The sequence below is a fragment of the Euphorbia lathyris genome, chromosome 1 (assembly GCF_963576675.1).
Source record: "Euphorbia lathyris chromosome 1, ddEupLath1.1, whole genome shotgun sequence".
Lineage (NCBI taxonomy): Eukaryota > Viridiplantae > Streptophyta > Magnoliopsida > Malpighiales > Euphorbiaceae > Euphorbia > Euphorbia lathyris.
The window spans coordinates 111,377,087-111,449,175 of NC_088910.1; the positions used below are offsets into that span (position 1 = coordinate 111,377,087).

Consider the following 72,089-nt stretch of genomic DNA (forward strand, 5'->3'; position numbering starts at 1 on the left):
TAAGATAAAAATTCCAACACATTAAATTTAAATGCTTTGATTTATTTGTTACTAATGTGTTTGTTGAGTGTTTATTGGTGTATTTAATTTTCAAGTGTAAAAGACATTAAGATAAAGCCCAAAGCCCATTAAGCAAGGTCAAGGCCCAAGCAAAGTCAAAACGGATCAAGGCTTGTGAATCAACTCAGCCTAGCAAGAAGAAGGATCCAAAAGACTAGCTATCTCCTTCACAACGAAGCTGTTGAGTTCAACAGACAAAGCAAGAGTTGACTCAATAAACTTGGAGACAAAGCTAATCCAAATGAGGAAAGGATCAGACGCAACAGGGAAGTTGTCGGGGAATCTTTGCCTAAAATGGAGAGACAACCTGACGCTTACTGACCAAAAGCAATTTGATCACACAGAAAAGACTATGCTCTCACTGGTCGCGACACTGAGCATTGAGGAACGAAAGGGACAGTAGAGCCGTTTCCCTCCAACGGTTATTTCGAAACTTGAAATGACCAATGGCTCAAGTGTCACTATAAATAGGACTCTCATTTGCTTCAATCAATGCAGTTCTTCAACAAGTCAAAACGCTGACCAAATTCTTCCTTGAAGTTCTATGCAAAAGCAAAGCAAAGAAACCTTACACCAATTCTTATTCTTGTGTAAAAGATTAGTTTTGAGATCATTCAAAGTGTTCTTTGTATTATAACAAAAACCTTATCAATTCTAAAATTGTTAAGAGACTCTGAGTTGCTCGATATTTAGCACTCAGAGGTAATTGAGTATAGGGTATAAAGGAAGGTACTCTGTATACTCGCTGACTATTGTAAGGGGTTTGTGCTCTACCCAAAAGAGCTCAGTAGTGGATTAAAGCTCGGAAGGATTCCGGGGACTGGATGTAGGCAGGAGGCCGAACCAGTATAAAACTGTTGAGTAACCTTTTCTAACCCTTAACTCCTTTATCTGCTTGCTTTTTATCTTGTCTAGTAAAATGCTTAACTGAATGAATACTGAGTTGTGTGAATTGGTACTGAGCTCAGGAATAGACTCCCAAGTGCTATTTCCTGACTCAACGTTAGAAGCAGCCTTAGTCATTGATTAACTAAAGCTGCCTCTGACCTCACTCAATATCATTGTGCTAAGAATTAAGTGAAAAATCTTAAGTTATAACTTAAGAAGTCAGCCTTAAAAAGAAAAATTTTAAATAGTTCTTTAACCCCCCTTTGGAACTAATTCTTGTAACACAAGGGACCAACAACTTGTTCGTTGCTTATCAAGCAGCTACAGGAAATAAAGATATGTGGTTAATAGCTAGTGGATACACTAACCATATGTCTAAAGATCCTCTCATCTTCACCAAACTGGATGAATCCATTCAAGTTCCTTTTACAATGGGAAATGGAGCTATCGTAAAATCAGAAGGCAAATGAACGATCACCATCAACATGAAGAAAGGAACAAAGCTAATAAATGATGTCTTGTATGTTCCTAGGTTGAGACAAAATTTGTTGAGTGTGCCACAGATGATGCTTAATGGTTATTCTTTGCACTTTGAAGGTAACACTTATGCAATTTATGATTCTCAACAAAGAGAGGTTGTATGTGTGAAGATGGAGAATAAAGCATTTCCTATTAAATGGGAAAGTATATCTATGGCAGCAATGAAAGCTTAGACTGATGGTGATAGTTGGCTTTGGAAGAAGAGGTTCGGACACAACGATTTTCAAAGTTTGAAGTCACGCTCTCAACAGAACATGGTGAAAAATCTACCCACAATCTCTGACTGCACTAGAGTTTGTCATGGTTGTCAATTAGGAAAAATGAGTCGTCATTCATTTCCTACATCCGAGGCTTGGAGAGCAAAGGAGAAGCATTAATTGGTATACACAGACATGTGCGGGCCAATGAGGACTCTCTCACTTGACAACGGTAAATATTTCATTTTATTCATAGATGATTGTTCAATAATGACTTAGGCTTATTTCATGAAAGACAAATCTGAGGTTCTGAAGATCTTCTAAAAATTCAAAAATATGGCAGAAAATCAAAGTGGTTGTAAACTAGAGACAATCAGAAGTGATTGTGGCATAGAGTACACATCCACACAGTTCAACAAGTTTTGTGACGAAGAAGGTGTTCATCATCAACTCACCACACGATATATACTCCTCAACAAAATGGCATTTCAGAACGAAATAATAGAACAGTGATGGAGATGGTCAGATCAATATTGAAAGATAAAAATATGGCTAACAAGTTTTGGGCAGAAGCAGTCTATCCAACAGTTTATCTTTAGAATCGCAACACCACAAAAGCGGTTCAAAACATGACTCCACTTGAAGCATGGACTGGGCATAAACCTTTTGTCGAACATTTGAAGGTGTTTGGTTGTATTTGCTACATGCACGTTCCAGCTGAGAAAAGACACAAGCTAGAAGCAAAAGTTGAAAAAGGAATCTTTGTTGGTTACAGTTCTCAATCCAAAGGCTACAGAATATACAACTTGGAGACATAAAAAATTGTCATTAATAGAGATGCCAATTTTGATGAAGAAGCTTTTTGGAATTGGGAGCAGAACAAAGAAGAAACGAGACTATTGGACATTCCATCATTTCAGCAAATTACTCAGCCAGAACAGGGCCAACCGTAGGAGCAACACCAACATGACGCAAGTTCAGACTCAAGTGATAATGATGATTATCCAAATAATTCGGAATCTCCACCAAGAAGGACAAGACTCTTAACTGATCTATACGACAACACCGAGGTTGTAGAATCTTATAATTATGTTTCACTTGAACCAAAATGTTTTGAAGAAGCAGCTCAACATGATGAATGGAGGCTTGCAATGAAGGAGGAGATGCAAATGATCGAGAAGAATCAAACATGGGAGCTAGTTGAAAAACCACCGCACAAAGATGTTATTAGCGTTAAGTGGATTTTCAAAACCAAATTCAACCCCGATGGCTCAATCCAAAAGCACAAGGCGAGATTGGTTGCAAAAGAATACTCGCAACAATTTAGAGTCGACTATAATGAAACATTTGCTCATGTCTCAAAGCAAGATACAGTTCGTACAATTCTTGCACTAGCAGCACAAAAAATGTGGAATGTTTATCAGGTGAAGTCAGCCTTTCTGAATAGGTTTCTCACAGAAAAAATCTACGTCGAGCAACTATCGGGTTTTATTATTGAGAAAGAAGAAAACAAGGTACTAAGGCTAAAAAAGTCCTTGTACGGTCTCATACAAGCACCGAGAGCATGGTACAACAGAATCGACACCTACTTCAGTGAACAAGGCTCTAAGAAAAGTCCAAGTAAGTATACTCTTTACATAAAAGCTGATAAAAATTCAAATATCACCATTGTTTCACTTTATGTCGATGATTTGATTGTGATAGGAAACAATCCATCCTTAATCTCCAAATTCAAAGATGAGATGAAGAAAAATTTCGAGATGACGGATTTGGGCTTAATGAATTATTTCCTTGGCATGGAAATTATTCAAAGAATTGAAGGAATTTTTCTGTCAGAAGAAGTATGCAAGCAATCTTCTCAAAAAATTCAAGATGGAGAATTCCAAGGCAGTAACTACGTCTCTAGTTAATATTGAAAAATTGGTTAAGGAAGATGCTTCACCTCTAGTAGATCAAAGGCAATACAGAAGTTTGATTGGTAGCTTGTTGTATCTTGCATCTACCAGACCAGATATCATGTTCGCTACAAGCCTATTATCACGTTTTATGTAGAGTCCAAGTCAAATTCATTTGATAGCAGCAAAACGAGTGCTAAGATACATCAAAGGCACTGTTGATTTTGGGATCTGGTACAAAACAATGAAATTTTATTAATTAATTGGTTTTTCAGACAGTGATTGGGCAGGTTCAGAAGGTGACATGAAAAGTACATTCGCTTACAATTTCAGTCTCAGTAACAGAGTATTTTCATGGATCTCACAAAAGCAAGAAACAGTCGCGTAGTCAACTGTGGAAGCTGAATATATTGCAGCATGTTCAGCGGTCAATCAAGCGATATGGCTAAAAAGAATTTTAGCAGCTATGGCCGAAATACAGCACCAACCGACTAAGATTTTTTGTGGTAGCAAGTCTGCAATTGGCATTGGTAAAAATCCAGTTCAGTATCGAAAAACAAAACATATCAAAATCAAGTTCCATTTTGTCCGGGAAGCTGAAAATGAAGGCAAAATTAATTTGATTCACTGCAGTAGTGAAAATCAGATTGAGGATATTTTTATAAAAGCACTCACGAAAAATAAGTTTGTGCTTCTACAAGCTAAACTTGGTATTTATGGACAATACATCAAGGAGCAGTGATGAAATTGATTATCGTCCACCGCCTAAGCCGGATTATGCAATAGTCCGATGGGTTCCGCCGTCGATTAACTGGCTTAAGGTAAACACTGACGGGGCTTCGAGTCCTAACGAAAGCACCGGAGCGGGAGGGATTTTCCGGAATCATAGAGGCTTTGTGTTGGGATGCTTTGCGTTTCCTATTTAAGACTCGCCTGCGCACATAGCTGAGCTGAAAGCAATTATCTATGCAGTTAACGCTGTCTGGGAGAGAAACTAGAGGAGCCTGTGGATTGAATCAGACTCATCCTATGCCGTGCATCTCCTTAATAATAATTCAAGTGTTGTTCCTTGGAAAATCAAGAAAGATTGGCATTCCTACTTAGCAAGACTTTTTGACATGAATTGGAGAGCCACACACATTTTTAGAGAAGGTAACCAGGCAGCTGATAGGCTTGCTAAATTCGGGCAATCGACTGACTCTTCTCTTTGGTGGCACTATGCGCCTCATTTTTGTCAGTTTTTTTTGTTTTTGATGATTTGTGTAATGTAGCTCACATTAGGTTTCTGTAACTTTTTCTTTCTTTCTCCTTCTTCTGTACTATTTTTCCTTTATTAATAATATTCGGGTTGTTGGCTGTGCTGGAGGTGCCAACCTAGTTGGGATGTCCGGCCTGCCTTCGCGTCCCAACCTTCATTCAAAAAAAATATTAATAAAAAATTTAGATAAAATAATAAAAAAAGGGGAAAAAAATCCAACACATTCAAATGTGTCAGATATATATTTAATTGATATTAAAAAATTGAATTTTAACAAAAAAAGAAAAGAAAATGAACAAGTCAAAAGCATTAAATAGGTAGTTGATATAATGTATGACATTGTCAGAATTTGTTGCTCAATTATTTTGAGCTATACACTTCACATTTGTTAAGGAAAATCTCGCAGCGGAACGAAATATTTAATTTGGGTAAATAAATTGACAACAAAATAAAAGAAGAACAATAAAGTAAATGACACAAGGATTTACGTAGTTCGGCAGTGTGCCTACTCCACGGACGAAGGAGACCGAAAATTATTCCACTAGAGAGATAAAAAGTGGTATAAAAGAATGGAGAAAATAATACTCAAAACCCTTAACCTCAATACACCCAAAACTTCACAATTCTCTCTTGGAGAATATCACTCAAACTAGCAATCTAACATCAATTGCTTGGATGCACAAATCTATGCCAATGCATGGTATTTATAGGAAAAATGTGAGGTGTGAATGAAAGACAAAAATCTTGTGTGAACAAAGAGAAAATAGAAAATAGAAGAATGGGCTTGAATGGACATTTTCATATTTTCACACTATTTTTGGTCTTTGGCCGGTGACTTTGAAATTGAAGAATCATGTTTATAACATGTATAAAGTCAATTGGCCAAAATTACAATAGTGGTTTGAAAGATATATTCATTCACATTAGAGAGTGTGTTTACACAACTTTTAGGACTATAAATATATTTTTGTTTCATTTTGTAATCTAATTTTATATTATGGAATTCAATTAAGTTGATTTCAATTTTTTTTGAGTTAAGTACTATATTTACATTTCTTCCCAATCTCTTTAGCAATATTATTTATGCTCTGCATTTTTAGTTAGTTGCTTCCGTTAAATTTTCGTAATACCTCTAACAACATATGTCGATTTTTTTCCTAAAGAAGATCAATCTAACGGGTAAATTACACACGTGGTGTACAACCTTTACCCCAAATCACACTTTGGTGTACAACCAAAATTTTGTCACACTAAACCGTACGAGTTTCAGGCGACCTCCCACTAAAGTGTACGACCGGTTTTTATGACCGGTCAACGCTGGTCAATTATGCCACGTCAGCATTTTTAATTATAGAATTAAAAAAGTGGAACCATTCTTTATGAAATGACTAAAATACCCTCATCTTCTTCCTTCAACCCATCTCTCCCATTTCTCTCTCTAAGTCTTCTCTCTCTTCTACTGGTTCGTTTTACATATCTGAAAACAACAACAATTAATTTAATTTCACTCTAATTAAAGAATAATTAAGCCTAATTTGGTTAGTAATTATACCTTTGGATGAAGGGCTCTGCAGCCTCCACAGGTAGGGGAGTAAAAATCAACGATGACCAATTGATCTCCAGCATTACGCAATGAATCAACGAGTTGTTGAGCTGAGTGGATCTCTATCATGTTTGGTTTCAGTGTCTTCTCCCACCATCTCATACTTCTGCTCACACAGATCGATGCTTGTGCCTGTAAATAACACAAAGATCTCAGCTTTTTTTATCCAAATAAAATAATTGGTATTTTAGCAGAGAAATACAGAGTTATTGTGCATACACGAACAAAGAATTTGCTTGGGGATTTGATTCTCCTTCTCCAATCATTGAAATCATCCTGATTTGAGGCGATTTGAACCTGACCACCGCCTTCTCAGGCTTGGTTCCACCGTTGAAAGAGAGATAGGGGAGAGAATTTAGGAGAGAGAAAGTATGAAATTAATATAAAAGAAAATATAATTAAGGGTAAATTAGTCATTTAGTATTAGATGAGATCCACTTTTATTTATTAGGAGGTTAAAAGTGATGAGGTGGCACGTTGACCATGCGTTGACCGGTCAAAATTACCGGCTGTACACTTTAGTGGGAGGCCACTACAAGGTTGTACAGTTTAGTGTGACAACATTTTGGTTGTACACCAAAGTCTAATTATGGGTAAAGGTTGTACACCACGTATGTAATTTACCCTCAATCTAACCTATGTGCTCCTTTTTTTTATCATGTAAAATAAATGTTTTTCATCTGCATAATGACATGATAGTGATTTTGGATGCCTTAAATATTATTGGCTGCCTTTGTTTACCATAATTTGTGCCTTGTGTTTGTTTTCTGTGTTTTGCTAATTAACTATTGATAATTTTGGATAAAGGAAACACATGTTGCTGAAGTTTGTGAAGTTTTTAAGGTAGCCAGAGGCATGGTTCAAGCCTTACAAGAAAATTGAGGAAGGTTTACATCTATGGTTTCGCTATTTCATGAAAGATTGGGATGACATGATTTGGAAGGGTTAATTGCCAAGTTCCAGAATTGTGTACCATTTGGAGTCACATTAGAGATTGTGGAGCTTACCACCACTCCATAGGGTAAGGTATCCTTTTCCTGTATAATGATCCTAAACTTTACCAGCCTTCTTATTTTTTTTGTTGGTATAAATTAAATGTATCCATTAATTTTATTGCTTTATTTGTGTAAATGTAGTCATATTATCCTATTTTTAACATATTAGTTTCGGAAATTTATTGGGCTAGAGAATGTAGTCTAATTTAATGATATATTTCAGGATGATTCTTATACATGTATATTGTTAATTTTCGCAATTATAATTTTATTATTTTTCTAACCATATGATGATTGATTGTTTAGTGTTGTAATTGCATCTTCTCTTGATTTTTATCTTGTTACGAAATTGTTATTTTTTATGTTTTTAGTTATATATATATATATATATATATATATATATATATATATATATATATATATATATATATATATATATGGGATGATTTCTCAATGGGTATTACCCATCCATTGGTATTCTTGATAAATGTGTTAATTTATTAAGTTAACCTGGAACAACAAGTTAACAACCAGTTAAACAAGTTAAAGTTTTTATTTATTTATTTCATTATATTTTTTTTTGTGATTCCCAATCGTTTTCTCTTTCTCTTAAAGTTCCGGTTAATTGGTTTCTCTCTCTTTTAGAGTTCATCTTTTTCTTTGTTTCTCTCACTAGTCTTTCCAGATTGTTGGTTTTCTTCTTGAATTCTCTTCTTCGATGGGTTTTCTTCGTCTGACTCCTTCAATTTACGTTTTCTTCATTTGGCCTCTATTCTTCATCTGTTCGGCTCGATTCTCTGCTTCGTCTGCATATATATATATATATATATATATATATATGATATATATGAGTAATTTTACTATACTATACCACATCAGATTCTGATATGGTATGCCATGACCAATAAATTAAAGACATATCTAATTTGTTTTGAAAGTTTATAAATTGAGGGAATAAAGGTTTGCAATCTTCAATTGGGAAAGAAATTGTATTCTCTGATCAACCATAAAAAAAACACCAAATCAACATTTTCACACAAATTAAAACATACCCATCAATTTTTTATTTTTTTTTGTCACAAAAACCATAAATATCATCAAAGATGCCTTCTTTACGGATTAATAAGCGATAATGAAGTGTTAATCAAAGCAATACACAAAAGCCTATCAATCTATGCTCATTTATGAGACTTCCAAAGCAAAAAAAAAATGATTGATAAATTCTCCCAGAGCCAAAAGCCTATCAATCTATGCTCATTTACGAGACTTCCAAAGCCAAAAAAAGGATTGATAAATTCTCCTAAAGCCAAAAGCCTATCAATCTATGCTCATTTATTAGACTCCTAACCAGTGGTAAAACGAGCACAAACGGAAACAATTGAGTTAACATAGGTTCTTTCACTGAATGGATTTGGTTTATCTTTCATATGATAAATGTTCATAAATCCATAATTTATTTTAAAATGCAGTGGTGTCGGGAGGAGAAGTCGTGGTTCACGAGGAGATCGTAAGATCTGGGTACTTCACACAAAAGGTAGCAATAAGTTTGAGGCGGTGGACGACGTGAAGGGGAAGTAGAAAGAGAACGTTTTTCTGCAGAAAACAAATTATTAGAGAAATTTAACTTATTTCTATGTGTCTTTCATTTATTGGTCATGGCATACTATATCAGAATCTGATGTGGCATGCTTGGCGTATAGTAAAATTTCTCTCTATATATATATAGAGAGAGAGAGATGGAAAATCATAATTTTAACGTATAACTGATCTAAGAGTAATTAGATAAAGAATTCAGATGATTTGTAATTGTCCCTGTAATTTTGTATTTTCAACCTGCCATATTTTACGATGAGCCCACCTTAAAAAAAATAAAAAAAAATAAAAAATCAAAACCGGTTTGAAAGAGGAAAAAAAAGTAAAAGAGTGGAAAATAAAATAGCAAAAACTATTTAGAAAGATTTTAGAAGATATTTAAAAGATTATTAAAAGAAAAAGATATGATATTTGATTTAAAAAATAGACACTATCTTGATTATTTAGTTTTATATAAATTAATAAAATTTATTTTTGAAAATAATTAATAAAATTATTTTTTAGATCTTTCTCTCTCTTTTAGATCTATCTTCTCTTTTTCAGATCTGTCTTCTCTCTCTCAGATCTGTTGTCATGGTGAAGAATTTTTATGAAGATGGATAATTTTGAGATCTATCTTCTCTCTCTCAGATCTATTTCTCTCTTTTAGATCTTTTTTCTCTCTTTTAGATCTATCCTCTCTCTCTCAGATCTATTTCTCTCTTTTATATCTTTTTCTCTCTTTTAGATCTTTTCTCTCTGTTAGATCTATCTCCTCTCTCTCTCTCTCTCGGCTAGGGTTCATGGTAAAGCGTGTTAGGGATAGATCTAGGGAGAGGGGGGCTGTGGCCGGTGAGGGGGGGTCGGATCTGGAGGGGATTTGCGGCAAGGAAAGGGGCGGTGGCCTGGTGGTTTGGGGCGAGAAGGGTGAGGCAAGTTTTGTTGGCGGCGAGCGTGCACCTGGTGTAGATCGGGGCGGGGCGCTTGGCGGGGTGGAGGCAGGGGAATCCAGGGGCATCGGTAGGGATCTCGTGGGCATGGATGGTGCGTCGGCAGGGTTTCGCGGGCGCCGCCCGTGCGGCTGGGGACGGATCTTTGCGATCCACAGGCGGCAGATTCGACAAGGTTGTCGCGGCTGGGTGCGGATCAATGGGAGTTACGGGCGGCTGGGTTTTCTGATGCCGGGGGTAAGGCTCCCCCAATCTCGAGGGGAGAAGTGGGGCGGGGGGTGCCTGGCGCAGGGCTATGCGCCGATAGTGCCGGGCACTGCCCAGGCGCTGCCGGCTCCTCGGTCGGGCAGTGGGCTGGGGCTGTCGGCGCAGTGCCTTGCGTGGGATCCTGTCCTCCGGGCTGTGAGGGGCAGGCAGGGGCTACGACGGGGAGGCAGGCTGCCTCGGGTCTGGATGTTTCTAATAATTCGGGAAGGGTGGGTGTTGTAGGAGTAGCTCATGGGAAGACGGTCTCCCCCAGACCTAGGGTTCAGATGAGCGAGATTGGTAAAAACTCTTGGAAGGACACGGTCATGGGGGTGGCTGAGGAAGAGCCGGTTTTAGAGGAAGTTTTAATGGTGGGAGATTCTGATGATATGTTCTCGGATTCTGATGAGGAAGATAATGGCCAGGAGGATCCTCTCTGTCCGGTCATTAGACTTTCCGCTGCAGAGAAGCGTGAGCTTAGAGAGAAGTGGAAGGTGTCTTTGATTGTTACTGTCCTGGGTAAGCGAATTAGTTTTAACTATTTTGCCCAAAGAATACAAGCGCAGTGGGCAAGGAAAGGTAAAGTCAGTATTACTGACCTGGAAAATGACTACTATGTCATTAAATTTACTAGGGTTGAGGATTATAATTCGGTTATCAAGGGAGGCCCATATATCATTTCCAATTATGTTTTGGCCTTAAGGCCTTGGGTTCCTAATTTTTATCCTCACGACTGTTCGGTTAACAGGATCTTGACTTGGGTAAGATTCCCGGGCCTTCCCATTGAGTACTACAGTGAAAACTTTCTGAGTAAAATAGGAGGTTTGGTTGGTAAGGTCCACCATGTGGACAAGACTACAATTGGGGCCATTAGGGGTAAGTTTGCTAGGGTATGTATAGATGTTGATCTGGCTAAACCTTTACTTTCTAAGTTCTGTGTTCAGGATAAAGTGTTCTTTATTGAGTATGAAGGTTTACATAACATCTGTTATGATTGTGGCATGTATGGTCATTCTCAAGAGGGTTGCCCTAAAAGGGAGAGGGTTGTTATAGAGAGGGTTGAGAGTAGTGTGCGGATTACTGGAAGAAACCAGGGGTATGAAGGGAACTTTGGTCCCTGGATGGTGGCAAAGAGGCCCGTTAGACGTAGGAATCAACCTGCAGTGGTTCACAATCATCCTCCTGATATCAACACAAATTCTAAGTCCCTTTCTCCTAAAGCTACTGTTATTCCAAATGTCAAGGAGAAGCCTGTCCTCAAAGCTAGAAAGGAGGCTGGGGTTTCTTCAGTAGCCTTGCCTGGGTCCAGATTTGGGGCCCTGATGATTGAGGAAGTTCAAGAGTCAGACCAAGATGAGAATCATATGGATGAGAGTATTCCAGGATTAGAGTCTGTAGATCCAGTCGAGAAGGTGGTTGAATCTGTGAACCCGCTTTTTGTCTCTAAGGATGAAGCCCAGGGGGGGACCCTGACCCTTGCAGCTAGAAGGATGAAGAATTCAAATGAGGTTAGTATTCCTGTTCCTAGTATTGATCCTGGGATTGGGAAATCTATGGGAGTTAACAAAACTAATATGAAAAAGCTTAAAGGAAAACAAAAAAGTGGCCTTAACACTTTGGCATTTCCAGATAAGAGGGGGCCCGGGGGTACCTCGGTAAGGCTCTCAGGAGCCCCTAGTAAATACCTAGCTTAGGGTAGGGGTGTGGTCAGTTGTCCTCCTTTCTATGGATTTGTTATTTTGGAATGTTAGGGGTGCGGCTAGCAAGGCTACCCGTATCCATATTAATGATCTTATTAAGCAGTTTAATCCATCTTGTTTTGCTCTTTTGGAAACTAAGATTAGTGGTGAGAAAGCAGATGAGGTGGTTAAGAAGTTTAAGAACTGGCACTGTGTTAGATCGGAGGCAACTGGCCGGGCTGGGGGGATTTGGCTTTTTTGGAGGCCAGATCGGATTCATTTTGATATTCTTAGCATGGATAAGCAGTTCATTCATTGTAAAGTGAGTATTTCCGGCAATACTCCCTTTTTTATTACCCTTGTGTATGCTGACCCTATCTTGTCTAATCGAAAACGGCTCTGGGAGGTTCTCTATTCTATGAGTGTCAGCATTTCGGAGCCCTGGTTTGTGGCGGGTGACTTCAATGATATCGCCTTTATGAGTGATCAGAGAGGGGGATCCAATCATTATGTTAATCGCTGTCTGCATCACAAGAATAGTATGGATTTATGTGGGCTTTCCGATCTGGGGGCTTCTGGTCATAAATTCACTTGGAAGCGTAATAATACTTTTGTTCGATTGGACAAAGTCTACGCTAATGTTTTAGCTCTAACTTCTTTCCCCGAGTGCTCTGTGTTGAACCTCCCGTTCCGTCATTCGGATCATTGTCCTATTTTGTTTAGACTTTTGAGAGGTAAGCATCCTAGGGGTAAGAGACCGTTCCGGTATCAGTTGGCTTGGGAGTCCCATCCTAAGTTTAAAGAGTTCATTCATGAGAGTTGGAGACCTCATTCGTATGTACTGCAAGCTGCTGAAGGGTTCAGGAATAAGGTGCAGGGGTGGAATAGGAATGTGTTTGGGCATATTATCAGAAGGAAGAACAAGTTATTAAAGAGGATGGAGGGCATTCAACGCAGGTTGGAGGGGAGGTTTGATCATAGCCTTGAGGGCCTCCTCAGAACCCTTCAGAAGGAGCTGGAGGCTGTGCTTAGGCAGGAGGAGTTCCTTTGGTTCCAGAAGTCTCGGAAGTCCTGGATTAGAGATGGGGATCGTAATACCAAATACTTCCATCTCTCTACCCTGATCAGAAGGCAGAGAAATAGAATTGAGGCCATTAAGGATTCTAATGGTGATTGGGTTTATGAAGATAAGGTTATTCGGAACTTAGCCCTGGATTTCTACAGAGAGCTGTTCAAAGAGGAACCTGTTCTTTTGGAGAAGGCTCACTCTATTGCTACATTTCCTTTAATCAGTGAGGATTGTAGTCAAGAGGCCTTTCAACCTATTTCCCGAAAAGAGATTGACCAAGCTATCTTCAGCATTGGGGCTTCTAAAGCTCCTGGGATTGATGGTCTTCCGGCGGGCTTTTACCATAAGCATTGGGATGTAGTGAAGGAAGGCATCTATAATTTTGTCTTGGGGGTGTTCAGTGGTTCGAAGGATATTGAGCTGGTTAATAGAACCCTCCTGGTTCTGATTCCTAAGATTGATAAGCCTTCTTCCTTTTTGCATATGAGACCTATCAGTCTTTGTAATGTTCTTTACAAAACTGTTACAAAGATTGTGGCTAATAGAATCCGTGGCATTCTTCCTGCGATCATTTGTCAGAATCAGGGTAGCTTTGTGCCTGGTAGACAAATGATGGATAATGTGGTGATCGCCCAAGAGATGGTCCACACGATGAAGATTAGGAAGGGGAGGAAAGGCATTGTGGCTCTGAAGCTGGATTTAGAGAAGGCCTATGATCGAATTAATTGGGATTTCTTGATGGAGAGCCTTGAGAGAGCTAGAATCCCGGACAGCTGGAGAAGTTTAATTAAGGTATGTATTTCTTCTCCTGTGTTTCAAGTTATGGTCAATGGGGATATGTCAGAGGAATTTTCCCCGGGCAGAGGAATCCGTCAGGGGGATCCTATGAGCCCTTTCCTTTTTGTTATTGCTATGGAGAGGCTCTCTCACCTGATTCAGGATGCGATTGATAATGGGAGTTTCCACCCTGTGGCGATCAACAGCTTCTGTCCCCAGGTGACTCACTTATTCTTTGCAGATGATGTCCTTATCTTTCTTGAGGGTAATGAGGAGCAGTTGAGAGTCATTATGGATATTCTGGATTATTTTTGTTCGGCCTCTGGGCAGAAGCTTAATATCCAGAAATCTAGGATGATGTGCTCTAAGAATATGAATCAGAGAGTCTGTAAGAGATTAAGTGATCTCTCAGGTATTCCTCTTACTGATTCTCTTGGGAAGTATCTGGGCGTTCCCCTCCATAGTGAGCGTGTGTCTAAAGGCTCCTTCAAAGAGACTTTGGATAAAGCTAATTCGAAGTGTGCCACTTGGAAAGCCAAGACTCTGTCTCTCGCTGGCCGCCTCACGTTAATTCAATCTGTTAATTGTGCTGCTCCCAATCACATCATGCAGGCTTGTAAGCTTCCGGATCTTGTGCTTAATGATCTTGACAAGATTAACCGTAGGTTCCTGTGGGGGGAAGCTGCGGAGGGCAGGAAGATCCATCTTGTGCCTTGGAGTGAGGTTTGCCAGCCTAAAGATTCTGGGGGTCTGGGTATTAGGAAAGCAAAGGACAATAATAAAGTTTTATTAATGAAACTCCTTTGGCGTATGTGGCAAAACCCCTCCTCTCTTTGGGTTCGCCTCCTTTGTGGTAAGTATCGGAAAGACAAAATCTTCGGGGGCCCGAAAGAGAGAGTTGCTAATTGTTCCTTCCTCTGGAAAGGACTTAGTACTGTGTTTGATGAGTTCTGCTCGGGAGTTGGCCTGGAGGTGGGAAATGGTAAGTCCATTAGTTTCTGGTTTGATAACTGGATTGGGGATAAACCGTTAATTGAGGTGTGTTCTTCCCCCCCCGCCTAGTGATATACGCAACTGGAGGATTGCCGATGTGGTTGACTCGGAAGGGGACTGGATCTGGTCAAAGTTTGATACTTTCTTTAGCCTTGAGACTCTCCTTAGAATGCGGGGAGTGAAGGTGAGTAATCAAGAGGAAGACTTGGATAGGCACTGTTGGGCGCTGACTAACAATGGAGTTTATTCTTGCAAATCGGCCTTTGAAGCTTTCTCTCTCTTTAGATCTGATCCTCCCTCGGATGTGTGGAAGTCGATTTGGACCCTTAAAGTTCCTTTCCGTATTAGGAGTTTCCTGTGGCTGGGCGTTAAGGACAGGCTTCTTACTAATTCGGATAGGCACAGAAGGCACTTGGCTGATTCTGGAGCTTGCAGTAGATGCAGAGGCCATGTTGAGACTTTGTGCCATGCTCTTAGAGATTGCTCTAATAGTAAAGAGGTTTGGAGGAAAATTCTCCCACACCATATTTTCTCTTCCTTCATGGCACATTCTGAGGTCGACTGGTTCTCTGATGGTGTTAGAGGAAAGTTGCTTCCATACATGGAGCATGGTGACATTTTCTTTGCTATTATCTGTCACCAAGTTTGGAAATGGAGAAACGAGGAGATTTTTGGAGATAAAACTGTTTTTATGACAAACTTAGCTGATTTCTTCTCGAAAAAACTTTTCTCTATTATCGATAGTTTCAAAGGAGAGTCCCTTGCCAGAGCCTCTCAGTGTTGTGATGTCCATCTCGTGGGATGGAGCAGGCCAAGAGAGGGGGTTGTGAAACTGAATACTGATGGTTCCTGCCTCAGTAACGGTAAGATTACGGCTGGAGGTGTGCTTAGAGATGTAGGGGGCGTCTGGCTTTCTGGGTTCTCCCAGAATTTAGGGTTGGGTTCTTCATTTTCTGCGGAGCTCTGAGCTATTCTTACTGGAATCAATCTTGCTAAAAGGCTGGGTGTTAGGAGGCTCTCTGTGGAGTCTGATAATTTGGAAGCAATCAAAATGATTTCTGAGAATCATTCTATGGGTCTTAACAGTCGCAACCTCATCAAAGCTATTATAAGGCTTTGCTCCTCCTTTGAGTTCGTAGAGTTCAGACACATTTTTAGAGAGCAGAATCGTGTTGCTGATCGCTTGGCGGCGGCGGGCCATGAAGGGACGTTAGGCGTTACTACCCTTCCTGTTTCCCCTAGTTTCATCTCTCATCTTCTCTTAGAAGATAGGATTGGGGTTAGCTTCCCTAGGCTAATTTCTGGGTAGTTTGTTGTTGTTCGTTTTTCTTTTCCTTTTCTACCAAAAAAAAAAAAAAATTATTTTTAATCATTAGAAAAAGTGTCATCTCAATTCTATCATTACTGTTTTAATATATATATTTATTTATAAATAATTTTAAATTAATTATATATTTAATATATAAATATTAATATTTATTTATTATGAGATTTGAAATTGAATCACTAATGGAGTTAAATGATATATGAACCAATTATAAATCTGATTGGATATGAATCCATTATAACAACATTTTTCATTTATGAAACTTTTTTTTTTTTCTGATGAAATTCATTTATGAAACTTGAAACCAAAAAAGTAACTAAAAAGATTTAGCTCTCGTAATTTTGTACTTGTATTGTAAGGTCACTTGGCGCTCGCTGTAATAAAATTTGAAACATTTGGGAACAGTGTTCTGCGAATCTCCGCTGAACTCTTCTTGCTCCGTCCATGGCGTCTGATTTGCCCCAGCCTCGCATCAATCAGGTCTGTCATATAACCCTCTCCAAACCCTAACAAATTCACAACGCTCATTTCAAATTCAAATCTCACCCGCTCTTTCCTGTTGAAAAAAAAACTACATGCATATGAAATCTACGCAATTAAAAGGGAGGGGGAATTTCGTACCTGAATTTGAAATTTCTTTACTTTCTGTAATATGAATTGATAATTACTCTTTCATCAAGCGAACTTAAAGATTTATTGATGATGAAAACCGTTATTTTTGTGCTGGGTCTGGCTCAAAATTTCGACCCAATAGTTTGGTCCCAACTCTCTCATATTAAGATGATAAAATTTATGCAGCTAATCACAATGTAACTTGTTTCTCGTGTCTGTGATCGTTTTATGTAGTTTTTTGCTTCTAAAAAGAGGAAATCTTTATCTCCTGGGTTCAAGCATGGGCGAAGTGAAAAGGATGCAAGAATTGCGGCAGAAGGGCCTTTAAGTGCTAAAGGATCTTTAGAAAATTACTTGTCGAATTCACAGGAACAGAACCGTGATGCTAAGCTTTCTTTGACAGTGTCCAGGCAAGATGGAGTTAAGAGAAATCTTGATTTGGAGATTAATAGTAGCCCCAAAAATGAAAATGAGGACCTTTCTTCATTGGCCAAAAGGGATCCCCAAACTCCTAAAGCAATGGGAATTATTCAGAGCGAAACATCTCAAGGCTCATCTAATGCTGTCAATGTTGCAGTTGAAGGCGTCCCAAAACACTTCTCAGTTTCAAGGCCTTGTGCAGAAAAGCCAGAAATACAGCAGTTTGCAAATGAGTTTTTGTCTCTGTATTGTAGGTACTGCATTGCAAACGTGGGAATGTATCTTTGATTTTGAATACCAATTTCAGGATAATATATTTTTCATTTATCTTGTGCAGTGAACTCCGATCAACTGCAACTTCACCATCAAAGCCAAATCTGAATGATCCCAAGAGACATGGTAGTCCATCATTCGTGGATGATGAGGATAAACCATTAAAGAAGAGGCATATTGTAACCATCGAGTCACATCCAGAAGGTGAAACAGCTTTGTCCAGTGAGAAGAAGACAGAAAACAAGCAATCTGCCAGAAACATAAAAGCCGACATCCCACTTCTTATTGGGACTGGAGAGGTAAAAGCAGCTCAATATACTCTATATATGTTTTGAAACATTGATAATTTTTGCTTCAATAACTGATTCATTCTCTCTCTCCCTCCCTCTCTTTCTCTGGGCAGGGTAGCTTAAGAAAATGCAACAGAGTGTCTAAATTAACTGCTGAAATTGCTGAGTGCTGTACACCCGGCTCTTCTATGGTTAAAACTATTGTTGGTGAGACCCCCAAGTCAAAACATGGAAGCTCCACGATTTCACCTGGAGATTCATTCTGGAATGAAGCAATTCAAATTGCTGATGGTTTGTTTTCTGAAGCTGATAATATTCTTTCTCGGGCTGCTGAAGATGTAAACAATGGAAGTTGTGGTGACAAGTTGAGGGAAGTGTTGGATAAAGAAGTCAACAAAAGTCAGCAGATGCAAAGAGCTTCTTTGGAGTTTAGGACACAAATGAGAGGTTCTGCCACTGAAGCATCTCCTTTGCCTGTCAAACATCTCGACTTTACTTTTGAGGAAAAAAAATTAGATGCAAGTTCCCCTTTATCTTTTATAGACAATTTAAATACACCCAAAGGTGGTGAACAATCTGAATGTTGTTCGGTAAACATAAAAAGCTCAAGAACTGGTAAAATTGCAACTTATGGTGAAACACAAACAAAAGTTGAGATTTGTGAAGCGCAAGAAACCAAGTTTGTTGATGTGCCAATGAAAGCAGAAGCAGGTTTGTTAAATCGAGACAATGACAATATTACATCTTGTTCACCAATTAATGAAATCAAGAATTCTGCTGGTAATAAGGGATATACTGAAGCTAGCACTCCGTCAAGTACTGTGCCACTAAGAGACCAATTAGATCTTGACAATTGGCTTCCTTTGCAAGTTTGCAGCATATACAAAAGGAAAGGAATTTCAAAATTATACCCTTGGCAGGTATTTTGAACTTTTAAATTTTCATTTTTCTTTTGCTGGCTTTTTTTTAATGAAAATAGCATAGAGTCTTGCTGCCTTTGTATAATAACACTGTTTATTGTTCATTCTAGTAATTAAATGATCGTTTCTTATCTATTTAGCTATTAGAAGACTATCTTGATGCCATCACTTAAAAATAAATTAATATTTAACACTTTTAAAGTCTGTTCTCTTTGCCATAAGTGCATCATTGGAGAAGGTTATAACTTATAATTGTTGAGGAATTAACACCATAACCATTGGTGGAGTAGGGTGGCAAGAATAATACTGTAGCTGGAAATAATTGGAAAACCGGATTGTGGTTTGGATAAGATAACACGATTCTTCTCTTATATATTTTATTTTTTTTGTTATTTATTTATTTATTCTCTTTGTAAACTTAGTTTCCAAATGCTCGTTGTTTGTTGCATTTTCCTTTTTCTCTTGCTCATTTGCTCTGTATGTCTAGCACTTGTTCTTTTGAGTACTTCGGTTATTTCTTTGAGTCCAAACACCTTTGTATACTCTTAGTTATGGTTTGAGCAGATCTCTTTCCTCTTGTCGGCTTTTGTCAAAATTATTGTAAGGATATTTTTTTATTAGTTATTTCACTTTTATTATGGTAAAGGGCGGCCCGGTGCATTACGCGTCCCCGCTAAGCGAGGGTCCGGGGAGGGGTCCCACCACAAGGGTGTACTGGGGGCAAGCCTTCCCTTGCCAATTTTTTTGGCAAGAGGCCGCTCCTAAGACTCGAACCCGTGACCTTCGGTCACACGACAACAATGTGAATATATTATTTATTTGTCTCTATGTTCATGTTCATGTTAGCTAGGTGCTTATATGTTCTATTTCCCAGGTTGATTGTCTTCAGGTAGATGGAGTTTTACAGAGAAGGAATCTTGTATACTGTGCATCTACAAGGTATGTTACTGTATTGTCGAGTTCATCATAACTTATTCCATAAAATTAGTTTTCATGATAAGTTTTTACTTATTCATAGTATGAGATATAGAGGATGTCAATCATAGAACTATTGTAGGATGGTCGAAATGTAGAGGCATAACAGGAATGTTATGTGCTAGAAATATGCATATAAAATTGTAAAGAATTTTTTTTAGAACAACTATTTTATTGAACGATTGTAGAAGTGTGAGTTTGGTTGCAAGAAGACAAAATATTGACAAAATGAGCATACCTGAGATGAGGGTGTTGAGGTGGATGAGTGGGTACATACCACGAGGAATGAATGTAATGGTATATTCAAGAAAGTAAGGTATGGGGCTCATTGAAGATAAAACCAGGGAAGCTGTTTGAGGTTTGGACATGTTCACTGTTGGCCCTATGAATGCTTTGTGCATAGATATGAGAAAACAGAATTTCATATAGCTAAGAAGGGTAGAGGAAGATCAAGATTTACTTGGATGAAGATTTTTTAAAATGGCCTTCGATTATTAGAAATTTTGGAATGAATTTGGGAAATTATAATTCTTATAGCCAAGCACAACTAGTTGGGAATAAGTCTTGTTTGTTATTTTTCCCCGATAGGTTTATACTTGTTTTGTTTTCTCTTGCAGCAGAAAGATGGTTTCGTAAGTTGATAGTGAAAGCAGAATACGTTTTACCTGTCTTTATTAAGCTTTCATTAGTTAGCACTTAATCTTATTTCCACTGCTGCAGTGCGGGAAAAAGTTTTGTTGCTGAAATTTTGATGCTGCGGCGGGTCATATCAACTGGGAAAATTGCACTGCTAGTACTTCCTTATGTATCAATTTGTGCAGAAAAGGTCATATCACATTATCATCCTGTATTGTAATTATTAGATGTTATGACCTTTGTATGTTTTATCATCATATTTATGGACGCTGGGCATATTTACTCTTTCTCAGGCTGAACATTTGGAGGGGCTCTTGGAACCACTCGGTAAGCATGTCCGAAGTTATTATGGAAGTCAAGGTGGTGGAACACTTCCTAAAGATACTTCTGTAGCTGTATGCACAATAGAGAAAGCAAACTTTTTAATAAACAGACTGCTGGAAGAGGGTCGTCTATCAGAAATTGGAGTCATTGTGATTGATGAATTGCACATGGTATTTGGATCTGTATTGTTGTGAAAATTCTTATGTACTGTCCGTTTTATATATATTGACATAGATAGTACTGTTGCTTCCGTATGTAGCTTATCTAGGTTATATTCATGGAACTATTATGTGGATGATTTTCATGCTTATGTTCGTTAACAGGTTGGTGATCGGAGCAGGGGTTATCTTTTGGAACTTTTGTTGACAAAGCTTCGTTATGCTGCTGGTGAAGGCAATTCAGAATCTAACAGTGGAGAAAGCTCAGGTACAAGCAATAAGAATGATGCTGCTCATGGTCTACAAATTGTTGGGATGAGTGCAACAATGCCAAATGTGGCGGCAGTAGCTGATTGGCTTCAAGTAAGTGGCATCACTGTATAGATTTTATGATTTACTCATTGTTTGTACAGTGGCCTTTTTAGACTGGTGATTTCGAATTTCCGACAGACTCCATGCATGCGTTCTTTTTTTTCTTTGGTAGAGGGCGAGCACTGTAATAGGCTGTTAGGGGGTTGATTGAGATATTGTATTTCCGAAATTCAGGATAACAATTTATTGTGTATACTTCTAGACTGTATATTGAATAAGTCTATTTCAGACAGCAGATGTCATTTGTCCATTGCGGTTTCACCATATCCTTGCAGAAAAATTTGTTTGCAGGCAGCACTGTACCAGACAGATTTTCGACCTGTTCCGCTAGAGGAGTTTATTAAAGTTGGGAATACCATTTATAACAAGAAAATGGATATTGTTAGAACAATTCTTAGAGCTGCTGACCTAGGTGGTAAAGATCCAGATCATATAGTAGAACTGTGTAATGAGGTAGGCACTTGTTGCTCTTTTATGTGAGTGCTTCTATAGCTGGTAATTATTAAGAGTTGAGCAAACATTGATGATCTTTTTTATATATTAGGTTGTTCAAGAGGGTCATTCAGTGCTAATATTTTGCTCTAGTCGGAAAGGATGTGAATCAACTGCCAAGCATGTTTCCAAGTTCCTGAAGAAGTTCTCTATTAATATTCAGAATAACAGTGAGTTTCTTGATATTGCTTCAGCTATTGATGCATTGAGAAAATGCCCAGTGGGATTGGATCCTACTTTAGAAGAAACTCTTCCTTGTGGTGTTGCCTATCATCATGCTGGCCTCACTGTAAGATTCAATACTTATTTTCTGTACCTTCTAATTTGTGGTTTAGCTTAGGCCTATTTTCGTCCTATAGTCTTGTGGTTAGAGACTTGCTTAGACATGCATCCGTTTCAGGGCCATTTGGTTCTGATTCGTACTTTTTGATATGGGGTTTTGGAAGATTTAGGCTTTATCCTGATATCTTACAGGTTGAGGAAAGAGAAATCATTGAAAGCTGTTACCGGAAAGGCCTTTTGCGTGTCTTAACTGCTACATCTACTTTAGCTGCTGGGGTTAACCTGCCAGCTAGGAGGGTCATTTTTCGACAGCCCAGGATTGGTTGTGATTTCATTGATGGGACAAGGTACAAACAGATGGCTGGTCGGGCTGGTCGAACTGGGATTGATACTAAAGGAGAAAGTGTAAGTTTATTTTTCATGTGCTTTCCCGCAATCTCTTCTTACATCATTTTATTCTCTGTGCTGATGTGCTATTTGGCTATCAAATGTTGGAGCTTTCTTGTCATTCATTGAACAACTTGTGCCTTGTTGTTTTTCTTTGAATTATGTTGCAGATTTTCCATTTTTTGTGCAATTAAATTAGGAGATAGAATTTTTATAATTAAAGGTACTATTTTATGTGTTGCCAGATACTGATTTGCAAACCAGGAGAACTCAAAAGAATCATAGGATTGCTTAATGAAAGCTGTCCACCACTGCAATCTTGTCTATCTGAAGATAAGAACGGAATGACACATGCAATTTTAGAAGTTGTGGCTGGTGGAATTGTACAAACTGCTAATGATATTCATCGATATGTTAGATGTACTCTTCTTAATTCCACAAAACCGTTCAGTGATGTTGTGAAATCAGCCCAGGAGTCTCTTCGGTGGCTGTGCCATAAAAAATTTCTGGAGTGGAGTGAAGATACAAAGTTATATAGCACCACACCCCTTGGACGTGCAGCTTTTGGCAGTTCTCTTTGTCCAGAAGAATCACTTGTAAATATTTGTTTCATCACTTGAATTCGGTTTTAGTGTATTGCTAGTTACATATTTCTCTAGACTTATTTTCTGTCTCCCATATTTTACGAATCGTTTGAGTTTAGTTTGCTTGACCTGAGCATTATTACTTGGTTTTCAATTGATTCTCTCTTAATTCACTAGCTGACATAATTACTAGGAGCTTGTGCTTGCATTAATTATGTTTGTTTGGATCTGTTTCCTAGATTGTGCTAGATGACCTTTCTAGAGCAAGAGAAGGATTTGTGCTTGCATCTGATTTACATTTAGTATACTTGGCAACACCAATCAATATTGAATTGGAGCCAGATTGGGAATTATATTATGAACGGTTCATGGAGTTGTCTCCTCTGGACAAGGTAATACTGGTTTTCTTCTTCACTCTTTTTTGGTTTATGCATGAGACCTTTTGGAGCTTGTTGAAAGGCAGTTGATTGTGTCAGTCCATGAGAGATATAACTGGGTTTATAGGCATTCTGTTGTTAGCCTCTATATTAGTTTGGCATGTAAGTATGTAGCATATAGAATGTGTTAGAAGTTCCAGAACCCCGGTCACTAAAATCTGAAAGACGAAGATATTCTATGAGAACAGTAGGAAGCACTTATTTGAAGAATTTGAGTGCATAACTGTTTTTTTTGCTATATCTTCAACAAACGATGACATGCCTTCACACTTATTTAACAAAGATTTCATCCGCAGTTGCCAAACTACTAAATATTTATATCTATAGCGTTTCTTCAGAATCTGGCATGTCTAGTATTTCACTTGGGCTTTGTGGATTTTTTTCTTCATTTCGGGACTAAGTCTTTGTTGTTGTTGTTGCTGCTGCTGCTGTGGAGTCATTGTTAATTGACACCTTTACTCTCTTCTTCTTTTATAAAGCACGTACCTGACCTTTTTTCCCGTTTGAACCTATGCAATGAAGTCTGTTGGAAATCGAGTTGGAGTTTCTGAACCATTTTTGATGCGCATGGCACATGGAGCACCTGTGCGCACATGGAATAGACCAGCTGATAAAATGAAAAAGTTGCAAAATCAAAGTGGGAATGCATACAACAACATGAGTTCAGATGACCAATCTCTTCGAGTGTGCAAACGATTTTACGTTGCTCTTATTCTTTCACGGCTAGTGCAGGTATTGTAATCTTTTATCCCCTTCTTTCTTGATCATTGTTGTTAGTTTAATGTTGCTTGCCTAGCTTTTATTAAATCTTTGTAGAAGAAAGTTTGGTCTATTTTCTTATTTGTGATGCATTATACTTTTGCATGTTACGCATATAAGGATTTTTTTTCCCCAGAGGACATCAATCTAACCTATGTGCTCTTTTGTTCTCATGTAAAATAAATGTTTTTTATCTGCATAATGACATGTCTGTGATTCCTGATGCCTTCAATGTTATTGGTTGCCTTTGTTTACCATGATTTGTGACTTTTGTTTGTTTTCTGTGTTTTGCTAATTAACTATTTGATAATTTTGGATAAAGGAAACACCTGTTGCTGAAGTTTGTGAAGCTTTCAAGGTAGCCAGAGGCATGGTTCAAGCGTTACAAGAAAATTCAGGAAGGTTTGCATCTATGGTTTCTTTATTTTGTGAAAGGTTGGGATGGCATGATTTGGAGGGGTTAATTGCCAAGTTCCAGAATCGTGTATCATTTGGAGTCAGAGCAGAGATTGTGGAGCTTACCACCATTCCATACGTCAAGGTAATTGGCTTCTACCTTTTCCTGTATGGCTCTACTAATTATCCAGAACTTTACTGGCCTTCTCATTTTCTGTTGGTATAAATTAAATGTATCCATTAATTTTATTGCTTTATTTGTAGGGTTCTCGAGCAAGAGCACTATATAAATCAGGCTTGCGTACACCTCTTGCTATTGCTGAAGCATCTATCTCAGAAATAGTTAAGGCTCTTTTCGAATCTTCATCTTGGGCAGGTCAAGGTGAGTGTTTTGAACATATAACTAATATTTATTGTTTTGACCAACTTTGTTAATTATCATTATCTAACTAATCTTAATTTTCTCCTTTTTCTTTTTGTATTCTGAATTTAATGCTGCTTTGTCTTAAAATCAATTTTCCTTTTTGTGGTGCTCCGATGCACTTGGATGAAGATAAATGCCTACATTTTCTACAAGCATATTCGAAGGCGATTTTTGTGTGCTGGATTTTGGGTTTTTCTTTTGAGGGATTTCTTTTAAGAGCTGTTTAACATAACTTAAGGAAATTACTTTTCTTTAGGCTCTATATTCATATGATGGAAATATATTATATTAGAAAAGCATGTTTTCTTTTGGTGTAGGTTTAGAAGTGTCAGATATTAATATGGAGTGGACCTTTAACTATCGGCTTGAGCTTTTAGTTCAATCGGTTCCATGACATGGTATCAGAGTGAGTGTGACCAAGTGGTCCAGGGTTCGATTCCTCGCAGCCCCATTTGTTGATTTAATTGCAGGACATGGTAATATGGGCCTGTGTTGTGCACGCTTCGAGCATTGTGGGCATAGCTTGAGCTTTTAGATTGATGGAATCTTTTGTCCTTTACAATCTCAACTCCAAAATAAATGTGCTATAATATACCTTCTGATTTGGCATTTTTTTCTTGTACTATCTCCGTGTTTTCTTTATCTATTTTCTGTAAGTTTGCTGTACGTATGGTTTTGCATGCGTGCATTCAAAATTTGTTATCAAATTTACAAGTTAACAAATGGTTGTAGAAGGTTCAGCACAGAGGCGCTTGCAATTGGGCGTTGCAAAGAAAATCAAGAATGGTGCTCGCAAAATTGTTCTTGATAAAGCTGAAGAAGCAAGGATGGTTGCTTTCTCGGCTTTCAAATCTCTTGGACTTGATGTTCCTCAGTTTTCTCGACCATTATTATCAAATGGAGGTTTTGTTGAGGAAGATGCTGTAAATAAATCATTTGGAGATGGCACCTCTAATGCCTTCCTTTTTATAGACCAAAGAGCCAATGCACCCGACCTTCACGCAGAAAGTAGCAAGTGTCCTGATAACGGAAATTTGGAAATTGAAAAAGATGGCTTTGTGAGAACAATAGATGTTGGTTTAGTGGCTCCAGCAGAAATACAGTCATCTGGTCTTGTTCAATGTAGCTTTGGTGCTAAGAACTCTGAAGTACAAATTGAAAATTCATTAAACCTTGGTAGACAAATGGATGCTACTGGTCATCACAATGCAAAATCAGTTGTATTAGTATCTGTGAAGTCAGGACAAGATATTGAGGGAACTAACGTATGTGATACGAATGTTTGTGAAGGGTCGCAAGAAAAATGTAGAACAGAAAATACATGTAGTGGCAACAAGGAAAATACTTGTGAGAAGGGACCCATTAATGCAAGTAATGCTCCAGGTGGATTTGATTCTTTCTTGGCTGTCTGGGAGACTGTCCCACAGTTCTATTTTGACCTCCATTACAATAAAAAATCAGAAGTAAATCCCATTCTTCCCTTTGAAGTACATGGCATGGCCATCTGTTGGGAAAACTCTCCTGTATACTATGTTAACCTTCCTAAAGATTTACTGTGGGTTGACAACCAAAAGAATGCCCCTCTACCTGAGAATTGGTTGGAGATATTTAGGCATAGATGGAAACGAATATGTGAAATAATGGGGAAAAAAGAGGTCACAAAGTTTACTTGGAATTTGAAAATTCAGATTCAGGTGCTCAAGCATGCAGCAATTCCCTTTCAGAGATTTGGTTGTCTGAATATTTCAGGAAAGAATTTTGATCTTGAAGACATAGATAGTTCACACTTTTTGTTGCCCCCAATCACTATTGATGAAGGAATTGATTTGTGCATCGTGGCATGGATTCTATGGCCTGATGAGGAGAGTAGCTCTAACCCAAATTTGGAGAAGGTAAAGTGTATAGTCATATTGAAAAGTATGAAATAGAAATTTTATTATACAACTTTTAAAGGCCAATGTGCATACTTCAAATTATCAACCAGTGTTAAGGCATTGCTTATTTTGTTTTGATGGCTTGTAGAATGTGTAACAATTTTGCAGGAAGTCAAGAAAAGATTAGCCAGTGAGGTTGTTGCAGCTGCTAATAGGAATGGTAGGTGGAAGAATCAAATGCGAAGAGCTGCTCATAATGGTTGCTGTCGTCGGGTTGCACAAACAAGAGCTTTATGTTCTGTTTTATGGAAGTTACTTATTTCTGAAGGACTTGTTGAAGCACTTAAGAACATTGAGATGCCATTGGTAAATTTTTATTAGTCAGCTGCTATCTTCATATCTCTGAACAACTTATGGCCTGTATTTCAATATCTTCATGAAAGTTGTTCCATTCAATCTAATAACAGAGAAATATCTCCGTGTTAACCTTTTCCTGCATTCATGGACTCTTTAGTTAATAAAAATGTCCCATACAATATTAATTAATTAGTCGACAATAATCTCTGTCGTCAGCCTCTTCCTTCATTGATATCTTCATGTTTGACATCTCATGTTTAGCCTTGCATGTTTCTAATGGACATGCAACTTTTCAAAGTATTTGGGATTCTTGAGGTTTGTGATTTGTTTAAGACATCCTTGGTTTTAGAACCATTGAAGTGGTGTTAACTTATACTAGTTTCACTGTTTCATTCCTCAGATATTTATTATTTGGTTCCTAGGTTAATCTTAGTGCATGTGTTAGGTTAATGTTCTTGCGGACATGGAGCTTTGGGGAATAGGTGTTGACATGGAAGGATGCCTGAAAGCACGTAAAGTGCTTTCAGAAAAGCTTAGGTATCTTCAGAAGAAAGCATATGAGTTGGCTGGCATGACATTTTCACTGCACGCGGCAGCGGATATTGCTAATGTTCTCTATGGACACTTGAAGCTACCCATACCAGAAGGGCATGGCAAGGGGAAACTGCACCCAAGTACTGACAAACATTGTTTGGATTTGTTAAGGTACTCAAAGATTCTTTTTGTTGTCCTTTTGTTCTTAACATCTTAATGCAAGCACTTGCTAACTTTGAAAAATGGAGTTAGACCTATCTTTACATGGTATTAGAGCCATCTGTTTCAATGGCGGGTTACCTGCCGATGTTTACTTCAGGCTCTAGATGGTTTTAGGCCTGAGGTGGGTGTGTGCTAAGTATTCCACATTGATTAATTAGTGAGACATAAGACCACTTGTATACGTGAGGCAATCACCCACCCTCTGAGGCACCTTTTGGGGGTGGAGTTGGGCCTATCTTTACAGTACAATATGGATGGATTATTCTCTGTGGCATATTTTACTTCCTGAATTCAATGCCATATGGGACCTCTCTGGAACTTAGATTCATCAGATGCCTCTCTTCCATAACATGTGTTTGCTTAATTTTTTGTCTGTGATCAGTACATGTTGATGATATGTGGTGACAATTTCTTATTCTAACGTTTCTTAATCCGAAAATTTGGTTCCTTTCAGAAATGAGCATCCTATTGTTCCAGTTATCAAGGAGCACAGGACATTAGCAAAGCTTTTAAACTGCACACTTGGTTCAATCTGTTCACTGGCTAGGCTATCTATGAAGACGCAAAAGTACACACTACATGGTCATTGGCTCCAGACATCTACAGCAACCGGACGGCTATCAAGTGAAGAACCTAATCTTCAGGTTGGTGTTGTGCCTACTCATTTCTTTGCTATATCAAATTGTATTATCATTAGGCTGAATTTTATTGTTCTGTGTTCTGAAATATTTTGGGTTATGCAGTGTGTTGAACATATGGTTGAATTTAGAATGTGTAAGGATGAAAATGGTGATGATGCTGATCCAGATAATTACAAACTAAATGCTCGTGACGTCATTGTTCCTACCCAGGTAATGGTCAGTGAGCTTGTAACTTGGTAGGTGTTCTTGAGACTACCTTATATCTTTAAGATACACTACTATCTAAGATTAAATGCAAAGGAAAGCCATTACATATCTAAACCTCTGAATGCTGTACCTGCATTTTATTTGGTCATAGATTGTCTTTTTAGTACATTAGCATCAAAAGACACTTGTTCTTTTCATAATCATTTGGGTAATGTCAGAACTAATTTTCCTAAAATTATTATTGTAGGACAATTGGTTACTGTTAACAGCAGATTATTCCCAGATAGAACTGCGGCTGATGGCACATTTTGCTAAAGATGCGTCATTAATTGAACTCCTCAGTAAGCCAAATGGTGATGTTTTCACTATGATAGCAGCAAGATGGACTGGGAAACCAGAAAATTCTGTTGCATTAGATGAGAGAGATCAGACCAAGAGGTTGGTATATGGGATTCTATATGGAATGGGCGCTACTGCTCTTGCAGAACAACTGAAATGCAGTTCCAATGAAGCTTCTGAAAAGATTAAAAGCTTCAAGAGTTCTTTTCCTGGGGTAACTTCCTGGCTTCAAGAATCAGTTGCATCCTGCCATAAAAATGGGTAAGGCTATTTATATCTCCTGATGCAAATGATATTCATTTTCTTCTCCAATTTTCTAGAACTTTCTAAACTAAATTTTGTATGTAGAGTTTTGTATCAAGTTTAAAATTTGTATTTGTGAACAAAGAATTGAGGGATTATCTGATATCCGTTCAAGAGAAATTACATCTGTATTTGTGCAGGTATGACTAATCTAGAAAAGGAACGAAACCTCGGTTTAGGCCTGTAACTAAGCTTTGTACAATTGTAACAGCTAATTCTGTAACAAGTATTGTGTTGGGGAATTACATAGTCTATGTGGGGTTTTTTTTTTCTTAAAATTTGTTTATCTTCAACAAGTTGCATTTCATTCTTTAACTATCATGGTCTTATCTACTTATCTATTACTCAACTTATTCTCCTTGGAATTCTTGGTCATACATTTTCTTTTTCTTTGTGTTTCATGCTGGTGTTTCAGCATTGGGAATATTGTGATGTTTGGACGCATACTTGGTTAATGTTTTCTTTCTTATTTTTATTTTTTTAATTGAGCATTCGTTTCTATCAGTTTTTATCATGCATTTGCTCATTTGTGTTGAATAGTCTTTACGTTTATTGGCACATGAAATCTTCAGACCAAAGAGGATTTTAACATGTAAATTAATTTTTCTTTTATTATGTTTAGATTTTAGGGGGAGCCTTGGCGCAACGGTAAATGTTGTTGTCATGTGACTGAGAGGTCACGGGTTCGAGTCTTAGGAGCGGCCTCTTGCCAAAAAAATTGGCAGGGGAAGGCTTGCCACCAGTACACCCTTGTGGCGGGACCCCTCCCCGGACCCTCGCTTAGCGGGGACGCGTAGTGCACCGGGTCGCCCTTTATGTTTAGATTTGTTTTTACAATAAGTGCGTTCAATTTTTTGTTCTTATAAACACTGTTGAATGATTCCTTGTGGTCCAGTTATGTGGAGACCCTCAAGGGAAGGAAGCGCTTTTTGTCAAAGATAAAATATGGGAATAGTAAAGAAAAATCAAAAGCTCAGAGGCAAGCAGTTAATTCTATCTGTCAGGTATAGCAGTTTCTCTGCAGTGAGGATGCATGCATAAGGGGGTTATGCTTTGTTCTTACAGCTGTTCTTGTGCAGGGATCTGCTGCTGATATAATCAAGATTGCAATGATAAATATATACTCTGTAATTGTTGGAGCTGATGAGGCAGAATCTAGCTTTGCATTTGCTACTAAATTTCAAATGCTGAAGGGACGGTGCCGAATTCTCTTGCAGGTACCTTAAGAAAGTTGCTCTTGTATTTAATCTTCTTGTTTTTTACTGGAACCGTTCTATATATCAGTGATCATATATGCATGCGTCATATATTAATATGAATTGGACCTTAACTATCAGTTTAAGCTTTTAGTTCAATTGGTTCAATGACATGATATCAGAGCCTCTCAGACCAAGTGATCAAGGGTTCGAATCCTGACAACCCTATTTGTTGATTTAATTTCAATAAATGGTAAGATGGGCTTGTATTGTAGACGCTTTAAGCCCAATGCGCATTCGCGTGCGGGGATGTGTCAGATATTAATACGAATTGGGCTTTAACTACCAGCTTAAACTTTTAGATTGGTTCCATGACAAAATGAAATAGGCAATACTCACTTTTCTTTTTTCTATTAAAAAGATCATGTGATGACAATCATAGTTACTAAAAGTTTGTATTTTGTTGGTTTATATTTCAGAAAGAAAAAGTTAAATATCATAACTGAAATTCTCGGTCCTTTTAGATATCAATTATTGTCTTTTCAATATGTTTTGTAGAAGGTCATCACTTATTGCAAGCCCTTAATTACTTTTTCTGTGTTAATAAATATCTAGCTTGAGGGCGAGCCTTGGCGCAACGGTAAACGTTGTTGTCGTGTGACTGAGATGTCACGGGTTTGAGTCTTAGGAGCGGTCTCTTGCCAAAATATTGGCAGGGGAAGGCTTGCCCCCAGTACACCCTTGTGGTGGGACCTCTCCCCGGGCCCTCGCTTAAGCGGGGACGCTTAATGCACCGGGCCGCCCTTTTTTTTTTATAATAAATATCTAGCTAGAGATCTAAAGAAGCTATAACAAATAGTTAATCCTTTGATTTTGAAGAAAATGAGAGTTTTTGCGTGTAAGAAGGCACAAATACAATCTCTTTTATCTGAAAATTGGTGGTAACTTCTTTTAATTAAATCCAGGTACATGATGAATTAGTATTGGAAGTTGATCCTTCTGTGGTCAAGGAAGCTGCATCATTGTTACAAATAGGCATGGAGAAGGCTGCTTTACTTCTTGGTATGTACTTAGCGGCAATTTTCTTTGTATATTTTGCTAGAATTTATTAACGTTTTTGTACTATATTATACAGTTCCTTTGCAAGTCAAACTTAAAGTTGGAAGAACGTGGGGTTCTTTGGAGCCTTTCCAAGTTGATCAAGATGTAAACAAAGTTATTTTGTTCGATTCATGAAGATGTTAACTGAGGATGGACAAATTTGATGATGTTCAGCGGTGAAGATTATTGGTAACAGGACTAATGAGTTGCTTATGAAATTTGAGATGATTTTCTTAAGATGTTCTGTTATCTGATGCATATTGACTTCAGTTCTTCTGAAATTGATTGTACTATATGTGCAGAGATGCAAATAACAACTCGTGGCTTGGGGTTAAGCAAAACAGGTCCTCAACAAAAGGAGTAAGTTCTCTTTGTGCCACCTAAGTCTAGTTTTTACAATTGTCAGCCTACTTTAGCAGATAGATATCCTACAGATTGGTATTAAAGCCGCTGGATATGGGGGAACAAAGTTCAATTTGAAGCAGTTGGAAGCCTTCATGGATATGTATAGGAAAGATAGAGAGAGAGACAGAGTGGAAAGAGAAGCAATATCAATTCGGTTGGAAGAACTTGCATGCGGGTTCACTGCACAGTGTGGAGAAAGGGGCAACCCAGTCCTAGGCACGAACAGGCGCACCAAGGAGCTCATATGCTTCCTAAATGAGCGCCGAATATTACCTTCCAAACAGCAGATGTTACCAGCAAGACTACTGCTGGCAGCTCTCAGCATGTACCGTTTGCTAAGAAATTAAACAGAGCACAAATGGGGGTAAAGGTGTATTAGAGTGCTCTAGTTGCGATGGACATTACTAGGCTGGACATCAAAATGTAAAAATTGATTTTGGCTATAGATGAAGCATTTGAAATTAGGATATGGAGGAACGCCTCCTTCCCTCCATGATCACTAAACATCATTCCTCTTTTGCTCTTCATGTCAAGTGCATTCTTGAGGGGGGAGGGGATTTGTATGTGTCATACATGTACAGCTACTTTTCCTAAACAGTACCTTAATCATACGAAATCAACATAAATGTGATTTATATACTTAGCTTGTATAGCATGTAGAATGTGTATAAATAGGTTGTAAGTCTTCATTATCAGCAAAGTTAGATTAGACAATCCTACATATTACATTTCCTTTTGAATTTTTAGTTATTTGGTAGTTGATCTGTGTTCAAAATTCCAATAAGATTTGATAGTAGTTAGGATAGGATGTTAAAGCTGATCTATGCAGAATTTTTGTCAGCAAGTTTCTTAGTCTTTGAGATCGTAGACTAGGGTCCTCTCTAATGAGCCCTATCCTTATAGCCTAACAAAATAGGCTATAATGGTAGAAAAACGGGTGAATTACAACTATGGCAATTCAACTTTGTCCTTACTGATATTATAACCACTCAACTTCGAAATTTTGACATAAGAGTCACTCAACTTTGACCACTCTAATGGTAACCCTTCATTGTAGAGTTGATGGAAATGATATTCTAAGCGACTTTATTTCTTGTACTTTTTGGTTTTGAGGTCATTTAGATGCTCTTTGGGTAGAAGAGAGAAAGTGACTGTTTCGAGAGGAAAAAGGTCTGAAGTTCCATAATAAATATGATTCTAAACAAATTTAATTTTTTGATTTTTCCATTTTGAAGTGGTCAATGACCATCTTGAGGTTGTTTCTTTTATAAGATATCATAATGTTAGTAAATGGCTTAATCGAGTGACTGTTATGTCAAGTTTTAAAATTGAATGGGTGTAATTTAAGGCAAAAAAAACATAATTAAGCTTCTGAACTTTACATGTTTTAAAGATCAATTATTTTTCCATATTGAATCCTTGATCATTGGTTCTGTTATGGATTCGGTCCTTATTTAACTTTCATGTTGAGTTTGGGCGGCGTGAATCGTTAGGGCGATTCAACCTATTGCTAACTTTAATAAAAATAAAGTTGAATGGTGATGAGTTTATTTATCCGTAGAAAAACAAATAAACTAGCTTCCCATATTTTGTTCTTGAAAACCCCATGATCAGAAAAAGATGCAATATTGAGGTTCTTACACTTGTCTTGGTTGTTGTTTGGGATATGGATATCATTTTTGTTTCTTTTTATATTTTTGTTTTATGATTGAGTGATTGAAACAATAATCTCCACCAGCAATTACTCATAGCTAAACCAATTACGCCAACTTGTTCTTTTTTACGTTTTGATAAATGTAGGTCAGAAAGCAATCAAGCAATGCTTGCTTCATTCATATAAGAACTATTTTCTGGAAGTGGATTGCTATACGTCACCTTTATTTTACTTGTTGTCGTCTCCTGTTTGACATTTTTGCCCTTTTCATTTTCATTCAAAAACGTGAAGTTCTCTCAAATATCAAAGGAATTCAAAAACCCTGAAGAACAACACGAAGAAAAATCATGCCTCCAAAACAAGGAAAAACACTTTAACATCTAAGTTTCGTATTTACCAATAATCTGAAATTTAACAAATTTAATTTGAAACGAATTTTTTTTCCGTTGAATTTGCTCTAAACGGGTAGCCCATACGGTTCGGTCCATGGACCGGCAGTATGGGCTACCCGTTCGGAGGAAAAACGGGTTTAATTTTTTTTTTAATTATAATAAATATTAATTATAGATAAATTATGTATTGATTGGAAAGAAAAAACGTATAGATAAATTATTGATTGGGATAAAAAATACGTATTGAAGCGTCAAATTAATTTTTATTTGTTAAATTATATTTATTTACCTTTTAGAACGTAAATTTAATTATACGTAAATTATGTATTGACTGGATAGAAAAAACGTATAGATACATTCTTGATTGGAAATAAAAAAATACGTATTAATACATTATCTCAATAGAGATGTTTGGAATAGAAAGCAAATTAATAATTACAATAACTAATGAGTGATAATCAACAATGATCTTCACCCCTCTCCTCACTTAACGGGAAGAGCCTAACTCAAGCACAAAAACAAGCACAGGGAAGATAGAAATAATTTTCATGCTTTCTCCTCTTATTCAAGACTGCTTACAAACCTATACACAACTACTATTATTGTAAAAGCAAACTCATACACTACAATTATTGTAACAACATAGTATCAAAACATATATCCCTCTGTTTTATTTTCCCATGCTCAGTTAGGAAGCCCATGTTCTCACCTTATCATTTCTCCTCTCCATACATACTGAACCCCTATGCCACGTATTCTCTTGCCTTTCTCTGCTGTAAAATTTCCACTTATAGAGTTTTACATTAGAATCAGTGAGTGTTCCCAAACCCATTATTATTTCTATCATTGCATATCTCACCAGCATTGGTCTTGTCCTCAAGACTCAAAGTAGGGAATTCGGTGCACATGAATGATTCATCTTCCCAAGTGGCATCATCCAAACTTCTATTCTGCCATTTGACAAGTCACTGTAGAATTGTCTCTCCTCGTTTGTGAATAGTGCGAGTGGCCAATACCCTTTCCGACATTAAGGCAGATGCTACAATCGTCTCGAAACCCTTAGGAGGGTATGTTTGATTGGTTGGTTGCCCATTGCTTTCTTAAGTAGAGAGACATGAAAAACAAGGTGTTATTGAGAGTGTGTTGGTAATTTTAGACGGTAAGCCACACTCCCTATCCTAGCATCGATTTGAAAAGGCCCATAGAACCAAATGACTAGCTTTAGATGAATACGTTAGGCGACAAATTGTTGGCGATGGGGCCTCAAGTTAAAAAAAACAATACCCAACCGCAAATTCCACCTGCCTTTTATGGTTGTCAGCTTGAACTTTCATTTGTTGTTGAGCCTTGGCCAAGTGCCGTTTTAATTGTTTGAGAGCTTCATCTCTATCTTTTAAGTCGTTAGCCACAACTTCCACACGAATTTCTCTTGGAATGTGTTGAAGGACTGATGGAGCTGGTCTGCCGTAGACTGCTGCAAAATGGTGTGGTCCCTATGGATATATGAAAGCTGGAATTATACCAAAACTCAACCAAAAGAAGCCAGTAAGACCATGTATGTTGCTCCGCTGTGAAACACTGAAGGTAGGTTTCAAGGCACCTATTAACGACCTTTGTCTGGCCGTTCGTTTCAGGATGGTAAGATGAATTAAGGCATAGGTGAGTGTCTTGAAGTTTAAACAGCTCCTGCCAAAATTTGCTTATGAAAATCGGGTCACGATCACTCAAAATGGACCGTGGGAGCCCATGGAGTGGCACAACCTCCTTCATAAAAATTCCAACGATGCTCCTGGAAGTATATGGGTGTCGTAGAGGGATGAAGTGATTGTATTTCATAATTGATCGACCACCACTAGAATAGCCTCAAAACCTTTTCATTTGGGCAGTCCCGTTATGAAGTCCATTGAAATTTCATCCCAAATCATGTCTAGAATGTTCAATATAAACTCCTGGATGGTTAAGGTTGAAGTCTTGTATCGTTGACACATGTCACAAGCTTTTAAAAAAAAATTCCTAGATGGTTTTGGTCATCCTATCCAATATAAATTGGCTGCTAGTCGTTAGTATGTACGATATATAGAATTCGGAGTGAGCCCCAATGGGGCTACTATGAAATTCAGCAATCAAGGTAGGAAGGAGGGTTTAAGTAACACATACCGCTAACCTTCCCTTATAATAAAGAATTCCCTTATTAACTTGGAATTCTGGCTTGGACGTCAGAGCAGATTGCAGGGATTGGACAATCTGTTGTAGCCTTGAATCATTTTGGTCTCCTTGCAACATTTGTGAGCCTCCCACCCATAAAGGGATTAAAATCAAGGAATTGATCCCCCTTGTTATTCCCTACGCGACAATGCATCTGCGACTATATTTGACTTTCTGGGTTTATAACAAAATTTCGAATTGATACCCCATCAACTTGGAGCCAGTTTTGTTGATTCGGAGTCATTATTCGCTGTTGTAACAATTGTCATAAGCTTTTCTGGTTTGAGTAGATAGTGAACTTCCTTCCCAATAATTATGGTCTCTAGTGTTGGATTGCTAATTCCAAAACCATGTTCTCTTTTCATATAATGATTTAGAGATTTCGTGTTCCGTCAAGGCATTGCTGAAAAAGCGATTGGATTTTTGTTTTACATTAGAACTGCTCCGATTCCCACTCCCGAAGCATCAACACTCAATATGAAATTGTTGAGAGAAATTAGGCAATGCTAAAATAAGAGCACTTTTCAACAACGCATTTAAGGTGTCAAAAGCCTCTTGTGCTTGGGATCCCCAACTGAAACCATTCTTATTAGTAAGCTCTGTAAGGGGTTTGGCGACCTTCCCATAATTCCGAATGAATTTTCTATATTAGTCGGTCAACCGTACGAATCCCCTTACCTATTTCACATTTTTGAGCTCTGGCCATTCTTATACTGCCATGATCTTGCTTGGATCTATAACGACCCCTTTTCTAGAGATCACGTGTCCCAAATATTCTATCATGCTCTGAGCAAATGAACTTTTTTTCGATTTGCGTAGAATTTGTTCTCTCGAAGGACTTGTAAAACCTTTTCCAGGTGGTGAAGGTGAGACTCCTATGTCGGGCTATGTTAACTTGAGGAAAAATCCTTGATCGGAGCACTTCCCTGTGAGGTGCCGTTGGGATCGGCCGGGGACACTCCGATGCCAAAGTCAGTAAGATGGATCAAGGAAACCAACAGAATTAACAAGAATGGTGAGAATGTGTGTGTGTACCTTGATAACTTAGGGGATCAGGCTATATATATAGCTGGAAAGTCGTAACCTTCAGGTAACTAGAAAGTCTCCATTAATGCCTCATTAATGGCGGTTATGGGTTATTATGAACCTGGAGGATTAGCTAATTAATAACTCATTAATGATCTTTTATGGCCAAGTCAGCGGCCAGCCGTTATAGAGGCGAAGGGTGAGATTCGTCCTATAGGTCCGCCAGCGGATCTCTCTGAGCTGATCTGGGGAGATCCGCCAACCAGCTTCCTTTTGGAGACCACTACGCGGCGTACTTTGAGGTGAATATCCCTTTTGGTCCTCAAGATAATATCTCAATGTTATCAGAAGCCCCCCAAAATGTCCTTAAAGTCCTTTAGGGCTTTCGAACTTCCGCGCGCCGTCATAAACACTTGCATTAATGAGCACATTGTTCAATGCCATTGGATGATTGACACGTGTAGTGGGCACACTGTCCCAGGAAGGAGAAAACTTCTTTCTTCTTCTTATGCTTTCTCTTTCTTCTTCATTTCCCCATTTTTCTCCTGCGCTCGAAGCTTTTCTAGGATTTCTTCTGGGTTTTGCACCAAGCTTCCGATTTCTCATGTAAGTTTTTCTTTTCACTTTAACTTTTCCTGGATGTTTAGAAGTTCATCTTCATCCTCTAGATCAATTTCAGAACTTTTTAATTCCTCTCCTCCTCCAGAAATTGAAGTAGATTTTAGCTGGACTTCCTCGTCATCGGAGAACTCCCATTCTTCCGAGGACACGGTTAATTCCGATTTAGCTGAGTTTGATAACTCGGCACGTAATCATTACCAGACTCGTTCCACTAGGAATCCCTCTCTTTTTACTTCTATCTCCGGTGCTGCTCCGGCCGGTGACCCTAGGTGGTTCCGGGGATCAATGGCCTCTTCTTCGATTCCTCCCAAGAAAAAGAATCCCCGAGCGGAGTCCACTCCATCTCGCATGAATGCCGCGGATCTAGCGAATCTGGCGGATCACTTTCCCTGGATAAAAAATTATGAGACCCAGCTCGCCGCATCTCATCAACGTCCTTCTTGTCCGCCTAGCGGCTTCCTTACAGTGTATAGTAGTCATATGGAGAGAGGGTTCCGACTTCCTCTTCCAAAGATGATGGCGGACATCCTCTCTTACTTTGACATCACAGTCAGCCAGCTACATCCTAACTTCTGGTTGGACATTGCTTTAGACTGCTACCTTGCTTCGAATTTAGGAGTTGTATATACGGGCCGTATCTTTAGAGCTTTTCACAAACCCTCAAAAAGGAAGTCCGAATCTTATCTCACGTTCGCCAGGTTCGGAGCTTATTCGCCTTTTAGCAAAAAAATGTCTAATGTTCATTGCTGGGATGAGAAATTCTTCTACGTGAAGATAAAGGATGGCGAACCGTTGGGCTTTCCTTCAGTCTGGAATCCCAGGCCGCTACATATGGCGGGTGACATGCGAATTTTAACAAACAGTGATGAGGAGGTGGCGAAGCTCATGAAGCAGATTAAGGCGGATGCATGGACTTATGCTGATGCCTTAGCTTTCATGATGAGTGATATCCCATTGATTCGCCGGGAAGAGGATAAATTTATTTACTCAAAGATTGCGCAATTTGACCAAGGTACCCTTCATTTCTTCGTGAACTTTGATTACTTTAATGTTTTCTTTGGCAGGGGTGTATCTAAGGCCAATCACGCTCTTGCAGAGACACGCAGGAAGTTTTTGGAGGCTGAAACACGCAAGAAAGGTCAAGCGGTGAATCCTCCAGCTGATACTGGTAAACGTCCCGCAGAGAAGGTGGCTGATCCGCCACTAAAGAAGAGGAAGCCCAACACCGCTGGGGGCGTTAAACTTATGGCAGACGCCATGAGGTCCGCCAAACCTGCTGAGGAGATTGCACAGGTAGTTTACCTTTTGATTTCCTTTCGTTCATCAGGTTTCGGACCGAAGTATGACTCTTTCATGTTTGTGTAGATGGCGAGGCCTGATATTGGGGGATACTGGTCCGCCAAATTGGGTGCCCAAGGTTCTTTCGAGAACGAATCCATCATAAATGATCTGGATGAGGCCTTGGGTCAGGTGGGCAAAGTGCAGAGGAACTATGACCAGATTCCTGGTTCAATTCATGCTCAAAAGGGGAAGACGGAGCTCCTTTCGGTGAGTTTCTTTTAGAAAAGATGTAGAAAGTATTAGTTCCTCAGTCCTTTTGCTTTTTGATTGAATCGTTTGTTTTTGACAGTTGTATGCTCTCCTTCGCACCATGGAAAATGAGCTCCTTCAGAATGTGGCGGATAAGGCAACTATTGAAAGGTTGGAGAAAGAGATAGTGGAAGCCAATTCCACTATTGCTTCTATTAATGCAGGTCTTGCTTCTGCGAATGCAAACCTTGCTTCTGCCACAGCCGCCTTAATTCTTAGGGATGAGGAGATTAAGAGTATGAAGGCAAAGATTGCATCTGATGCCAAGAGCCACGAAGACGCCCTTGGAGAAGCTGAATACACGGCGGGTGTGCAAGCCTTTTATTACGGCGAGATGCTTATGGCGTACTTCTCCTTGGCTTACCCTGAGATTAACTTCACCGATCCGCAATTCGCCGTCCCTGAGCCAGAAGATGTGGCGAAGTTCAATAAAATGCCAGACGCTAAGGAGTACCTCCGTGATTACGTCCGGAGATGGATGAAGGGACCTATGGAGGAAACCAAACCCTCTACTACGGTCTTAGTGGATGAGTTTGATGAAGTGCCCCTTAAGGCGGATGCAGAACCAATTCCTGGCCAGGCTCCTCCACTTGGTCCCGTATCTTTGGTGAATAAGGAGGCATCTCCTGATGGCGTATCTGCGAATGTGGAGAAGGAGGATCCCCAAGCAAGCACCGTGGGTGAAGAAAGCGCAAAGGAGGATGCTCCTATTGTTGTTTAGGTTGCTTTTATTTGGGATATTGTAAAAACATTTCTAAGTACAATTTGTTTTGATCCTTTATGGAAACTATGTTATTTTACCTTTATGTTTGCGTAAGGAAATATATAGACATCCAGGATTTGGAGTAGGTGGCCAGCCATACTCCACCGTATGAACCTTTGTGAAGGTTTGAAAGCTGTTCTATTCCTTCTAGAGGAAGTAAAGCTGCCCAGGGGATCGATTTGTTACCTATCTTTGAGGTGAAATGATCCGCCCGTAGGACTTGTGAATTCCTTTCTGGGAAGGATAAGAGAGTGTAAAGACCTTGCGTCCAAGGATCGTTTTAACTCTATTGGAGATTGGGATCCGCCTAGAGGCGGATCCGCCCATAAGGTTGATCCTCTTATGTTTTTAAGGACATCGAGGACGTATCTCTAAGATAGCGATACATTGCAAGTGTGGAGAGCGTTGGATGCCCCCCTCTTTTTAAGACTGGAATATTGATATTGCTGCAGTAAACAATAAAAAGAACATAGATAATAGAACAAATGATGTTTATTAATGGGAGAAACCTTATTACAGCAAGAAGGTCTTATAAGTGAGCCTCGTTAAAACCTTTAATAAGAAAAACCACATGGGAAAAAGCTTATTAAAGGAAAAAGAGTACTCAAGACCGTGTATACACTTCATTTTCTGACAAAGTATTTGCGGAGATTTTGGAGGTTCCACGTGCGTGGTAGTGTATTGCCCTCCATGTCCTGTATTTTAAACGTGGCTGGTCCAATCTTGTCCACTATCTGATATGGACCCGTCCAGTTAAGTCCTAGCTTGCCCTTGCCTTCTCGAGATTGGACTTTATCAGCTTTACGGAGCACGAGATCTCCCACATTTAGATCCACAAGTTTGGCATTTTTTATCATGGTAAGCTGCAATCCGCTGTTTGTATGATGCCATGCGTATAAAGGATTGATCCCTGCGATCTTCAATCTGATCTAGGTGCTCCCTTAGTCATTTGCCGTTGTCCTCTTCATAATAAAAGGCCACTCGGTCACTGGGGACCTGTATTTCGACTGGAATAACGGCCTCAACGCCATGAGAAAGGGCGAACGGTGTTTCCCCTGTAGCCGTCCTTGGGGTGGTGCGATAAGCCCATAAAACACTTGTTAGTTGATCCGTCCACTTCTTATCATGCTCTCCCAATCTCTTCTTTATCCCCTTCACGATCGTTCGATTGGTTACTTCGGTCATTCCATTGGACTAGGGATAATAAATGGAGGCGAATCTGTTTAGGATGCCCAACCCTTCACAGAAAGCCTTGAATTCGCCACAGTTGAACTGTGTTCTATTATTGGTGATGATGGTATGTGGAACACCGTATCTTCCTATGATGTTGTCTTTGACGAATTCCACCATTCGTTCTGCAGTAATGGAGGAAACAGCTTCGGCTTCTACCCATTTGGTGAAATGGTCCACTGCCACTACCACGTACCTTCTCTGCCGACGAGTCGGGGGAAATGGGCCGATAATATCTATTCCCCAGAGGGCGAATGGACGTCCCTCAATGATTGGCCTCTGAATGTGTTTGGTAGTATGTGATTCATTCGCATGAACTTGACAATTGTGACATGATTCTACCAATTTTTGGGCATCCAATTCAGCCGTGGGCCAGTAGAAACCTGCTAACCTGGATTTTTTCAAGATGGTGGCGGATGCTTCATGTGCCCCACATGATCCCTCATGTAGCTCTTTGAGGATCTGTTGCCCTTCTTCCGGTAGAATGCATTTCAACCAAGGATGACTAAAGGACTTTCTGTAAAGGCTGTCATTGATCAAGGAGAAATAAGCTGCTCTCCTGACTATCCGCCGTGCCTCTTCCTTGTCTTCAGGTAAGGTTCCATTTAGCAGATATTGGCGAATGACCGATCTCCAATCATCTTCTACCGTTGTGAGTAGGGATACCTCCTCTAAGGCAAATGTTGGAGCTATTTTAACTTCGAAGGGACAATCCGGATCTGTCCAGTTGTCTCCACAAGAGGCCATTTTGGCCAAATGATCAGCCTCTGTGTTGGACTCCCTTGGTACGTGAATCAGCTCCCATTTAGTTTCCTTAGCTTCAAGGCGATCCAGCAACTTTTTGACTTCCGCTACGTATTTGGCCAGAACCTCGTCTTTCACCTCGTAATTCTTGATTACTTGGTTGACCATTAGTTTAGAGTCGCTATAGATTACGATCCGTTTCGGAGTGATTTCTTGGAGTAGGCGTAATCCCAATATCAGAGCTTCATATTCAGCAGCATTATTAGTGGCATGGAAAACTAAGATGAATTTCCTTAACATAAGATAAAATAGATCATTCATGGCTGCCTGATATGTTGCTGCCGCATTAATGAGTCCGAAGGGCATTACTAAGAATTCATAATGTCCTTTGTGTGATTGAAAATCTATTTTGTCAACGTCCTACGATCTCATCCGAATCTGGTGGTACCCAGGCTTCAAATCGATTTTCATGAAATACTTGGAACCATATATAACTCATCCAAAAGTTTGTCATCAACAGAAATGGGATATTTATCTAGAATGGTTACCTGATTTAAAGGCATATAGTCAATGCACATACTCTAACTGACATCTTTCTTTTTTACCAATATTACTAGACTTGGATAGTCACTCTGACTTGGCTTAATGGTGCATGATGTGAGAATTTGACTGACCTGGTGCTGAATTTCCTACTTATGCATGTGAGGATAACAATAAAGGCTGGAACTAATGGGACATTGTCCTGATCATAGCTTAATAGCATGCTCAGAATTTCTTTTTAAATGGAGTCCCACAGGAGCCTGAAATACATCATGAAATTGATCCAACACTATTTTCAATTGTTGTTGCTGATACACTTGTAAATGGTCATGAGTCATCGAACTTAATTCAATTCTCTACTTACCGTTCAACCAAGTTTGTAATGATCATGTGGGCTGAGACTCGTGTTTGTTCCCTTGCAATTCAATCACTTGTCTATGGCACTGAAATTGCATGCTCATTTGAGCCTAATCATGCATCACCTTCCTTAGCTATTTTAGCCAAACCATTCTGAGGACCATATCGACATCACATAGGTAAAAGACCAAAGCTTAAATTAGTCCAACATATTTTCTAATATTAAATTCAGAAAGTACTCACTTCTCTCGTACTCGTACCTTGAACCCACCACACAATTTTACTACTAACTTTGCAATGACCTCTATTTTTAGTCCTAAAGTTTGTACCAATCTGTTAGAAACAAATTGTGAGTGGCCCACAATCCACTAGAATCAAGATGCTTATGCCATTAATTTTTCCATTTAACTTCATAGATTTCAATTCAGGTGCTTCCTCTGTGATGCCGCACAACTCCAAGGATCTGCACTCCACGCCATCTTCCACGAATGTGTCCGTCGATGGTATCTCCCCCTCTATATCCTCTTATTCTTTGTTGTCTCCCAAGACGATGAGGCACAAATGAAGGAAAATAGACAAGTCTAGGCACAGCGGAATAATAAAATTTATCTATTTTATCTATTTCCCTTTTCCAAGATCTGTTAATTGTTATTTCATATAAAGAGAGACCGAAAGTAATACCTTCGGTGAAGAACTATCTACGGTTGCAAATGAAGTGCCCACAACTCTTAATCTGTGTATCACGAACAACAAAAGAAACAACACAGAAAAAGATAACTAATCAGTAATCAACCTTAATAATAGCAATCACAATGATTGCCTCTAACAGAAATCGATACGAGACCAAAAAGAGAGTAAGAAAGATTGTAATTAGCCGAGACGGTTGCGGAACGATTCCTCTAGCCCTTCTATTTAGTGTTAGCCGAATTATGGGGTTAGGGAGTCTATTTATAGACTTCTCAAAACCCTAATCCCAGTTGTATCAGGTAATTAAATAATTGAAATCTTATTCGGAATAGGATTCCTAATTAGATAATTAAATAAACACTTTACTATTATCTAAATAATAACTAATTATATCTAGATAATTATTATTAATCAAATTAATAATTAATTAATATTAGGGATAATTAATTAGAGTTTCAATCACATAAAAACTTATAATTAATATTATCAGATAATCCTTTAATTTAATTCATAACCATAATCAAATCTATAATTATTAATCAAATTAATTTATCCCTAATTAATCTACAAATTTCGGCCCATATATATAGTGTCTCACTAATTACATTTTCGTCCTCCGATTCCAAGTCCCATATGCGACCCATTAGGTTCTTTATTGCCACTAGCCGTATATATCCTTTGAAATTATTCATCACGATTAATTCCAACATATATATAACGAAATACCGTCGCGAGCTGTTACTAGCAGAACCTATGATATTCCCCCAGAGCAATTAAGAAGTCAGGTTGATAACTGATGTTAACCTTTCTGTATTAGGTACAGTATAATACGGTCCTTCATCAACTATATCCTGTCGGTCAATTCCTTATAACCATGGAACGTGTCAAGGTTACATATAACGAAGAGTCCGGTTTTACTTGTATAGGTTGAATTCACTCTGAAAAGATAAGTTAAGTGAAATGTTCATTTCTACTCTATCACCTTGCAAGGATTTCAGTCAATTCACCACAAGCGGCCATTTGGATATATCTCCCACTTATCGGGAGTGACGAATGCTCAATCTGACATTAACTATTCTGCAATTACTTCGTGTGATACCCAACCCTGCTCTCACACACCCCAGGCTCTCACCTGTTGGATCGTGCTCGCACAGAATCAAAGTATCAGACTCCATAATCCAGAATCACTAATTAACGAATGTTTGAGTCTGAGGATTAGTTATACCTATTAATACCAATGAGATGAACAATTGACACATTAGATAAATCAATCCATTCTGTTATCTCAAGTCGGGTCCCAATCCTAATGAACTCCTTCACCGGATCCATGTAACTGTCTAGATATCTGAATATGTAATATGCCAACCGCTATAACATATTACTTGACTTGGGTTTACTTTAAGTCTATTGGTCTATTATAAAGTACAGTCTCACTTCATGCTTGTATGAACACTTTATAACTACTTAAATAAACTTATGGTTACTTTTTTTTATGAAAGATTGGTGCCTTTATATATAGTTACAGTTTAATGCTATATATCTGATTAAACAAATGATTAAATAAACAATTTATTCATTAATATTTATATCCTAAAACAATTGTCTATAGGACATAAACCCCAGCAACAGACCCCATGCTAAGCACTTGTATTGGGGAGTGTAATTCTGCCCATATTTTGAAACACAACCTTTTTCTGTGTTGCTCTTTTAATTCACGGGGAGATAGATGTTTATGAGCTTCTCTGTTTCTAGCTTATTGAAAATTAATGGGAAAATGACAGCTTTTATCCATGATTGCTAATGGATAACTGCAATTTAAAGAGAAAGAATTGGGCCTTGGGGGACCTAAGTTTAGCTGACTATCACTCTTTTGGCCCGTGTCTTGCGTCTGGGATTTCCACGTGAGAGATGACACATGATTCACAGTTTGACTGCTACCCTTCCTCCTAATCAATGTGCGATTAAGATTTATAGAGGTGCCATGTTGGCCATACAAAGTTACCTCAATATGATGTGCCAACTTCATCTCCTGAACCCTAGTCTCCGGTTTGAAAGTTAGTACCCAAATTTTAATGTTGAGTCGAAGGCCGTTAATGAAGAATCCCACGTACTACTCCTCTGGTTGATTCAAAATCTGCACCGCCACTTGTTCAAAACCTCAATTAACTATGTTACTGATTTGTACCCTTGTTGAAGTGCACCCAACTCTTCATATGCATTGTGCAGATTGACGCCACTGAATCTGCCCATCAGTTCTTTTGAATTGCTCCCAATTTAGTTGAGGACATAAATCTACCAAAATCGTGAACCAAATTACCGTCGGTCCTTCCATACACATTTGAGCATGAGAAATTCGCATTTGTGGAGGTGTTTGGTTGCAGTGAAAGAACAACTCAGCCTTGGTTATCCAACTTTATGGGTCATGTCTAGAGAAAGGAGGAAGTTTGATTTTTTTAATGGAAAAAGGTTGGTCATGGTGGGTGTTGTAATGGAATTGTTCTCTAGGGCTGGTATTTCCTCTAAAGAACTTGGGTGGTCGTTGTCCTCCTCATACAACATTTTGTGTAGGGTTGACATTTTGAGTGCAGCTGGTTCTTATGGTGGATTTTTCAGCCTGTAAGAGTTCTTCTATCACATGTTGTTTTAGTAACCCCATGGCAATGTATTTGAAGTCCTCCATCTCTCGGATAAAGGGTATCCATTACTCCTTCCCTTTGCACTGTGCGTTGTTGTATGTCAGCGAGTTGCTGTGAAATAGCTTGCATATGTCCCTGCACTCCTTCTATTCTTCCTTTTTGTTCATCAATCTAGGCTTGCAGCCTTTGATCATCTGTTTTCTCTATCAGGGATCCAACAGGTTGAACCAAATTGATGGAAGTGATAACAAAACTTTAAGCAACACAAACTTGGAAATATAAGATGTTTATTAATGCAATATCTTAATCGGGATTTTTGGAATAGAAAGCAGAACAATAAGTAAAGGAACTAATGAGTGAGAACCAACAATGATCTTCACCCTCTCCTCACATAACATGAAGAGCCTAACCCAAACACAGGAAAGACAGAAATAATTTTCATGCCCTCTCCCCTTGTTCAGACTCTACTAATTATAAACCCATTCATAACAACGTAATATCAAAACCCATACCCCTTTGTTTAATTTTCCCATTCTCAGTTAGGAAGCACATGCTCTCACCTTATCCCTTCTCTCCATACATACTGAACCCCTATGCCACGTATTTCCTTGCCTTTTCTACTATAAAATTTCCACATATAGGGTTTGACATTAGAATCAGTGAGTGTTCCCAAGCCCATTATTATTTCTATCATTGCATATCTCATCAGAATTGGTCTTTTCCTCAAGACTCAAAGTAGGGAATTCGGTGCGCATGAATGATTCATCTTCCTAAGTGACATCATCCAAACTTCTATTCTGTCATTTGACAAGTCACTGTAGAATTGTCTCTCCTCATTTGTGAACAGTGCGAATGGCCAATACTCTTTTCGGTATTAAGATAGATGCTACAATCGTCTCGAAACCCTTAGATTGCTACGTCATTTTCTATAAGTAGAATATCATCCCCATATAGTACTAGGAAGATGATTGTGCTCCCCCTAACTCTTTTGAATACACAATGTTTATCTACGTTTTGCTCAAAATTGTATTCCTTGACAGTTTTAAAACGTTTATTCCAACTTATCGATTCCTACTTGAGTCTATGGTAATATTATCATTATTATCTTCTAGAATATAAATACCATTACTTGCAATTTGAGAAAAATAATATACTCAATCTTTAGGAGAGAAATTGATATACATTAAAATGAAATGACAAAAACGCTCTTTTAAGCGTTTTTTTTTTAATGACATGTCAATTTTTTTTAATACTGCTAACTTTTGTACTTTTACTTATTATAACATCATGAACCTTGTACACTCATTTGTAAAATTTTAAGACACCGAATTATATTTACAAATGTATCAAACCATGTGATTTTTTTGGTTAAAGTGTAAAAATTGCTTGATGCTTTGAGTCAGGAGTAATTTTACTTTTAACATCTAAAATGGTACAATTTTACTCATAACGTTAACAATTGAGTCAATTTCAGACACTATTAAAAAACATAAATATTTTTATTTCTTATTCTACACCAATTGCATATAAATTCATTCTAAAAAAAAGATTTCATGTTTTTTATAATTTAATAATAGAATTGGAGATTAGTATTTATAAATTCGGTGTGGTGAAGCTTTTAGCCTCTTAGTTGAGAGCTTATCGAGGACTGTAGAGGTCATGGATTCGAATAACATTGAGGTGGGATGTGTTAGGCTTTTTCCTTTATTTAATATAAGTGCATTGCACACAACTTTTGAACAAAATATATATTTATAAATTCAGTGAATTTTTTGTCCAATTCGTACAAAAAATAGTATATTTTTATTTTATTTTATTTATTTCTTTTCACATCCCAACATATGTTTATGATTTGTTATTGATAAAATGACGCACATGTGAAGTGTATATGACAAGATTCATGACCGAGAAAACAGTTAATTATTTCGCAAATTAACCCAACATTGCTATTGACTTCAAACATTAGGGATAAAATTACATCATTTTAGACGTTATGAATAAAATTGCTTCTGACCCAAAACGTTAAGGGTATTTTTGCACTTAACTTTTTTTTTTCTTTACCCTAATATTTAATTTGTGAACTGCAGGTACAACACAATTCCGCAATAATTAACCACATTAATCCCCAATATTGAATGCATCAATAAAGCAATGTGGTCCAAAAAAAACCAAAACAAATTTGAAAACTAAACAAAATAATTAATCCTCAACAAAAAAAAAAAAAAAAAAAACAAAAACTCACCTAAAATTACATTTACATGCACGTCGTTTAATCAATTAACCAAACTCAGATTTTGACTTCGGAGTCTCTATTCTTTCTTTTCCACCACATGAGGTTCGAAAGCTGCTGTTGGATGACCTTTTGGGTGTTAACTTTCCAATGGTGATTATACCTTAGTTTTTTTTGTGTATTTTCTTTTCATGTTTACCAAAAAAAATTAACCCAACTCAGACGACTCGTCGTCTAAATTGTCCTCTAACCATTCTTCTCTCCATCCTTTATTAACCTTAGCTATGAATTCTTCTATTCTTTTCCTTAAACTACTATCCTCTGCTTCATTTTCATCCTCTTCCCATTCTATCTCCCCGTCGCTACCACTCGAATCATCGCCTTCGTTATATCCATCGGGAAATTCACTTTCTCTTTGGACGACATTTTCTTCACCATCATCACCATCCTCATAAATATTTTCAACTTTCTCAACTGCTTCTTCATTTTCATACGAAAACGGCCATCCTCCGTCAATTTCCTCGGCGGACGGCCTATAATTCTCGACGATAAGAGTCAATATTATTGTGTTAAACAATGAAAACAAGAAAAGAGAAGAAGACATTTTGAGCATCAAAGTGGCAGCCAAACATATAATCAAGAACACAAAAACCATTTTAATTTTATGTTTTAATTGTGTTATTGGGTTTCATATTTATATGATTGCCAAAGGGGTTGATTTGCTGAGAAAGTTTGTGAAAGAGTATATTCTGAGAAAGTGTAAAATTGATATTAAACAAAACCTATACAATATACTTAATTATATAATAAAACATTAAAAATTTATTTTGTCTATTCAATCAAGTAATATAAAGTCATAAGTATAAGAAACATAAATGTCAAGAAAGTTCCATTTTTGAACAATTTTACAAGCATACAATTAAATTTAATATACTTCTTTTTTATGGGAAACTTAATATGTATTAACATTAATTTAGACTTTATTTGGTAAAAAATTGAAATGAATTTTAAAAAGTTAAATGTTATGAATGTTGAAATGGGTAGAAACACTAAGGCTTAATACACCATCTAGTCCGAATTTGTCCAAAAAATTTGATTGACCTCTAAATTTTCAGAGTGTCTTGATAGCCTCATCAACTTGTTTAAAATATCCTGATAGCCCATTCAACTTGTTTAAAATGTAATCAATTAATCTCTCAGTTGCAAGGAACTGCATGTGGAAGGTGTGTTGCACGTGTATTAGAATGTTATTGCATAATTCATAAAAAGATTAAATTATATTAGAAAGAAAGTTCGTACTTGCTCAACTGTAAAATATGTCCTATTTAATATTAGAATCACATACCCGACCTTTGTCGTTTGACTTTTCAAGCCACATGCATTACACCTTCCACATGCAACTTACTTTTTATTACAACCGAGTGATTATTTGACTACATTTTAAAGAGGGCTATCAACAGTGCAACCGGAGCCACGATTTTGTATTTGGAGGGCTACTTTAGCCTTGCAGCAATGTTGCTGGATTTTTTTGGCCTCAATCTCTTAAAATTTTATCGTTTTAGATGAATTTCTTATGATGTTTATAAAGTAAATTTTAATTCAAACATTAAGTTTTTTTTGAGTTTTAAAAGTAAAAAATTGATTTAGGAAAAAAGAATTCAAAAGGATTAAGAAGATAAAAAGAACATCAAAATAATTAAGACACAATTTTTTTTGGCCTCAATCTCTTAAATTTTTTATTGTTTTGGATGAATTTCTTATGATTTTTATAAAGTAAATTTTAATTAAGCAATTAAGATTACGGGTTGGGCAAAAAAAATTGGCCTCAATCTCTTAAATTTTTGTCCTTTTGGATGAATTTCTTATGATGTTTATAAAGTAAATTTTAATTCAAAATTTAAGTTTTTCTTTTTTAGTTTTAAAAGTAAAAAATTGATTTAGGAAAAAAATAAATTTAAAAGGGTTAAGAGGATAAAGAGAACATCAAAATAATTAAGAGGCAAATTTTTGTTGGCTTCAATCTCTTAAAATTTTATTGTTTTGGATGAATTTCTTATGATGTTTATAAAGTAAATTTTAATTAAAAAATTAAGATTTTTTGAGTTTTAAAAGTAAAAAATTGATTTAGGAAAAAAATCCAAAAGGGTAGGGAAGATAAAGAGAACATAAAAATAAGGGTAAATTTTGAAAAAAACCCCTCTGGTTCCACTTTTTTTTACAGAAAAATGACTGTGGTTTGTTTCTTTTCAAATACAGGATTGTGGTTTATTCCGTTACACTATTTACGGATTTGGTGAAGCTGCCGTTTATTTGCTGACGTGGCGAAGGGCAAATGTGAGTTTTTAAAAAAATTGGGGTAAATTTAAAAAAAAAAACCATGTGGTTTCACTTTTTTGCAGAAAAATGACTGTGGTTTTTTTTTTCTTTTCAAATACAAGACTGTGGTTTATTCCGCTATACTATTTACGGATTTGGTGAAGATCTCGTTTATTTGCTGACCTGGCTGAAGGGCAAATATGAGTTTTTAAAAAAATTGACCAATAGATTTTTTATAACTATTTTGGGTCTACAATATTGACCAATGGATTTTTATAACTATTTTGTGGCTACAATATTGACTATAAAATCTCACATGAGCGCAAATCTCACATGGTTATTCAAGGCCTTTTATAGTTAATTTTTAAAAAAATCCATATTTGTCCTTCAGCCACGTCAGCAAATAAACGACATCTTCACCAAATCTGTAAATAGTGTTACAGAATAAACCACAATCGTGTATTTGAAAAGAAAAAAAACCACAGTCATTTTTCTACAAAAAAGTGGAACCACATGTTTTTTTTTTTAAATTTACCCCAATTTTTTTAAAAACCCATATTTGCCCTTCGCCACGTCAGCAAATAAACGACATCTTCACCAAATCCATAAATAATGTAACGGAATAAACCACAGTCCTGTATTTGAAAAGAAAAAAACCACAATCCTTTTTCTGTAAAAAAGTGAAATAACAGGGGTTGCAATAGATATAACCAACGAAAAAAAAGACAAGGTAAATCATTTATTAGTATTCATTTGTTTACGTATTACACTTGTCAGTTCTCGCATTAGTAAAAATATATTCCAAGTGGACCACTGACAATAAGGAATCATGTAGTCGGGGAGATGAGGGTCACATTGCCTATCGACCCCTATAGAAAAGTCAAAAAAGAGAAGCACGTGATGAAAGAGGGTCTCATCGCGGTTCGGGTACAAAAGTCCATTACTAGGACAATTCTCGCCTCCCACCAAGGCAGAGCTGCATCAATCTTATCGCCCCCAAACTCATCAGACCAGCCCCCAAGAGCAACACAACCTTTAAGAGTCTGTTCAAAGGGGGAGCCCTCTTATATGGAAAGATCTTCGTGCGTGGCGTGATAAGGTATCCTAGAAAAGATCGATTGAGACTCCCTCCCCGAAAGATAAGTATTTTGAGTTCCAAAAATAGAATAGGCATAATGAGGAAGAATGCAAGCACTACTCTAATGGGTATGAAAAACTACTTTTATAAGGCTCGAGCTACAAAACTAGGAAGATGAAAGAATGACCCCAACACTAGAGAGACCCGACACCTCACAGGGAAGACCCAAATCACCCATGGTGTAAAGGGAAAATCCAAGTAATTCAGGAAAGAGCACCGACACACATCGAGGGGTCGGTAACTAGAAAAAAGATGAAGGGCCATGCAAGGGAGTCCCTCTTAGTGAACCCCCTGCTTCGAACATCTCATAGTTGAGCTCCTACAATCGCTTAACAGTTTGAACCTCCTTCAGGTTCAACTCGCTCTATTATCCATGTGCTTGGGCACGTATGGTTTTGAATCCAGTTCATTTGGAAAGGAAAGAGCATATCAGTTGCGGACACCTTCAAAAATTGGTGCTTCCACCTCAAAGATTTTTCTTTTAGCTTAACCAAAACATTGAATTTTGGATACATCCAGCACACATGCATGGGATTGCCTCCCTATAAAGACCAAAAGAACTTGCAAAAAACTTTCCCTGTCAACCTAACCCTATGATCCTAACACAATGAGTAGAAGGCTACCATTAATCTCTAACCATTCCTCGTTATCTTCTCGGGCGCCATGTTGAATTCCCACAAGATCTCCATGAAAAAGGCCAGTAGAGGAAGTAACATGTCAGCGTCTAACTGGTCTTTATAAATACCCATCTCGTTTGGCCCAACCTGATTGTCCGTGCTTTCTATCTTTGATTGCCCGCCATTCTTAGTGGTCGCCCTATCTAGTAACATATTGAGATTTCCCCCAACTATTGATCTGTAATGATGCTATAAGCATCCTCAGAGCCTTTGACTTTGGCACTAGTGGACGTTTAAAGGAATCAAATCTAAACACAGAGGAACCCTTCTTATTTGATAAACCTCGTCGCCACATCTTCTAAAAAACTTTAGGTAAATAGAACCAATATCACAGCCAACACTCTGATAAGGCTCTGGAAGACTAATCTGTTGAAACACCTTTCCACATGATTTTGATTTGACAAAATTATTTAAGTAAAAATATTCTAACACATTAAATTTAATAAGCTTTGATTTATTAAACTAATGTGTTTGTTCAATGTTGAGTTTAATTGTATATAAGACATTGAGAATAAAAAGACCAAAGGCCCATTAAGTGGAAGTCAAGCCCAAGTCAACATATCAATATCATTCAGCTAAAGAGATTCCAAAACGGAGCCGTATCAACTAAAACGATGACTCAACAAGAGAAGGATCGAGAAGCCTTCGTGGCAAAAGCTTCAAGATGAATCTGCTGAGTTGGACGACAAAGCAGTCAGGACAGCAGCAGGAAATGTTCAACTTCTAGACAAAGTATTTCTACTTTGGGTAAAGTTCAGAAGGCGCAGAAAGCTGTCTCGTGGACTTTTCCATAAATGGCAAAACATTCTGCCGAAGACTGACGAAGACAGAAGATGCAAGAATTCTATTGGCCAACGACGCTGAGCACGCCCAGAGTGACAACGACAGGAAGCCGTTTCCCTCCAACGGTTATTTCGAAATTCGAAATAACCAGGTGCCTCAAGTGTCACTATATAAAGGCCACCCATTTGCTTCAATCGATACAGATCTTCAACTAGCAATCACGCTGACCAAATTCATACTCGAAGAATCTGTGAGAAAAGCAAAGCAAATACCTTACACCAATTTCCATACTTTTGTGTAAAAGTCTAGAGTGATTTCCAATAATCTAAAGTGTCTTAGCAATTGTTGTTTAGGACAATCTCATTATCATTTCTAGAAGTATAGAAAGGAGAGGCTTAGTACTCGGTTATAGTACTCAGCGATAGAATAGGAGTGAGTAGAGGTATAGAGGAAGGTACTCTTGTTATACTCAGCTTCTAGTTGTAAAAGGTTTGATGCTCTACCTTTAAAGAGCTCAGTAGAGAATTCGAAAGCTCGGAACGTGTTCCGGGGATAGGACGTAGGCATAGAGGCCGAACCTGGATAAATCTGCTGAGTAACATCTCTCTAACCTTAAACTCCTTATATATATATATATATATTGCTTGCCTGAAAACTGACTAAGTAAAGAGGTCACGCTGAGTTGTGTGCATTGAGTATCTGAGTTCAGGAATAGACTCAAGTGCTATCTCCTGACTCAAGAAAAGAAGCTGACTTAGTCACCAGTTGACTAAGCTAGTGTCTTAAACTTACTCAGCGCGCTGTGTAATTCTTTTCATAAAGAAAAAGAAGTCAGCCTTAACGAACAAATTTTAAAATAGTTCCTATCCCCCCCCCTTGGAACTATACTTGTACGTTATAAGGGACCAACAAGTGGTATCAGAGCTTAAAATCTCACTGTGCAAGGTTTAACTACCTTGAGCTGATCCCCACTATGGCTGAAAACAGCACTCGGTTTCTCCCAGGAAATCTGACAACTCAGATTTTACCTGAGGGTCTGTCCATAAATCGGCCTCCCATATTCTTCGGTTCCAACTATACCTTCTGGAAGAATAGGATGAAAAATTTCATTCAGGCTACAAATATGAGTGCATGGCTATCTATAGTCCAAGGCCCATTTGTTCCTGTTGAAACTGTTGATGGCCAAACGATTGTCAAATCTGAGACCAGATGGACAGAGGATGATCTCAAGAAGCTACAAAATCATGCTTCGGCTATAAACATGCTTCACTGAGCGCTAGATGCTGCAGAATACAATAAGATTTCAGGTTGTGAGTCAGCGCAGGAGATCTGGAAGAAGCTGGAGGTCACCTACGAAGGAACCAACAAGGTGAAGGAGTCCAAGGTGAACCAGCATATGAGATTGTACGAGTTGTTCGAAATGAACGATGATGAAGGGATCTCAGACATGAATGCAAGATTCACAAACATCATCAACGAGCTCAAGAGACTTGGGAAGATCTTCACTGAGGAAGAACAAGTCAAGAAGATTCTTAGGAGTCTTCCTAAAAGCTGGCAAGCGAAGAAGACTGCTGTTGAGGAAGCTCAAGACTTAACCACCTATAAATACGATGAACTCATTGGCTCACTGCTGACCCATGAGATCTCAATGAAGAATTTCGAGGTGAAGGAAAAGTCTGAAGACAAGAAGCAAAAGTCTCTTGTCATGAAAGCTGACTCCACTGATGGGAGCTCAACAGACGATGAAGAGATGGCTATGTTTACCAGAAAGATGAAAAGACTGTCCAAAAAGAATGACAAATATTCTAAGAAGCCTTACAAGAAGTTTGATAAGTACAAAGCTGACTCCAGCGACAGCAAGTACAAGAAGGACAGCTCAAAGCCCATTACATGCTTTAAATGTCATCAAACTGGCCATATCAAGTCAAGCTGTCCCTCGCTGAGGAAAGAAAGGACGAACGGCAAGAAGGCAATGGTGGCAACCTGGAGTGATAGTGATGATTCATCATCATCTGAAGCTGATACCACTGAGTCAGCAAAGATCTGTTTCATGGCTGACGAACTTGCTGAGCCATGTGTTTCTGAGCATGCTGACCCCTCCATTGCATCTGACGATGAAGAACATTCAACTGAGGTAATATCACTACCCTTGCTCAGAAATGAAATGGTTAATGCCCTGAGTGACCTCTACACACTTGTCAAAAAGTGTAATAAAAAGGTTAGAGCACTCAGCAGGCGATGTGACGAGGTTGAGGAGGTCAAACTGAGTGACCTTCGATATCTTCTTCAGGACAACTCAGATTTGCATAGTAACATAGGAATTATGCAAAAGTTTGTCTCTGAGGTCCAATCAGATTCTAAAAAACTGAGAAAGGACGTCACATCAATTCAGAACCAACTTAAGGTTCCGAATAAAAGAAATAATCCTCTGAACACTGAGTACCGAAGTACTAGTCAGCAGAGATGGAATCCTCAGCGGAATATCCAGTGTGACTTCTGTGGGAAGAAAGGACACACCACAAAGGTGTGCTGGCACGCTCATCACTGGGGTGCTGACCAGTTAGTGAGACATCCTAAACGGAAGGTCAGCTGCGACTTCTGTGGAAAGAATGGACATACTGTCCAAGTATGTCGTCATAAAATAAAATATGATGCTTTACCTGTTGAACCTAACAAGCAAGGACCCAAAAAGAATTGGGTACCTAAAAGCAACTAGCTATATTGCAGGTAAGCCTGAGGTGTGCTGAGAAGTCAAAGATGTGGTACATTGACAGCGCATGCTCGAGGCATATGACTGGTGATGAAACTCAGTTCATCACGTTTGAGCATAAACGAGGAGGAAGCATAAGTTTTGGAGACAACAAAAAGGGTAAGATAGTAGGGTCAGGAACCGTGGGTGGTAATCCTACTATTGAGTCTGTCTCCATAGTCAGCGGACTCAAATATAACTTACTCAGCGTAGCTCAGCTATGTGACAATGGGAGAAAAGTTATATTTGATGACACTGGATGTAAAATATTCGAGGGTAAAACAAATGAGTTAATTTTAACTACCCCTCGTATTGATAATGTCTTCATGCTGAACTTAGAAAAGAAGTTTTCAAAAACTGTATGCTTAGTGTCAAAGGAAGAAAATTCCTGGCTATGGCACAGGAGACTTGGTCATGTAAGCATGGACCTCCTGGCCAAATTAGCAAGAAAGCAATTGGTTGAGGGTCTGCCAGAACTTAAATTTGAAAAAGATCAACTATGCCACGCTTGCCAAGCTGGAAAACAAACCAAACAATCTTTTCATAGTAAAAACATTGTCTCAACTAAGCGTCAATTAGAGTTACTACACTTGGATCTCTTCGGTCCAGTCCAGCCGCTGAGCTTGGGTGGAAGAAGATTTTCCTTGGTCATTGTAGATGACTTTTCTCGATACACTTGGATCATCTTGCTGAGTAGCAAGGATGAAACCTTTGAGACATTTTCAAATTTGGTAAGAAAACTTGAAAATGATAAAGACCTTAAGTTAGCTCACATCCGAAGTGATAATGGTGGATAATTCAAGAACCAACAGTTTGTTGAATTTTGTGAAACCAACGGCATTGACCATAATTTCTCTGCTCCTAGAACGCCTCAACAAAATGGGGTTGTTGAAAGGAAAAACAGAACCTTGGTTGAAATAGCTAGGACAATGCTGAGTGAGCATAGGCTTCCAAAGTACTTTTGGGGAGAAGCTGTCAACACAGCGTGCTATATTCTTAATAGGGCTCTTGTTAGACCTATATTAAAGAAAACCCCCTACGAACTTTGGAAAGGACGAAAGCCCAACATTGGATACTTTCGTGCCTTTGGCTGTAAATGTTTTATATTAAATACCAAAGATAGCCTAGCTAAGTTTGACTCAAAAGCTGATGAAGCTATCTTTTTAGGCTACTCAACAAACAGCAAAGCATACAGAGTTTTCAATAAACGAACTCAAGTCTTAGAAGAGTCAGTACATATTGAGTTCGATGAAACTAACCCTGCAGGAAGGTACCAGCCGCTGACCGAGGATGATCCACACTCAGCACCCGCTGACCAAGAAACAGCCGCTGAGTTATTTCCTCAAGGGCTGACCAAAGGTAAAAGTGAAACTCAAATTACTTTCACTGACCAATCTACACCTGCAAAGATTGTTGAAACACAGCCAGCGCAAGACATTAATCTACCAAAGGAGATTAGAATTCCAAGAGGACACTCAGAGAGTGCTATTCTTGATGCCGCTGAGAATACCCTGATGATAAGAAATCAACTCATGAGATACCTCAGCAATGTAGCATTCGTCTCAGTTCAGGAACCAAAGAATTTCGTTGAAGCTGAGCACGATGAATTCTGGATGAGTGCAATGCAAGAAGAACTTGATCAATTCAGAAGAAATGATGTATGGGAGTTAGTGCCACATCCAAGGAGTCAGAAGACCATAGGAACGAGATGGGTCTTCCACAACAAGCTGGATGAACAAGGGAACGTGGTAAGAAACAAAGCAAGACTTGTAGCTCAGGGCTACAGTCAGCAAGAAGGTATTGACTACGGTGAGACCTTTGCCCCAGTGGCAAGGCTAGAGGCTATTAGAATTTTATGTGCATATGCATCTTATATGAACTTTAAATTATTTCAAATGGATGTTAAGAGTGCATTTCTTAATGGAGTTATAAACGAGGAAGTATATGTTAATCAACCTCCAGGGTTTGAGGACCCTAAGTTCCCAAACCACGTTTATAAACTCAAAAAGGCTCTGTACGGCCTCAAGCAAGCACCACGCGCTTGGTATGAGAGGCTGACCAGTTTCCTGCTGACTAGAAATTACGTCAGAGGCAAAGCTGATACAACCTTATTCATTAAGAGGAAGGGTAAAGATACCCTGTTGGCTCAGATTTATGTGGATGGTATCATTTTTGGTGCCACTAACGAGTCAATGTGCAAGGAATTTAGCAAGCAAATGCAGACTGAGTTTGAAATGTCAATGATGGGAGAACTCAACTTCTTCCTTGGACTTCAAATCAAACAAGGAAAAAATGGCATCTTCATAAGTCAAGCTAAATATGCCAAAGAGATATTAAAGAAATATGATCTTGAAAATTGCAAGCCAATATCTACTCCTATAGGCACTGACACTGTCCTATGCACTGACGAGAATGGTAAGTCGGTAGACAGCAAATTGTATCGAGGTATGATAGGCTCTCTACTTTACTTAACAGCGAGTAGACCGGACATTCAGTTCTCAGTATGCTATTGTGCTAGATATCAATCTAACCCTAAGGAATCTCATTACATAGCTGTAAAAAGGATCCTTAGATATTTGCAAAGCTCAGTGAACGCAGGTTTATGGTATCCCAACACTCATGATTTCACACTCGTTGGATACACTGATGCTGACTATGGACGAGACAAGCTCGAACGAAAAAGCACCTCTGGAGGATGCCACTTCCTAGGAAGTTGTCTTGTATCCTGGTTCAGCAAGAAGCAGGCGTCAGTAGCCCTGTCAACCACTAAAGCTGAGTACATTGCTGCTGGAAGCTGTGTTGCTCAAGTCCTATGGATTAAGCAACAGCTTGAAGACTATGGCGTTCTAACAAAGACAATTGAGGTCAAATGTGATAACAAAAGTGCAATTGATCTATCAAAGAACCCAATCCAACACAACAGGATGAAGCATGTCAGCATCAGACATCACTTCATTAGAGACCATGTACTCAAGGGTGAGATCAAGCTGACCTATGTCCCAATGGATGAGCAGCTTGCGGATATCTTCACGAAGCCACTAGCTCGTGAGCAATTCAGCATACTGAGAGAAGCCATTAGTATGTTTAATCATCTTCAGTAAATTCCAGTCCTGAATATATATTCAAAATGCTGAGTGAATTACTATGCTGAATGATTTATGCTATTACTTGCTAAGTAGATAGATATATGCTGAGTGATTATATCAAGCTGACCTACTAAGCATAAGAACCATTCCTTTGCACAACACTGACTACTCAGAACTTTAAACGCTTGAAATTCTTAACACTGAGTAAAGAGCCATTGCAAAATTTAATTCAAAACACGCGAATTCAATAGCCACCTAGGATGATGTATAGGCTATAATTAGAAAAGACACACGCCGTATATGTCATAAATGCCAGAATCTTTGTCGATTGAGAATCTCGAGGTCAAATTAACAACGCAACGTCTTGGATCGACTCAATACCTCTATAAATAGTGGATGTATTCCCACTGTCATCTCTTTACGCTTAGAAATCTTTGGCATTTATATTTCTCTCTCAAAATATTCCCAAAACTTCCCAAAACTTCTCTGAGAAAATGACAAAAGTCTCAATGAACATCTCCGGTGCCGGTCACTCCCAAAACCGCTCTGATGACAATCCCTCTTCTCCTACCCAGCGTAATCCCACTGGAGCTGTTACGCCGAGCAAGAAAGCTCAAGCTGTCCAAACTACTTCCTCTAAAGGGAAACAGCAGACGAAGGACAAGGGCAAGAAAGTTGTACAACGCACCTACGTTCAAGTCTTCGAGAATGTAAGGGGGTGGAAGATTGACCAATCTCGTTGGTTTTCACCCGGTTTCGTGGATGCTGAGCAACCTTTTTGTGAGTGGATCAAGCAAAATGGCTGGACCGAGCTGTTCTCAGTTCGGGATTACACTTACCCTGAGTTGGTACGCGAATTTTACGCCAACCTGAAAGTTGCCAAAGAAGACAAGAACTACCTAGCCACAAACATTCGAGGAAAGAACATCTCCATCACCCTAGCGTACCTTGCCTCGCTGTTCAAACTAAAGAACGAAGGAGCTATACTTCGTAAGTCTGGTGACCATGACAAAACCGACTACGTTAAGACCTTCTGTAAACCTGAGGGTCACAAAGGTGAAATTTCGAGCACGTCCATGGGTCAACATCAAAAGATGCCCCATTACATACTGACTAACTTCCTTTACCCCAAGATAAACTGCACCAACTCAGCAACCAACTTCGAGCAGTGCTTCATATGGCACATGCTGACCTACACGCCGATCAATATGCCTGTTTTCATCATCGGTGGGTTTCTACGAAGTACGGGGACTCTTAGACTGGGTTCCTTTATCACGCGAATTCTTCAGGATCACAAAGTGGACACAGTTTCTGAAATTCGAATTCAGGGAACTGAAATAACTGATGCTGCCCTATTTGGTTTGGCATATGACCTACCAATTGTGCCGAAGGAAGGAAAATGTGATGCTGAACAGAATGCTGAGGGGGCAAACACTGAGGGGGCTGTGACTCGCAAGGGCAGAACACAACAAAAGAGGAAAGCTGTGCAAAGCACCTCTAAAGGAGCTGCCTTTGCCCCTAAAGAGGATCAAAGTTGTATATACAGGAACACAACCTCTAACTCAGCAAAGTCCAGGTGTATCTAGGTCAGCTTCGAAACGACCTAGGGAAGCTGAGCCTGCAACAGAGGAAATGGACGAAGTTGATGAGCAACCGCTGATCAAGAAGAAGAAGAGGAAGCTCAACTTTGAGTTAAGACCCATCAAATCTATACCCACAGATATTGTCGTTCCTCCTAACTCTCACTATGCACAAAGTCAAGGAATTGACACTGAGCAACAGGCTGAGGAAGAACACGACCAAGATCAAGTAAGTGGTGAGCTTGATGAGGAAGAGTTGGATGACCAGTTTGAAGAAGATGAACTGGATGATGGGTCAGATGAGGAAGACAGTGGTCAGGATGACACTGAAGAAACAGCTAAGGATGAGCAATTTGAACCAATCAACACTGAGTTGGTTGAAGAAGAAGAAGCTGAGCACACAGAAACTACTCCTGTTGATCAAAGGGAAAACTCACTCAATGACTCTATCGAGTCCATTCATTGTGATCCCACTCCTCCAAAGCTTAAAAGACTCAAAAAGAAGAGCGCCGTTCGAAAACCGGTCATTGACCTACTGGGAGACTCCCCGCTGAGAGATGAAATCACTGACCTTACTGAGGTACATCTCAAATACTTCTCCAACCTCCTGAATCTGACCAAAGGCACTTAGAAAATCAAGCCTCTGTTTCTCCAAAGGAACATGTCGACTTAAATGCCGTCGCAAATCCAAGCAATACCGAGCAATTGCTCGAAGATTCTGCTCCTCAAACTAATGAGCAAGTTAAGGAATTTTCTGCCCAGGTGGATGCTGAACTTCCTCCAATTCCATCACCAAGTCAGCTTTAGCCTGACTCAGTGCAAGGAACTCCTTCTGCCGATCCTCCACTTCCCCAAGTAAATGTGCAGAATCCGCTTCAGTCAGCTTCAACTGACCATATTGGAACTCCAAATGTTGAGCAGAACCTAACACTGGCTCTAATTGGTTCTACTCCACCTCGGGCATCTGGGCCAACGCTGGATGGATCCTTTAACTACAACATTGCCTCTGAGTCTGGTAGACGCATTATTGACTCAGCTCAAGCTTTCATCCAGGACCTCCAAAAATCAAGCACCCATGCCGCTGAATCCAGAACTGTTGAAACAACACAACTTTCATCTATCTCTCAGCTTCTGACCGAGATTAAAGGTATGAAGGATCTTCTGAGTGTTCTAACTTCTCTGCAATCTCAACAGCCCCGGCAGGACTCTATTCTAAAAATGGCAGAACTCCAGCTGACCATTGTAAATCATGTGAATTCTCTACACCAAGAATTTCATCAACTGTCAGCTGTGAACTCAGCATATGCCACTTCTGCCGAAGTCCAACATCTCTTTCGCCAACTTCACACTCAACATATTCCACATCAGCTTTCCACCTCCCAATGCTCTATTGAGCACATTTCTGAGGCTGTGCGTCTGCTGAACCTGAATAGGCAAGAGATGGCCACTGACGAGCTTAAAACGAACGAGATTCTGAAGTATTCTCGAGCCATCTACAACGATGTGCGCAAAATCCAGGGCCAGCGTGAGTATTATAATTCATCTCTCCTCAAGATGTTTCATCAAGCTTTTGCAATCCTCACTGACACCATGCACTGGATTGGCAAGTCCCAAGCCACTGTGTTAAGCATGCTGAGTGCCGCATCTATCGGTATTCCTGGAGACATTATCGATGATGGCGTTCCCATTTTCGACGGAATGAATGAGAGCTCGAAAAAGCTAAAGGCATTTTCTCAGTGTCTTACTCAAGCTGCCAATGACTCAACCTTCATTCCAAAACCTGATGATGGCAAAAAGGGGGAGAAAGATCAAGCCCCAAGAACTCAGCAAGCTTCAGGTAGTCAGCAACAGAAGGGCAAGGGCAAACAAAAGTAGCTTAGCTTATATTGAATAGGATAGCTAGCTGTTGTCTTTTGAACCTCTTTATCTGTTCTTTTTGTTATCTCTATTGTGCTGACTTAAAACAAATTATATGCATCTCTATCTCTTTCGAAATGACTACCTTTATGATGCTTACTTAAGTAATCAATATAATTTGTTAAAAACGCATCTTCATTGAACCATCTGTGCTTTACTGTCTATATTATTCGATGATATGACTGCTGTGTTGATCATGCATGTTGACCACTTCTTATATGTCGATTTAAGTAAAACTCATTGAACAAATCATACTCAGCGCTCTCTGATATTTAAACCTTCCGCGTAAAACTGAGTTAAATAGAATATGTTCCATGAGCCGGCCTATCTCTGAAAACTGACCTTAGACTTATTCAATTAAACCTTGAAATGTTTAGAGTAAAACTAAGTCAGTAGCTCAACCCTTACGGGGGAGTTAATTACTTTAGGTCAACTATCATGGGGGAGCTCAACACTGAGTTCTTCAACTGAATATTTTTGCCAACATCAAAATGGGGGAGTTTGTTGAAACACCTTTCCACATGATTTTGATTTGACAAAATTATTTAAGTAAAAATATTCTAACACATTAAATTTAATAAGCTTTGATTTATTACATTAATGTGTTTGTTCAATGTTTAGTTTAATTGTATATAAGACATTGAGAATAAAAAGACCAAAGGCCCATTAAGTGGAAGTCAAGCCCAAGTCAACATATCAATATCATTCAGCCAAAGAGATTCCAAAACGGAGCCGTATCAACTAAAACGACGACTCAGCAAGAGAAGGATCGAGAAGCCTTCGTGGCAAAAGCTTCAAGATGAAGCTGCTGAGTTGGACGACAAAGCAGTCAGGACAGCGGCAGGAAATGTTCAACTTCTAGACAAAGTATTTCTACTTTGGGTAAAGTTCAGAAGGCGCAGAAAGCTGTCTCGTGGACTTTTCCATAAATGGCGAAACATTCTGCCGAAGACTGACGAAGACAGAAGATGCAAGAATTCTATTGGTCAACGACGCTGAGCACGCCCAGAGTGACAACGACAGGAAGCCGTTTCCCTTCAACGGTTATTTCGAAATTCGAAATAACCAGGTGCCTCAAGTGTCACTATATAAAGGCCATCCATTTGCTTCAATCGATACAGATCTTCAACTAGCAATCACGCTGACCAAATTCATACTCGAAGAATCTGTGAGAAAAGCAAAGCAAATACCTTACACCAATTTCCATACTTTTGTGTAAAAGTCTAGAGTGATTTCCAATCATCTAAAGTGTCTTAGCAATTGTTGTTTAGGACAATCTCATTATCATTTCTAGAAGTATAGAAAGGAGAGGCTGAGTACTCAGTTATAGTACTCAGCGATAGAATAGGAGTGAGTAGAGGTATAGAGGAAGGTACTCTTGTTATACTCAGCTTCTAGTTGTAAAAGGTTTGATGCTCTACCTTTAAAGAGCTCAGTAGAGAATTCGAAAGCTTGGAACGTGTTCCGGGGACAGGACGTAGGCATAGAGGCCAAACCTGGATAAATCTGCTGAGTAACATCTCTCTAACCTTAAACTCCTTTTATATATATATTGCTTGCCTGAAAACTGACTAAGTAAAGAGGTCACGCTGAGTTGTGTGAATTGAGTATCTGAGTTCAGGAATAGACTCAAGTGTTATCTCCTGACTCAAGAAAAGAAGCTGACTTAGTCACCAGTTGACTAAGCTAGTGTCTTAAACTTACTCAGCGCGCTGTGTAATTCTTTTCATAAAGAAAAAGAAGTCAGCCTTAACGAACAAATTTTAAAATAGTTCCTATCCCCCCCCCCCTTGGAACTATACTTGTACGTTATAAGGGACCAACATAATCAACACTAAACATTGATTCTATAGACTACCAAGGTCGGCCTAAACAACAAAAGGTGGATGTAGAGACTTCGTAGCCCATCATGCGAATGAAGCACCATAGTCAAATAGTGATGTCGACTGGCTCCCGAAATTCACAGCCACAAGCTTTTAGGTGAAAGCTCTAGGAAAAAGCCGGCAGAAAAAAAGCGCGAAGAAATTTCCTAAATATTCTCAAAAGACAAAATGTTTCCCAAAAAGACAAGCATAGGCTATTTATACACAACTTATTGGAAGGGTAAATTACATACGTGGTGTACAACCTTTACCCATAATCACATTTTGGTGTACAACCAAAGTTTTGTCACATTAAATTGTACAACCTTTTAGTGACCTCCCACAAAAGTGTACATTCGGTAATTTTGATCGGTCAACGTCTGATCAACGTGTCACCTCATCACTTTTAACCTCCTAACAAATAAAAATGGATCCCACCTAAAATTAAATGACTAATTTACCCTTAATTATATTTTCTTTTATTTTTTATTTTTCTTTCATATTAATTCTATCTTTTCTCTCTCCTAAATTATCTCCCCTATCTCTCTCTCTTCCACCTCTTCCCCTAGTACATAGTCGTTTAACAAATCGTTAGATACATTAAATTGCTCGAGCTTCTCTAGCTTCAAATCCGGAACTGAACCAGTTAATTTGTTGTTCTCCAGGTATAAAGTCCTCAACCTGCTAAAATTCCCAAATCGAGTTGAGATCTCGCTGGTGAAGTTATTTTCCCCCAAATTGAGCCACACGAGATCATTCGAGGTAAATAAAAACTCTGAGATCTCACCGGAGAACAAGTTCCCCTGTAAGTAAATATTCCGAAGGCTTTTATAAGCAGCAAGATCTGAAGGAAGCTGACCGGTGCGAGCATTAAGACGAAGACTGAGAGTTCGAAGTTCAGTTAGGTTAGAGAAAATGCCAGAAGGTAGTTGACCGCTAAGAGCTACACCGGGAAGACGGAGGACTGTTACTCGATTGCCTTCACAAAGAACTCCGACCCAAGAGCAAGGGGAGGAGAGAGTAACATTCCAGAAAAGAGTCCGACCACCGATGGAGGAACGGAGAATGAGAAGAGCAGCATGGTCGGCGGTGAGATCTGGCTTAGAAAAAGGTAGAAAATTAGTAAAAAGAAGAAGAGGATATAATCGGTATGCATTTTTCCAGGATGTTTGAGTGGGAAAAGTGATAAACTTTGGATTTTTATGGAAGGTGAGAAGCTTCAGTGAGGTTAGGAATGGAGCATTGTCCTAAGAGAGACAAACTGAGTAGAAGAAAGACATTGAGCGTTTTGAGAGAGATACGGGAGATAATTTAGGAGAGAGAAAAGATTGAATTAATATAAAAAAAATAAAAAATAAATGAAAATATAATTAAGAATAAATTAGTCACTTAATAGTAGGTGAGATCTATTTTTATTTATTAGGAGGTTAAAAGTGATGAGGTGGCGCGTTGACCAGACGTTGACCGGTCAAAATTACCGGTTGTATACTTTAATTGGAGGTCACTAAAAGGTTGTACAGTTTAGTGTGACAAAAATTTGGTTATACACCAAAGTGTGATTATGGTTAAAGGTTGTACACCACGTATGTAATTTACCCCTTATTGGAAAAACCTAGAAACAGAAAAAAATGAAGTGAAAACGGTAAAATAAATAAATAATGAAAAAATGAAAAAAGTAAAAAAAAACGGTAAAATGATTGCTTTCTCATTTTCACAATTTTTTTTTGTGTTTTTACCTTTTTTTACATTTATTTTCGTTTTTTTATGTTTTTTTATTGTTTTCACGGTCTTTTACATTTGTTTCCTTTAGGGTTTTTTCCTGTTTTCCATGTTTTTTTTTCTGTTTTCGTCTTTTTTGTATTCTTTATTGTTTTCCACGTTTTTCCTTTTTCCTTTTACCGTTTTCCAATTTTTCTGGTTTTCAGTTTTTTGTTGTTTATCACGTTTTCATAGTTTTTTTTTTTTGCATTTTTACCGGTTTTGTATCATCATTATGCCTATGAACTCTGAAAATAATACAAATATATAGCAGAATATTACAGACGATAATTTTTTTTTGTAGAAACTTCTCAACACATTGAGCATGCATCTTACACTGGCAATATATATTTAATTATGTCTAATGAGCCTACACAGTCTATTGTGCCAGCTGTACAATCTGCACCTCTTATAAAGTCCATAAGAACTAGGAAGACACTTGAATATTTGAGTGCTTTCCACTATAATTAGTTAACTGTATATTCATTCAAACTACATTCTGTTCATTGTTCATCCATGGTTAAATATCCACTTTCTTCTGTTAATAGTTATGATCAATTATTGGGTAAATAATTATAAGATCCTTATATTTTGTTTAACACGTTAGTAAGCCCATCATATTATTATAAGGTCCTTAAGTTTTATCTTACTCAATTCTTTAGTCCTTCCATCTATTTTTATAAATGAAAGTCCAAAATTACCCATAATTATATACATACAAAAATTATCTTTTAGTTTCAAATTTAATTTAATTAATTTTAATGAAGTTTTTGAACTACATATACACCAAAATTAATATACTTGAAAAAATGTAATATTAATTTTCTTAAATTGTAATTATTTTTTCTTTATTTTTAATATAATATCTTTAAACTAACATTAAATGTTATTATAATTTTTTTTAAATCATTTTTTTCTTCATTCGGTAAAATTTATTAGATTGTAATTTTTTTACAATGATAGTTTTAATCATTTTTAAATATTTTTTGAAATAGTTTTCATTCATTTTTTTATTCAATAAATTTTATGTTATTAAATTAAAATTCTATAGTTATATAAAATAATAAATCAATTACTTTATATTGGAGTTTATATTGGAGAGGTTGTGATTATGTAGAAAAAAAGAGAAAATGTATATAAAATTGGAAAAATATATGTTTTATTATTAAAAAATAAAATAAATATGTTTTAAAATTTATTTTGTATAGTTTGCCCATTGATCCAAGCATAAGGACTAAGGAGTTGACAAAAATAAAAATTGGAGGACTATATAATTATTTCTAAAAACATAGGAACTAAGTAGTGTATTAGGTAAAAACATATGGAACTTATAATTATTTACCTTAAATTATTTGATAAATATAAAACTTATATCATGAATATTTCTACCATTCTTGAGCATAAAACATACAGTGGGGCTGTCAAACATGAATGTCAGAAAGATGATATGAATGCAGAGATTAAAGCTTTAGAATATACAAAAACTTAGGAAATAGTTTATTTACCTCATAGGAAACAACCTATTGGATGTAGGTGGATTTTCAGAATCAAATATAAATACAATGGAACACTTGAAAGGTATAAGGTAATGTTAGTTGCCAAGTGGCGTCATTCGTGAAAATGTCAACTTTTAGATTAATTCTTGCATTAGTTAGTATTAAGACTGGGAACTATATTTAGATGTCAACAATGTATTTCTGCATGGCACTACAAGAAATTAGGTTGTTTGTGACAACAAGTATTGTCACAAACTCCGAAAAAATTGTCACTTAACAGTATATGTGACGATATGTAGTTGTCACGTAAAACTCCGTTGTTAATACTTTTTGAGAAATGTGACTTTAAAATATTGTCACAATTTTTTTTTTTATTTTTTGTGATAATAAGATTGTGTCATACTATTTTTAAGTGTTACAACTTTTATTGTAAGTCAAAAGTAAAATATTGTCACAAACGTAGTATGTTGTCACAAATATTTGTTACAATTAAAATTGTCATATATATAAACCTGTAACACTATTTTCTTATTGTAACAATTGTATATCAGTGATAACTTCTTTTTCTTATCACAAAATATTGAAGTACAGTGACAATTTTAACTTGTTATAATTTTATATTTGTTACAATATTTAGTTAACACAAATACATATTTGTAACAAAAAAATTATTGTAACTAATATATATGAGTGTTAATTTTATCTTGTTGCAATTACGAATTTGTTACAATTTATACTCATCACAAAAAAAAAATTATAACGATATTTTTTGGTAACATATATAGATCTGTAAATGAAGTTATTGTAACTAATGCATATCAATGACAATAATAATTTTACAACTAAATTCGTTAAGTGACAATATTTATATATTATTCTATTTATTGTCACATATGAGAATTTTATATATATTTATTTTTTATAGTAGCTAGTTTATTTGTAGATAATATATATATATATATATATATATATATATATATATATATATATATATATATGAATGATTAAAATTTTTTTATATTACAATAATTTCAATAAAATATAAATTTATATAGCCATTAATGGCCAACCACCCTATTGAGTTCCTTAGGGCAACTATAATAGTTGCAACACAGAGTCCACAAAAAGGTACCACCTAAGCATAATATATATATATATATATGAATGATTAAATTTTTTTTATATTACAATAATTTCAATAAAGTATAAATTTACATAGCCATTAATGGCCAACCACCTTATTGAGTTCCTTAGGGCAACTATAATAGTTGCAACACACAAAGTCCACAAAAAGGTGCCACATAAACATAATATATATATATATATATATATATATATATATATATATATATATATATATATATATATATATATATATATATATATATATAAATGATTAAAATTTTTTTATATTACAATAATTTCAATAAAGTATAAATTTACATAGCCATTAATGGCCAACCACCCTATTGAGTTCCTTAGGGCAACTATAATAGTTGCAACACACAAAGTCCACAAAAAGGTACCACCTAAGCATAAACAACATCCATAAAACACACACCACTATACCCTTTGTTACTTCAAGATTTAATAGGGTCACTTGTCAAAAATATAAATATTTACACCATTTAATTAATTTACAAATAATAATTTTTACACAACAAATAATTAATTCAATATCTATTAATAATTCTTTAAAATTATATATTAAATAAAATTTAAAATTTATTATTATTCTTCTAATATTTAATAGTTGAATAAAAAATAATAATCGAGGATGCTAAAACTCGACTCGGCTCAGTTACAGCTCTAATCCGTAACAATTAAAGTAAATAATCAAGAAAAGAATAATAAAAAGTTAAAGTATGGTTTTTTAATTAAAAAACAACAACACACACCGTTTATAGGAATTAGTTTTAAGAAAAAACAAACTTTTAAAAGAGAGAATACAAACTTATTTATTTTTTTAATGCTTATTTATTTATTTATTTTGAATCAGAAACTTAATTGATAGAAGTGATATAAATTAGAGGGTAAGAGTTTCAAAAACAAATAAATTAAAGGAGGTGAAAAAAGAAAAGAAAAGGGACAGATGAAAAGAAAGAGGGTGACAGATAGTATAGAATGCATGCCAAACTCTGAAGGTGGAGTACGCGCCATATGCACCACTTTACTGGCTGCGTGAATACCAAACTCTTCTTTTTACCTGTACAATTTCCATTTTGATCCTACTTTTTCTTTGTTACCACTGTTAGTAACTTCTTAAAATCCGTAACAATAACATCACAACACCTCTAGTGGTTGGATGTTACAAGTAACACACTTGTAACACTCACTGGAAGTGCTCTTAGAAATATGTAAGTCTCAAGGTACTGAGTGATCCAACCACACCATGTTACATCCTTAAGTTATGATTTACTGCACTCAACCTCCGATTTTCTTCAATCAACTGAGCTTTCTCTCTAGTCAAATCAATCAACTTACTAATATTCATATTTTTCTCTTTCTTTTAATTCAAAACTCTTTCCATTTTTGTGAAGCACACAAGAATAAACAAAAAAAAAACTCATAAACATTAAATGGTTTCTCAGTCCAGCCAAATGAAATCAATATGATTAATGCAATGGTTGGCACTAAGTCAAACATATCATAATTTAGGTTGATTTCAATTAAGATTAAGTGGAGACCTATGAAAAAAAGGAAAATACAACACTAGTGTTGATTTTATCAGCTATTTTGAACAAAGTAAATAAAGATCCAACAAAGAATACATATTCAATAAAACAAATGCAAATGTATTTTGCCACTATTTTATCGCGTACAATAACAAGTCTAGCATTCATCCCAGTATGGATGAACCATAAAACAAAGAAAAGAACACACTCAAAACAAAATGAAGCAATAAAAAACCAAACCCTAGACAAAGCATCAACTCTTTCAATGTTTTCATAACAGACAACAAAAAGAACAGACTAAATAAGTATGTAAAGTGCTTTGCAAAGGAAAATAAAACACCTGTGTTGATTTTATCAGCTATTTTAAACAAAACAAATGAAGATCCAACAACGAATACATATTCAATAAAACAAAAGCAAATATATTTTACCTCTATTTTATCGCATACAATAACAAGTGTAGCATTCATCTCAGTATAAATAAACTATAAAACAAAAGAAAAGAACACACTCAAAACAAAATAAAGCAATAACAAATCAAACCCTAGACAAAGCATCAACTCGTTCAAAAAAAGAACAAACCAAATAAGTATACAAAGTGCTTTGAAATAGAAAATACAAGACCAATGTTGATTTTATCAGCTAGTTTTAACAAAGCAAATGAAGATCCAACAAGGAACACATATTCAATAAAACAAAGACAAATGTATTTTGACCATATTTTATCACATACAATAACAAGTCTAGAATTTATCTTAGTATGAATAAACCATAAAACAGAGAAAAATAAACACTCAAAACAAAATTGAACAATAAAAAACCAAATCATAGGTAAAACATCAACTATTTTAATTTTTTCGGAACAAAAAACAAAAAGAACATACCAAATAAGTATGTAAATTGCTTTGCAAAGGAAAATATATGACCAATGTTGATTTTATCGGCTATTTTAAACAAAGCAAATGAAGATCTAACAAGGAATATGTAATACCCCAAATTATATATATATATATATATATAAGCTATTTGCTAAATTGAATTAGTTAGAGGGAGTTAAGGCTTAAATATAATTACTTTTGAGAAATTTTTTAAAAGATAATTTAAATATAGGGGCTAAAATAGAAATTGACCAAAATTGATCAAATAAACATCTGCATATTGCGCAGACTTCATTCTCCATTCCTCCTGAACATTCATTTTCTTTCTCCTTTCAACAAGAACAACATTCTTCTACCTGATTCTCCCTCATTTCTTCACCATTTCTCACGATTTTTACACCACAACGAAGCTCTCAACTCCAGCTACGCATGCATGTAAGTTTTATTGTGAAATTTTGAGTTTTTAAAAAACGTTTAGAGAGAGAAAATTCATAACTTTTGATATTCTCTCTATTTCTCTGCCCTATATT

At 37.5% G+C, this 72,089-nt stretch overlaps 1 protein-coding gene across 2 annotated transcripts; it reads left to right on the top strand.

The window, feature by feature from the left end:
* Nucleotides 1-16,360: 16,360 nt before the first annotated feature.
* Nucleotides 16,361-32,675, top strand: LOC136210628 (helicase and polymerase-containing protein TEBICHI). 2 transcript variants are annotated; one of them, XM_066001976.1, is made up of 28 exons: nucleotides 16,361-16,529; nucleotides 16,896-17,335; nucleotides 17,419-17,653; nucleotides 17,758-18,564; nucleotides 19,439-19,503; nucleotides 20,260-20,365; nucleotides 20,469-20,669; nucleotides 20,823-21,020; nucleotides 21,321-21,482; nucleotides 21,574-21,810; nucleotides 21,996-22,208; nucleotides 22,436-22,786; nucleotides 23,014-23,166; nucleotides 23,734-23,943; nucleotides 24,293-24,511; nucleotides 24,631-24,748; nucleotides 25,523-26,682; nucleotides 26,833-27,030; nucleotides 27,467-27,726; nucleotides 28,232-28,421; nucleotides 28,521-28,628; nucleotides 28,873-29,225; nucleotides 30,163-30,271; nucleotides 30,347-30,484; nucleotides 31,429-31,525; nucleotides 31,599-31,753; nucleotides 31,867-31,924; nucleotides 31,999-32,675. In XM_066001976.1, exons 1-26 carry the CDS (start codon nucleotides 16,494-16,496, stop codon nucleotides 31,697-31,699), a joined length of 6,465 nt encoding a protein of 2,154 aa, XP_065858048.1. In that variant the 5' UTR covers nucleotides 16,361-16,493; the 3' UTR covers nucleotides 31,700-31,753; nucleotides 31,867-31,924; nucleotides 31,999-32,675. The 2 variants fall into 2 exon arrangements, with proteins under 2 accessions (XP_065858048.1, XP_065858049.1); XM_066001977.1 differs by having other exon boundaries at nucleotides 25,526-26,682.
* Nucleotides 32,676-72,089: the final 39,414 nt, after the last annotated feature.

Excerpts from the sequence above, each read along its gene's own strand:
- LOC136210628 (XM_066001976.1), top strand. The coding sequence starts at position 16,494 with ATGGCGTCTGATTTGCCCCAGCCTCGCATCAATCAG. Across the intron at positions 21,811-21,995 it reads ATCATCATGCTGGCCTCACT|GTTGAGGAAAGAGAAATCAT; the intron begins GTAAGATTCAAT and ends GATATCTTACAG. Across the intron at positions 22,787-23,013 it reads TTTGTCCAGAAGAATCACTT|ATTGTGCTAGATGACCTTTC; the intron begins GTAAATATTTGT and ends TCTGTTTCCTAG.